We start from the raw sequence: 68,710 nt of genomic DNA on the forward strand, positions 1-68,710 counted from the left end.
CTCCCCAGGGCATTTTTGCCTTAACACGTTGAGGATGATGGAGGGTATGGTGTGGGTATGCTAGCAGGGGCCCTTGAAAAACCACAGAGCCAAGGCTGGCCGCAGCAGGGGGCTGGCAGCCAGCTGTTTGCAAGCAGAGACTGCTCACCTTTACCCTCACCCTGCATGTACGTGGTCAGCCCTGGCCAACGTTGGGTTTCCTCTGTGTGCTGAAGGCCTAGGAGCCAGGTCCTGCAAAGCAGAGATAGTGCTGGCGTACCTGGCAGCTGCTCTGTGGCTGTAACCCGTCGCTGCCGCAGGAACGGGTCTGCCCACAGGCTTAGGCAGCTGCTGCCTAGCCTCGAACACAACAGGGCTCGCTTTGGGTCACGTCTGCCCCAAAAATCGTTTGGCTGAACTGGCTATTTCAATGCACCTCCCATGTTTCTGCCCTCTCCCTCACATCTTTGATGGTGTCAGTCCAGGGGTTCGTTGTAAGGGTGTGGAAGTCCCCAGAGAAAGGGCTGAATTCAAACGGAGGGTGCACCATGGCCAAGCACATTGGAAAGGGCTGACCCTCTCCAAACCCAGGCATCAGTCACCTGGGGAGATAAGAGATGCAGCCAGGGAAGAACATAAGTTCTGAAGCCAAAGAAAATAAAGCTTTAATCATAATTATAAGGTTATTGCATGACATCGCAAGAGATCATCGGGAACTTTCCAGTGTCTTTCTCTTCAGACTTATTTTAACGGAGCTAACTTCAACTGAGTTTTCTGTGAATTATAAGGCTTGCTTGGGGGACAATTACATCCCTGTGATGTGTTTTATGCTGGCGTGATTGATATATATACCAGCCTTAACTTCTTAATGCAGGGGTTTTGGCACCAATTCTCCTGGTCCCACTCATTTTACATTTCAATGTAATAGCCAGGTCTAAGGGTTTTTTTCCTGCACAAAGGGCCAGATGCAGAAGCAGGTCTTAGATGTCTGAAATTAGATTTTGGCACTGAAACTTAGATCCTCTTGATCACTTCACAAAGCCTCTGAAGGTCATGGGATGAGAGATGGGGGAACAGCAGGAGCAGCAAACGGCTTCTGCATCAGACAGACGGTGGGTCTCAGGTAGCAGGTAGGTCCAGTAGCAGAACTTCTTCCAAAAGATGCTGTGAATTCGTCCCATCTCTGCTGCCATCTGTTTCATCCTGCCATATCCAGAGAAGGCTTTTTGTCTCTCAGAATGGAAGACAAGCCTTTTACCCCAGCCAGCCCTGGGAGGGCGCACTGTGGCATTAGGATCAGGGTATAGGCTGAATCATAAAAAAATAGGCACAACCATTCATGTTCTAAGATACTGCTGAAGCATAAGAAGTTTCCTACTGAATGTGAGTTCAGCTGAGGCACAGTATTGACACTACTGACCAAAACAGGCTCAGTGTGTGGAGGACTCAGTGAGAGAAATTGCTGAATATAAGGCATGGAGGGACACATGTTGCACTTTTCCTGAAAAGGACATTTCTTGCACCCCTTTATGTAGCTATTTTCCTAGATGTTAATACCTAGACATCACAGCTGTAAGCCAAGACCCCACTGTGCTGATCACAAAACTCCAGCCTTTGCCTGACCACAGGTGCAAGTGCACAAGTTTTCACAAACCAGGTATGCTCTGCGTGTGCTTGGACCAGCCAGCAGTGTGAGCATCATACCCATCGCCACGAAGCGGTACAGCGTTATCTCATGCTATGAATCGTTCTCCCTGTTGATCTATGACTTCTTCAGTTGGTGCTCTCTCAGTGGTGAAGTATTCTGCCTGTTGAGTTTTAGCTCTGCTGAGCCTTTTGACTTTGGCCATCCTTGAAAGAAAAGCTAGGTTAGCATTCTGCTTTAATTTATCATCCTGCTAACTGTCCAGGACCCTGTGGATTACAGAGCTACAGGTTTTCTTTTTCCTCAGCCCCTAGATTGATAAGGAAAGAGTAGTTTATATAATCTGGTCTGCTTGGAATATGTATGGTCTTCTGTCCCTTTCAGCAGAAGTGCTGATACATCCAAATCCAGGAGAACAAGCCCCCATAGAAGAAATCAATGACAAGATCTCCTTGAGGACGTGTTGAGAAATCAAGGAGATTAATTCAGGTTTCCAAAACATTTCTGAAATACAGCAAACAGCAAGAAGGTGTCTTGGCAAAGGCACAGGTCAGTGGGTGGCTTCCCAGCTCCTCCTGCACTGTGCCAGCCTTTAACACCTTCCTGTGCTTTGCAAAGGCCATGCTGGTTCCTCTTGCAGAAAGCCACTCCGGTTATCTGTGCACAGAATAATGCAGTGAAGAATTTTTCCTTTTTTTCTTCCAAACCACTACAGGACTGTTCCCAGCCTTCAGAGTCAGTAGGAGGATTGCCATTGACTGACTTCAGGCTTGAACCCATGTCCAAAATAGGCACGGGGGGGGGGGGGGCGGGAAATGATGTCAACCTGGGCTGAAAATGATGGTGTTCAGATGGCCAGTGATGGCCAGGACTTGGAAGAAGATGATCTAATGGTCTTTTACCAAGTGTAAACTCAATTCATCTATTATAATGGATATATATGTGTATATATATATATATCCTATAACTATCTGCCACCCACTTTCTTGTGTCCTAGGATAAGTCACTTTGGATCCCATCATCTGAAGTATTTAGGCATTTTATGAGCCTTCTCGTCTCAGTTTACCTCTCAAGTCACTTGCAAGAATAAATTTATCAAGGAGTATCAGGAGTACAGGTACGGGATGATGCAAATTAGCAAATACGTCTGGGCATTTCTGGGTTGAGAAGCACATGTGTCATAAATGCATATGGGCACTGGGTGTGTGGAGCCCGGCTGGGCAGACCCTGCGTGCACCAGCAGCGAGCGTGGAGGAGCTGGTGCCACAACATGGGAGATTTACACCTTGGCTGGCTCCACAGTAATGTCCTTGTGCACACAAGTCCTTACTGTACCTGCAATGTTCCCTGCAGGGATGTGCTATTAATTCACATCCCAGCCCCGCGTGCAATAATTTTTCCACGGAGACAAGCCCCAAGACAGATGTGAGAGTGGAAATGTAAGGCAGAGCAAATATTAAGGCCAGCTGGAGCAACAACATGGGGGGAAAGGAGGACTGTGTACCCCTTCTCCACTGGCACGTGCAGGACTAGCAAGGACTCCTGCAGTCCCTTCAGCGCTCTCTCCTCCCTGTGCCTGAATATGTCAGGGAATCAAATATTGTGAGAGAAACTTTCATGAATCAGTGTAGACAACGTGGAAAAAGATGGACGGATTTGTTTTCTCCTGGCTTCTTAATGCAGACCAAGCTGAAGATGGCTACAGAATGGAGCTGCAGTCTGTGCCCGTGGACTCGCACAGCAGCACGAGGTCGGAGGGGGAGAAAGCGAAGGCGTGCGAGGAGGAGATGCAGAGTAAAAGCACGCTGAGAGAAATGCATATTAGGCAAAAAGAGAAAGTGGGCATGCCTGTTGTGAGTGAGCGTGCGGCTGTGGACAGGGGCATGTGCGAGACAGAGAGAGAAAGTAGATGAGGGACCTGCCAGCGGCAAGTGTGAAGATGAACACCCAGTAGTGACAATGATGTTCTGGCCAATCAATGATGCTTGATGCATGGGGGACGGGATAGATGTCATTATTCTACAAAACCGTATACAAGCAAAACCAAAGCCATCTTTTTTAAATGAAAATGAAAGAGAAATGACAGGGGAAAAGCAAAATATTTGTGAAATGATTTAAACAAAGAGAAGTAAATCCAAAGAATATATTTTTTCCCAACCAATATGATGTACTGTATAGTTTATGAGAGAAGAAAGAAAAAAAATCAATCCGTGGCAATATCTGATGTGCCTCTGTGTAATAAACTGCTCTGCAATTATATGAACAAGGTGGTGGTGGTGACGAGAGGTAGGGGATTTTTGTGTCTCCAAATGTGCTGGGTTTGTATCATCCTGTCACCAGTTGTTCAATATTGTGATACCGGACAATCTCCAGTGTTTTTCCCAGTAGGTCAGTGAACTTATTTTCTTATCAAGCCTTAAGGCAGGTGCAGACATGAGGAAGCATTTGCCTTTGTTTTTCTCCTTCAGCCCAGCCCAGCAGCTCCTTAGTATGCGGGGCCAGTGATTCAACCACACAAGTTTCCTCCTCCCGGTATTTTCTTTACAAGGATTGCAGTGAAAAGCACAACGGGGAGAAGTTTCATCTCCCCCTGTAAATGCGAATGAGAGAAATGTCTAATACCTGTTATAAAAGATGGCATTTTAATTACTGCACGGCACAACAGCAGGCACATACACACATCTGCGTGCATGCACACACACACCCCCGTGGCACCTCTCCCCCCCTCCCCGGTATGAAGAAGGTCTTCCTCTTCCTCCAATCCCTTCTTCGCCTTTATGCAACCCGGGGAACACGGGTTGATTGGAAAGGTCTCTTTCCTTGATAACAACAATTCAATGCGCCTTGACATTTTAATAGCCTGCCGTCCTAGTGAACACAATCGAGCTGAGCAGTGAAGCAAAAATCATTAGGTAAGCAAGATAATCTAAACGAAAAATCAGCCTCAACTGGCTTCCCACATCTGGGGCACATCTGGGCAGAGCCTATCCTTTCCCGCCCGCTTCCGAACAGGAATCCTCTCCTGGGAAGGGTGTCAGGGGAAAAAAGGGTGTCCACAGATTTATTGCCGGGGGAAATCCACCCCCTCCTGCCCCCCCCCCCCCCCAAACCCCTTCCCTCTGCTCACCCTTCCACCCCCCCTTTCCGTAGGAGTGAGATGCTGACTTTGCAAGCCATTCGCTTTATGAATATGACCCTCAAAGGGAAGAAACCCTCTCACAAGCCCAGAACTATGTTATCATCGTTATTAAGGAGCTTAAAAAGGAGCTGGGAAGAGGAGACACCGGTGGAATTGCAGCCTGATTGTGATTGATGTGTTCCTATTAGCTCCTCACTGTTATCTCTCTGGATGGCAAGAACAGCCAGTGGCTTGTAACACAACAGATTACCTGAGTTTTCAGCCCTAGACGGATGTTTAAATAAAATATAGTCCCTTTTAGCGAGAAGCTCATTTTCTCTCCGAGGCTCCCAGACTATTTCATGTCAGCTGTGATTCGCTGTGACTCTCCTCAGTAAACATGTCTTATCATTAATAATTCTTTACAAGCACAATTTCATGGAGTCTTTTTGTATGTGTGCGTGGGGGGAGGAGGGGGCGTGCACGCGCAAATGTTGGCCTCAGCCTCATCTCGATACAGTTTGGGAACCCAAGGTGCTTCTCTTCAGAATTTCACCTGCCTTGCCAAAAATGATTGATTACCCCTAGCAGACTGGGTGTCCGGCTATACCCAACAAATGACTTTGGCCCCTAACAACAGGCCTTGGCCAGATAGAAATCAATATTTCACCATTAAAATCTATCAAAGAAGAGTTAAGGCACCATCTGTCCCTGCCGCCTTTCCATGGTGTGTGAACATTAAATCCGACACTTGTAGTACATGAGTAATCAATATATAGTAGTTCACAGATCATTTGTGGTCCCCTTTTAGCAGTGATGGATGCTTGGAATAGTTGTGATTCATTTTGTCACACCATTAAACAAGATTCTGTCCAGTTCCTTCCTGATTTCATTTAGAGGATCATTCTTCACAGTTCATAAGAGAGAAACGGTTTTACCAATCTGCTTCTATTTCAATAAGTCACTTTATAGAGATTTTGTGTCCTGCAGACTGTAAAAATTCTGGAGAGATAGTACAAACATACCTCTAAAACTATTCACTGCATGACATATGCATAAAGTGTGAAAAACTGAATGTAAATATGTTTACCTCTTTATCTACAAATATTGGTCTTAACCCTCCCCTTGCTAGAGGGGGCTGTAGGCAGAAGTGCCTGTAAATACAGCCTTGCCTAGGGCAGATGTAGTCAAGTTTGGAAATGGGTTGGAATTAGAAACATGAATAAAACAACTGCAAACTCAGTGACAGAGCTTTACTTCTGCAATTAAAATGGAGAGGCCTCAGTAAAATAAATACCTTTCTTAATTGCTTCTGTTGATATTCACCCAGCTTTTTCTGAATTGTTCGTTTTATACTGACAATAAACGTATAATCGCTAAGCATGTTTAAATGGTTACAAAGAAATGGCTTTCTTTTTTTTTAACTTTTCTTATAATTGCCATTATTATGCAGACTTCTTCCTTTTTGGAGGAGGGGGGAGAATTACATATTAATGTTCCATAGATTATTCACCTCGTAAAAGACTTGTTCTTTCAGTCCCCAAATCATTCAATCGGATCCTCAGACAATGGTGTAATTGGGCATCATGATGGGACTTCTCAGATTTAAACACTTTAGGAATTGGCCCTGTCTGGACTTCCCCTGGCTGCAGTGGGAGACCCAAATAATATAAGCAGCAGACTTGGATGCAGAGATAACATCAGAGGGAGCACTGAAGATCTGTCAGGAGACGTCTTCTAAAACACACGTTGTACAGCAATTTTTCTAATTAAAGGACATAAATAGCAGTGATTCATGCAACTAGCAGTGCTAGCCTGTCCTCCCTGGAGCGCCTGATGCAGTAATTTTTAATCAGGTTGATCGTTTATAACCCATACATTTTTAAGGATCCTATTTGGCTGCCGGAGCGCACTGACTCACTAAACACAGCGGTGGAGGAGGAGGAAGGCAGAAGCCCATCCTCGGCTGGATGAGGTCCCACCAAACCCTTCCTGGCAGTAGACCAGACCCAACAGACATTTAATTCAAGTATTCCTTGAGGGAGAACCTACTTGCTAGAGTGCAAACCACCTCAAACTGGGGTTCCCCCTTCTGTATATGGCTGTGTCCCAGCAGCATCCAGTGGCTCGAGGCAGATGGGAAGAGGCAGGAGAAGAAGGGAAGAGCTCTGTCCTCTTCGCTGGGCTTCATGGAGATCACGGGGTGCAGGAAACGCAGTAAGCTGATGAGTTCATCCTGATACAAGAAAAGGCACCGGGCCAGTATATTAATGATAAAATGGTACAGATGATCTGTGTTAATAAGGTTAGTAAGGTTAGTAAGGAGAGGAAATCCATAGTGAAGAATTCCTGGGGTCAGGCCTGGCTTTGTCACAGCTCCCGGGTGGCTGGGCTCAGGTCCTTAAAACTGCTCCAAGCAGAAAAAAAATGCCCCAGCCCCACAGGCTGCTGGGCTGACGTCCCAGGAAAACTGCCTATGGTTCCACACACGGCAGCACATGGGTGAGAGCAGGGGAGCTGTGTCTGGGAGCCCAGCTCCGAGACATTGGCTTCGGCTGTGGCTGTACCTTTAATTTCTTCCTTTATATATCCATCATTCATTATTTCCATAAAAAGAGCTGTGCTCCTGGGAGATAACAAATGTAAAGTATTATTGCTAAAAACGAGCTACTTAAAAAAATAGGGCCAGAACTTCAGCGCAAATCAAATATCCACCTAGATTTCAGTGAAGACGTGCTGATTTGCACACATGGAAGTCCCTGTCCCTTCTGCTTAGGCTTACTGTATTTCAGAGAACAGAGATGGCAAAATAATTACTGACTGTTTTCCAGAAAAAACACATTGAATTATCGTATGAAGGCAGTTCCTAACTTCAGCCATACGCCTGACACCCTGGCGCTGGAGCATGCCGAAGGTACCGTGGTTCTCCTGTTACCACCGAGCAACTCTGCAGGTTCAATGCAGAAGCCAAAGAAAGAAAACAAAGATAAAAAAAAGCAATCCAGCAAGAACCCTGAGTTATTACCTGTGAAAGCGTTGCATGGGGAAAAGAAGATAAGATGAAAACATGCATCTCTACTCTTCAAATATTATGCAGAGCACCCCCTCTTTAGCTGAACCTCTGATACATGTAAACAGATACATGTATTGATTTTTTTGCTAATAAACTGCATAGCTGTGATTCTCTTATTATAAATCTTTTCCTAAGCACAAAAGCAAGCAAAGGGAAGGGGTTGTAGGGTAATAAGACTAATCAGAACTTCACCATCAAAGCAAATACATCCAATTAACAGCTATTAAAGAAGAATTTTATGGCACCGTGCACAGTGAAGGCCATTATATCCAGTGGAATTAATCTTAATTATTTGTACCTGTGTACATACATGCAAAGGAAAGCAACTCACATTAATCTACATTAAACTTAATACACAGTTGGTGTATTATCTTTTGAGTCAAAATTGACTGCTGGTTTCTGCATATGTGTCTGTGATGCTGTCTTCAGTAATTATAGTACAGTATGTCTAAAGACACAATTTGCTCCATACAGAGCAACTCAGCGGTTAAAATCTTTTCTGTGATTTTTAAAAAGTCGAAAAATAGAACAGTATAGGCAGATATTATCTTCTCAGAAATCTTTCTTAAAAAAAAAAAAAAAAAGACACAAAAAAAAGCCCAGAAGAAGCTGTACAGATTTATTATCCAGCTTAAAGGGAAACCGAACAAATATAAATCTGCAGCTTTCTGAGGTTTAAATAACGGCAATTACTACCCCCAAAATATTGCATTTCATGCACTGTGGACAACGTTGTTAAAACCACCCACAATATTTTGGACTGCGGGGATTTTTTTCCAGGTTTTTACAGAAGTTGACAGTAAATTATGTTGGTTGGTTGTTCACTTGGTTTGCATTATTTGATAGGGCTAGCTGTAGAGGTCTGTGCTGCGGTAACAATAATGAATGGTGTACTTTTTACTTTAAATCCCTGCCTAATGAATATAGACACAGGCAAACAACTACTTAGGATTCCAAAATATAACTAACCACAAAGCAGAGCTCCAGCTGGTCTTCCCTCCTAGTGCATTGTTCAAGAGCATTTTTCTTATCAAAAAATAGTTTCTGAGTCCCGAGAAGCAAAAAGAGAAACTGATGTCCATCCTGCCCAGCAAAAGGACTTCTGATGTGGTGATGATCAAGTACACAATTGCTTAATAGTCTTATAAGTGTTTACACCTAACTGTGGGTTTTATTCAGATCATAGTATGCAAAATCCTGACCATGCAGAAACCAGTAGGTCCCAGTTTCATGCTGTGTCTCAGGCCAGGAGCCCCAGAGCAGATGTTACCTACTTTAGCAAACATAGGTCAGCACCTTGTCCTGCGTGAAAGCCTAAGTACTGGCTTTTAGTTATGTTTTAATATATGTTAATTAACCTTCACTAGCTATCAAGATTTTAAAATCCTGTGGAGACACTATACAAAACATTTCTCTTAGCAGTAATCATACCTAACAGCAAGTTAAAGTCCTTTCCACACCAGCATTTGCAGATCTGTCAAAATATGCATCAAAGTACCATTGCGCTCTTCAGTTGTTACTAATGAGATTTTGAGTTAACACTTCTAACTATGAATCTCTGGTAGTAAAACTGGTAGATTCATGAAGATTTAAAGAAGAAGGCTTGAAAATGTCTCATGCAGTCAGGCTATTTTCAGTCCTTCAGCAATGTTTAGTCTGTTCTTGAATGTTATATTTCACTCTGTGCTTCTTAAATATTGAGGCATGTTTATCAGCTATTAAACCATTATGGCTGCAGTGATTTCTCCTGCCCAGGCTGCTCCTGGGGCTTGCTGCGAGTAAACCTGCACAGGGTACACAGCACTCCTGAGCTGCTCTGCAGTCTGGCATTTTAGCATGAAATCAAATTCTGATGTGAACCTTAGGTTTTGCACTGTCAGCAAATATCAAGAGGGGTGGTGTCACTATATTTGCTTTAATTCAGATGCTTACCAAGATCTGAAGTGACTGTCCTTTAACTTTGCCTGGATAACAAACCTGAGGCTTTTCCCCAAGCCCACACCACTTTCCCGTCTTTGCACATTAGCCATAAATCCAGAGATTGTGTTGCCTTTGGGTTTCTCCATCAGGAAAGGGTGACATATAAGCACAGCAAACTAGAAAGTCTCCCAGCCCAGGGACATCCAAGCAGCAAGAAAACTAAATGGAGAAGTTCCTGCAAAGGTGGGAAGTACAGAAGATTAATGGGGCTGAAAGGAGACAAACTTAGAAGAAAAAATGGGAGAGTCACCTGCCAAAGACCCGCGTGCTCAGAATGGCCCCAGTGACTCTTTTTGAGAGGATATTAGAAAATACACCATCCTCCACTGTAAAACAGTAAGATCAGAGCTCTGATGCTCTTCAGAGGAATTCTGCAATGGGATAAGTTTGCAAGTTAAGGTAATGCAGGTGGTGACGAACCTTTGAGAAAGCCAATGGGCCCACGAAGGAATGAAGGCTGGAGGCAGATGAAGTATGCATCAGTACAAATACCATCATTAGCTACACTTCTGAGGTCTGCAAAGTACAACAGAGATGTCTGTTCATGCAAAAAGTTGTTAGCCAGCCTCAAACCACCAAATAAGTGGGTGGGGATGGAGAAAAGATTTGTATATGAAGCTGTGTCTTTGTGAGTAAAGAAAAAAAAAAAAACACAAATGGATGTTTCTCAAAATATCTCGATCCTGAAAGATTAGCCTCAGCAGAAGTGTCACTGCAGAAACCATCTGCATGTTGAAGAGGTTGCCTAGCAAGGTTTTTTTTCTCATGATTATTTTCTACTTAGATCACTAAGAAAAGATCTCTCAGGAGAAATAACAGTAGGATCTTAAAGATAATTCCAAATCTGCCATTAAAAATTCAACACAGATATTGTCTAAGCCATCTGTACTCATGTGGTGTTGATGCCATCACTTTAAACGTGCTGAGATTCTCTGCTGGGCTTGTTTTAAATTCTAAGCACCCGCTTAAGTATTTCACTGAATTACATGGCCAAAGAGTGGCATGGTGCTCGGGGAGCTGCTACAGGGGTTTGGAGGTGCTGCAGCATCACGGTGCAGGGAACAGGCTGTGTCCTCCTCATGAAATAAAACAGGACAAGGAATTGCACTGAAACTGGAAGAGGTGACCCACAGGAGCTACCACAAGGACAAGGAATTGCGCTGAAACTAAAAGAAGCAACCCCGAGGGGTTACCGTGAGAAACCCCGGCAATAAAAGTGAAAAGGGAGTGGACTGAAACCTAACGTTTTCTTCTCTATGCGATGAAAGGTATGTTGTTATACTGTGACCATCACTGTTGCATTTTGCCCTTTTCTGAAATCAAATTAATAATTTCTGCCATGTACCATTTTTCCTTTCATCTTTTCCCCTCTGGAAACTGTGTGTTCCCCGTATAAACTTGTTCTCTCCCCATCTTATCTTCCTCTCCTTGCTGTTTTCCTTTTTCACTGCCAAGCTCATCAAAGGCCTCTACTGCTCCCTTCCCCTCCCCTGGACCTGCTGCTCCTCACCTTGCAGGATCTGAAGAACCCAAAGAGCTCGATAAAGAGCACCCTCCTCTTGAAAACAGGAATGGCACCAGCTAGCAGGTTGTGTAGGCTATTGCTGTATTACACAGCCTGCATATTAGGCATCTTTCTACTGTAATTTGTGTGCCTGGACGATGGCAGGCGGTAGGAGCCCCGATGGCAGAAACACCCTCTTAATCGGCTCCTGCAGTGTCCAACTGGAGCACACACTTGGTTGAATTCCAGTCATCACACTCATACGGAGTAGGATGCAGCACTCTTCTGTGCTGCAGATGTTTATTTATATTTATATTATTTACTGAAGCAAATGTTATTTGGATACATTTAGTGAGGATGAAGGAAGTAAGCAGAAACCTGTGTTAAATTATGAACATCTGCATTAGGAGGAAAGGGAGTGAAATACCAACATTGGTTAAGAATTTTCATAATTCATCTTATTGTGTAGGATATAAATGGAAGTGGGTAAAACCTCAGCCCTAGTGAAGCCAGTGCAAAACTATTACTGACTCTTTAAGATACCCAGCAGAAGCCATAATTTTAGGTGGATAGGAAACACTGCAAAGATTTATTATATCCTAAATTCTCCATCACTATAGCCTCTAAGCACTTCTCAAATAATATGACTCATTGTTTCTCTTGACCTTCCCAGGGGAGAGCAGAGAATGCACCATGAAATGGTTTCTTTTGCAAACCAGCTGTATTTCGGGGTGGAGTTGATGCACATCCTATTTGTTTCTGCAAGAGAGAAGGCAAGTCGAAGACGTCTGCGCCTTGTACCTGGAAAGGCAGGTAATTGCGCCTTTGATGACCGTCCATCCCCAGAGGAGTTCGCTTCCCAGGCTCAGGCCAGCCCCGCAAACACCCATCTCTGCAAAGAGAGAGCCAGGAGGCTGCCTGGAAATTAATTCCAGCGTGCCCGAGGCGTGGGGTGGGCAGGCACTGCCCAGTCTGTCGTATTCCCTTGCCGTGTCACAAGCCACCGAGCACTTTCAAGTCTCGGACCTGTTTAATAGCGCCAGTGAGCGCGTAAAATCTTTTTGTGGTCCCGCAGAATAATTAAACTTCCATCAGTGCTGCTCATCTTGCCAATATAACAATACCAGCTACTGCATGCCAAAACAATAAAATAGCTGTTTCCATGAGCAGCCAAATGTAATTTGAACTCTTCAGTTCTTTCCAGTTATTTACAAGTATTGTATTTCACAAACAGACCACCTCTTTTGTAACGTTCTTTAGGAAAGCTGTGTATTATATTGGCATAATAGTCTTCTTCAGGGAGAGCATTTTGTTTTAATAAAATGTGTGCCACCATATTTAATCAATCAGATTGATTGACACCAGCACTAGCTGCGTCTCCCAGCAGATGCTGCTGCTACCTCATTCTTATTCCAGTTTCATTTCTCAATCAAATCCATGTGTAAAAAACATAATGTGCTGCCAACATAATGTAATAAAACTTCAACTGAAATGCACACCACCACAACTGAAACTGATAAGTCAAAGTATGGGGAAAGTTAACTTTAGCAAAATCATTTTTGACATGAAAATATTAAAGTTTTACAGTTCAGATATGCCTAGACTAACCCTAACATAAATGCAAAAGTTTCATGAGTATTAAAAAAATCCTATAGAAAGAAAACTTTCAGAAAGTTATTGAGCTTTTGGCTTGCTCCCAGTGTTTTCTAATCTTTGGAGTTTGTTAGTGTCATTCCAGTCGGATTTAAGCTTGGGCTGCCCAAGTGAGATGAATTATAACTTTTACCCGAACAGCTCAGGTGCCTGTGTTGAGGTGAAGACCGGCTAGCGGTGATGCATGGCTCTGTGTCAGAGGCTGAACTAGCAGATTTGGAAGTTAATGATTCATACAAGCATAGCGGGTACCCTAATTGTTAGATGTCATGCACAGGGTGAAACTACTCTCAACTCTATTAAAGTTCATTCTAAATAATCTGCACACCTCACGTTGCCCACAAGGTACGTACGGCTCACAGAGCAGTTTCACGGGGAATTTGCCTTTACTGTACTTACAGGAGTTGGTTTCAGACCACCGAAGTTGAGACCCGTCTTGATACAGACGGGTCCCTCAGACTCCTGTGGTGGTTACACCTCAAACCCCCACGGCTGACCTTCAGCCTGCCGGCAGTCCCCCAAAGCCAGGTGGGGATTAAAGTTAAGCATCTGATTGCTTGACAGATTATATACTACATGCATAATGTTTTAATGTGTAATTACTGAAGGAGGTATGAAAAGAGCTCCAGACTGATTTTTTTTAAGGCCCCGCAATAAGTGACTTCCCCTTCATTTATTGCATCCTTGATATGATAGGAAACGCCATGAATTCACATGCCACTGATTTCTGTACTTCTGTTAAAAAGAACAGAGGTTTTAATCTGAGAAAATGCCTAGTGCTTCAGAATGCCTTTTTTCCTCCAGCGCTCATTTTCAAATAAAAAGGTTTCATTAAATGCAGTCCTGCTGGACAGTGCTTTGGACAGCCTACACAGCAAGAGTGGTTATACACAGAGGGAGAGATGTGGAAATTTTAGGCTGCAAGGAAATTGCCACAGCTGGTTTTCAACCATTTCTTTAGGCAAAATGCACAAACAGTAAATATATAAATACAAATAACACTTGAAGAAATTGCATGTCTCAAGTATTATCAACCTCTCAGTTTTTATCTCCCCAGAACACAATGAGCCCAGTTGGTAGGTGGGCTGGGGGATGCCCCACCAGCAGCTCCGTGGGCTGTACTGAGCTGTGCCAGCCAGTGGAGATCACTCCTTTATTCCCATAGGATCCAGCACATTATGCTGCTGAATCAGCCCATTTTGCTCAGAAATAACATGCTTCCAAAGAAGGTTCCTTTAATACAGCCAAATGTCTGGAGGTGCTCCAGCCTCACAACACACGGGTGATCACACACAGGCTCCATAAAACGGGCGTGAGGATGGTGGTAGGTGTTGCTCAAGCTGACCTCAAACCCAGAGCTGAGACTGGTGGGGTTTGACCGCTTGATGCTTGAGATGGGTTGATGTTTTCCCTTGCCTGTCCCAAACTGGTGCTCACCACCAAGACTACAGCACCAAAACACCTCTGGGCAGCAGAGGCAGTGAAGCCCAGCAGTGCCGGAGCTGCTGTCCCACCACCGCTCTCCTCCTCCTCCTGTGCCTTCCCAGAGAGGGGCTGGGGCTCCCTGCCTGCCAAACACAGCAGATCCACATGGGCAGCCTGAAACTGATTCCAAAAAAGAGCTATGGAAATGATTCAGTGTTTGGAAAAACCTGGTTTGTAGTGCGAAGTTCAGCCGATGCAATTTAGTAAAATGAAAATTCAGCAATAATTTAGTTATTGTCTACACGTAATATGGGGGAGGAAATTTCTGACAGTAGAGGGCTCTTTAAGCTAACAGGCTGAGGTACAGAAGTATCTGGTAGCTGCAAGCCGAAGCTAAAGACATTTGGACTAGCAATAAGCTGAAATTAATTAGTGATGGAAAAAACTAATCCCCAGGACTTCCTTGCTTTAGGAATGAGTTGGATTCCACAGCTCTCGACAGCAGATTAAATCAGGGTGGAAAGGAATGGGTAGTTCCAATTGGATTGTAAAGATAATTTTAATTTAAATCAAATAGACTTTTTTAAAGAAACAAACTTGTTTAAAATTGTGTTTGTTACTATGACAAGCTATGGTACAACCTAGGCTTACTGTTATCTTGGAATAATTCAGATACATAAAATAACTCACTGCATACATGAGATAAAAGTGGTTTAAATTCCATAATCCTTTGTTTTTAACATGTAGTATGAGGAAGCGACTTGAACTTCTGAAAAGAACTCAGGCTGTAGAGACTTGTCACAAAACCACACAGTGCATTGCCTGCACCATTTTTTGGAAAGTTTAAAAGTGCTCAGAAGTTCATTATTTGCTCCCAGCCCATTTCAGGACCCCTAGGACATCTCACCCCGACACTGAGACCCCGTTGGAGGGTGCCAACCAGACCTCTTTTGCTTCCCTCAAAAAACACATGCCCTCTCCTTTAGCACAATGAGCATCCCGAGTTCCACCAGTTTTGCCCATGGACTGTTCACGACTTGCTGCCTCCAAGAGCGCACGCACTGGGGTCTGCAGCACTAAAGTGCTCAGCTCTGAAGACCTCATCCCTATTCATCAGATCCGGGTAGACATTTCTGCCAGGAAAAACAAAGAAAACTGCCCATTTTGTGAACAAGACACCCTGAAGTGGGTGATGTATTGCATATTTGAGGAAAGGTAGAGCTAAACGGAGCCAGAGCAGAGCTTTCTTAGAGATGGTACAGTGAAAACACTCCCATGTGGAAAAAAGGAGAAACCTTTCTAAGAAGCTTTCCTCGGCGCTGCTGCTGAAAGGAGTGTTGTGCCTCCATGTTACAAAGTGCAGCGGCTGGAGCAAGGTTTTTCATGGCATTTCGTGTGTGCCTCAGGCAGAACCTGGCTCTCAGTGTGGCTTCAGGAGACAGAACTGATGGCCAGGTCCCAGGGAGAAACGGCTCTATTAAAACATGGATGAGAAAGAAAACATAGCAACACGACTCTTGAGCCTAAAATATTTAGATTAAATTTCATCCAAATCTGTGCTAAGCCTTTTTCTGGCACAGCCCTAGCAACGTCCTTCCAGGTAGTCACGTTCTGTGTTATTCCAGATAGTACCAATGGAACATAATTACATCAGGGCTCGATACTGCCATTTTCTGATTAGCAAGACAGCTGCTTATCTTAGTATCTGGGCGTGTTGTCTTCTCCTAAGGGTGGTAATTTGCACTGGAGATCATAAAGCCTTTCCTCACTGTTACTGAATTACCCCTCCCAGAAGCTCTCTGAACACAGCACAGTTTGTCAATGTGTACGTGGAGGAATTAAAGCCCGGATGATGAAGCTCAGTGGCTGAAACATAAATCTCTAGAGCCAGGTGGGATGCTCTGGGCGACCTGAGACGTTGGTATGGGGTCGGCAGGTAGGAGGGATGACCTACCTGAGACCCCACCTTCTGTAGTGGAGGCGAGGGCTGGCAGCTGAGTGAGTCCAAAGGAGAATGAGGCACGTGTGTTATGGCAACTGAATACCCTTAAAAGGGATTAAAACTTGCCTGAGCTCTCCTCTGGTATGACAACTAGTTATACAGCATGAGCAGCAGCCTTCCAGAGCAGAAGCTGGACATGGACCCCGCTCATGGTCTTCATCTGCCCCAAAGTACCTTTGGTACTGATGGACCCTCAAAGCAGGGAATGAGAATCAGCATCCTTTGCAGGAGGGGTGGACATTGCTTGTCCGACCCTGACACCCTGCCATCTCTGCCACCTCCTCCTAAGGATGCTTTTTTGACTAATACCTTTTCCTTGAACGTCTCTGTGACCTTTTCTGGGGTTTATTTAACATATTGTCAAACACTTTGTTTAACAAGCTTGTCAAAGACGTAATCCCTGAAGCGTATTTTTGTGTGTACCTTTGTCTCTGAACAACCAAGCCCGTGCATGTCAGTCTTCCACTGCTGCTGCTTGTTGCTTCCTGCTCTTTTTATATGCAATTTCCCCCCCCCCCCGACAACACAATTTCTCAGTATACATAAGGGCAACAGTGTTTCTCCCTTCCCTCAGCATTTAAGTCCTGAAGCAGAGTGTGCTACCACTGAACTAATGGTCATGTTTGCTAGTGGAAGTGAGGGGATGCTGTGCTCCCGTTGCCCACGGTCAAGGTGGGGAGGACAAATTTTTCCTGTCTTCTGCTCCCTCTTGCTGCCCTTCCCTGCCATTCCCTGGTGCTGGGCCATGGGTGTTGACTCCATTTCCCCAAGAACCTGAGAGCTGTGACCCCATGATTTGACTCTGGATGACAGAGAGAAAAAAAAATGAACCATAAGAGCGAGGGATGAGGGCAGAGGAAACGGTGCTGCTGCTCCTCTCCCCACGGCCGGCCAGCGCCGTGCTTGCCCCGGCAGCCCCAGGCGTTCCCGGCACAGTCTGTTCCCGCTGCCTCCGCTGCACTGCTCTGCTATGGGATTTTTGTGTTCAATTGGTTTTGGCCACCTTCCAAAATTTCCCTCAGGAATGCAACTGGAAGGAGGGAAACAGCAGTTTTTAACACTTCATATTTCAGCCCAAGCGGAATGAAATTTTAGTGGAGCAAAAACATGGTGGTTGAGCACCTCTGTAGCCTGAGGGCGGGCTGCTCACCAAACACGGCAGGCACGCCACGATCCCAATGTCAGCGTCGTGAAAGGAAAAGTCATAGGACAGTTTTGTGAGGGGACGTGTTGTAAAGCCTGGAAAAAACACTTCATCGCCCACTCTCCTCTAATACATGCTAGAAAAGTCCAAAAAAATTTGGACATTAATGTTTTGGAAAGTTTTGAAAGCTCAAGCTAATAGAAATATCCCCAAATTTTGGAAACTTTTCAATTCCTATTCAGCATCCGTGGCCTGACTCCACTTCTAATACATTTGTTAGTGCGTAGGCATTAAATGTCCTGTCCTGTTTGTCTTCTACGTTGAGCTCTCTCCTTCGCACAGTGATGTTTTGCAGTTGGATTACAGAGCCTTACACACACACTGTTCACCCAAAATTTGGCTGTGGGGTTATTGACAGCCCTCTCGATCGTACGAGGCAGGGTGACAGTTGCCAGCGGTGCTGGTGGCTTTTGTGATGAGCAAACGGAATGCTCTGAATTTGGCTGGAAACGTATAATTCATTGCACATAAAAAAACCCCTAAACATCAGATGTGAACGCTCCTTTTAAATGCCCCGATGCTTGGCACAGATTTCTCCTGCATCTGTGTGAAGAAGTTCCTGCACGGCCTGGAGGAGCTGGGACAGCAGCTGTGCTGCAGTCATCATTTCGGAAAATTGCTGGATTTAAGGCTAAATTTATGAAGACTCTTAAAGTATGGAGAGAAGAAAACTTCAGGGTATCTGGCCAACCTTGGGAATGTCCCACCAAGGAGAAACTCTTCAGACGGAGCTGTCGATGATGAATTAAGTTGATTTTATGCATATTTGCGCTTTCCCAAGCAACTCGAGGAACAGTTGAGCAGTACCAGGAGAGGGCAGGGAACGGGGGTTAGACTGGAGTATCCTCATCCGTGCCCATGGACAGATATGAATTGTGTAGCCAGCTTATACTGAAGACTTTTTTATACTAAAGGTTTTGTTTTCTCTCATCCAAGGCATCTCTCCTGATGTTTTTCTTGTTTCATCCAGTTGTTACGGCTTATCAGTTGTATCAGCAGACTGTTTGGGACTTACATGTTCGTAAGAATGGAAGTGTAACAGAGCCATGATTTGGATAAAAATGATAGGTGCTGCCACGTTATAAAACAGGATTTTTCTCATTCATGTCTAGGACAGGAGAATATTTTGGCCAGTAAACCTCTCTATCGAGTATGAGAAATTCCTTGCCATGACATTACAGTTTCTAGAATAACCCAACTGATTTGGTTGCTTTGCTTCACACAAGAAACCATATAGACTGGGACTTGATGAGAGCCATTCAAAGGGCCCATCTCACCTCTGCTGTCCCGACATTTGAATAACATCTCCAGGAAAATGTGAGGCAGAAGGATCAACACTTAATCAAATCCAGGATTTCATTTGCCTTGGACTAACAGCTAAGGAAACCGGTTTAATTTCTTCTGTGAGAAAAGTGAGATAAATGATGTGTACATGTGTCTCAGGTAAAATATTTGATCGCTTACCTTCGTAGTCATCACTGGTCTTTAATCGCTTATTATGTAACGTTACACCCAATACAGATTACACCATGGGGAAAAATCACAACCATGCAGCCTGCAGAAACTAAAAAGTAATTTGTCTACAGGAGGAAGGATGCTCTTTTCTGCACACTCCGTGTACAGCATCATTTATCATCTGGGAGAATCACCCGGAGGCAGCAGAAGGATGCTCAGCTGAAGTCACCTCAGGCCAACTGTCTTCTTAGAGGCTCCTGTCCCGAGAGCAGCCCAACCCTATGACTTTCCCAGGGCAAAGGCCTCTAAAGTAATGCCAAATCAGTCAGCCCAAATAGGTTTAGAAGAATTTTTAAATTCTTGGACGCTGCTGTAGCAAAGTATGGTCTTTTCCAGGCTACCTCTGTGACAGTGCCATATTGAGACAACTATTGTACTTGCAGATTGAAGACAGATCTATTTGGTAATAAAAAAAAAAAAAAAAAAAGGAAAGAAAAAAAAGAAAAAAGAATCCCAAAGCCAAACCCTCCAAACAAATTATTTCCTACTGAAGAAACTTTTCTGGTCCTATGAAACCTAACTACAGTTTGGCATGTTTTCCCAAACACAGCATGTAAAAGTAGTAATATTTTATGTCGTGATTATAGGACACTGTGGGCTGCAGCCATCTGCTAAGAGAGGGACATTCTGCTCCCTGAACATCCTGGCTGTAATTTGCACAATATTTGAGTTTCTGAGAGTTACCGGGAGCTCTAATTCAGTGTGGATACCCATCAGCACTAACAGCACATAAAACATGGGAGAGCTGACTCAGGGGTGACAGTGGATTTTGGCACCTCGGGATTTTTCCCTGGGCAGTGGAAAATGTTCCAGCATGAACTGAACATGTAAAAAGGTTTCCCTGAACCACGTGCTGCCCCTATGGCAAACAGAAAGCATGAGGGGGTGTCTCATGCAATAACATTATCTTCCTTTTTCAGAGCTACAGTTGGGTTTAATTTTCTACTATTGCAAATCTTTGGGGTGGGATTTTTTTGAAGCATTCAGCCTTAGCCTAAATCCTCTCCCGCTGGAAACAATGAGCCCCCCGACCCCCCCACTGCTTTAATGGCAGAAGAGCGAAGCCAGCACAGAGCGCTTCGGAAAATCCCTCCCCTCGCACCCGGTCCTGCACAATGGGTCAAATGTTTCATCCCTGCGTGAAGCCTGAATAAACAGGCATTGCACAAGGAATCGTGGTGGGGAAGTGAAGCTGCTGTGCCAAGGGCTGGCGCTAATGCTGCAACCGCTCCGCGTTAACCGTTACAGCTGACGGACTGGGATCATTCCCGGGAATGCTGCTGCCCTCCTGGGAGAGCCTGCGTTCCCCTCGCAGGTTGTTTGACTGGCGTCCGTGAAGCTCTGCAAGCGGTGGCTGACGGGACCGGGCTGGCCATGATGTGGCTCATACTTCCATATCCTTCTACAGCTGACAAAGATGGTAATTTCTGAATTTGAAGGCTATTTTTTGTAAGGTCAGTTTTGGTCCCCTGGTCGCAGAGTTTGATGTGAGTTAGTATTTCTGAAAATTAACTTATTTCATTCATTAATGAAAGAATAATGTGGCCACAAATCATTACGTAGGACCTTCAGAAGGAGAAGACGACTTTACTGTTGGTTTGAAATAGCTGACAAAACCGTACTTATCACTGGAAGACAAACTAAACATGAAGATAAGACTGGGGTGAAAAGGACATCTCTTTGTCACACCACCCACACCCAATAACTTCTTGACAAAACCTGTCTGAGCCAGCTGGGCTTCACCCAGGCATCAAAGACAATCCCCGACGAATGACTTGCAAAGTTCACCCACATTTTTCTCCTTGGGACTGACACGCAGGGATGATGGATGGAAACGTACATTCCTGCAGCGGGTGGGAGCTTCTTCACCCATGGGCCGCTTTGCAGGAGAAGAAGGCATGGAGGACTAAATATGGGCTCAACAACCTTGAGCCTACGCCTGTAGCACTCCAGCCAGAATGCTAAGCTCGTTTTGGGTGAAGAGTGTTAATTTGCTGCTAATGCACACTTTTACATCATTATTTCTTCCTTACCTGGGTTGTTTCTGGTGTGGTTCATCAATGTTTTGCCCTGAGTCTCAGGATGTGTTTCTGTAGGCCAAAAGGAATAAATAGCTTTTTCTTCTGTGTTAGGTAAAAAGGCGCAGTAAATGGACTCTCCCAGTTTACTTTAGTTGAGGATCTGTCCCATCATCTCCAATGCTAAGATAGCTGAGCCCTTCCTATCCTCCTTCTATGAGATGGCTACAGCAAAGGCATAAAACGCTTTCTTCAGGCAGCCCTGTGAATATTGTGCTCCTTTAAGAGGTAAGTAAAGAAGACATCACCGCTGGATGTGTGTTCTCTGGTAGCAATCAATGCACAGCATACACTTTTGATGAGGTTAGCTAACAAGCATCACATGGAGAGAGGAGTACCATGCACACACAACCTCCTGAATATGTGTCAGCAGTAAAAGGAGAACTACAAAGGCAAGCGGTAGCTGCCCACTGTAGGATGTCTCATCTAGTTCAAGTTCAGCTGTGCAATACAAGTCTAACTCTCTGTAGTTTGATTAAAATAAACCCTAAAACACCAACAAAAAACCCATATGCTGCTCTGAAGGATTAGCACAATGATATATCTTTGTTCACAGAGCCCTTTTTAGTTTTGAGAAAAGGAGTTTCTTGTATCAAAAATAGAGAATTCTTTCATGTTCCTGTCAGATCCGTAGCCCACCTAAAATTGCATTATTACCACTGACAGAAAGACAGGTGTTAACAGCTGGAGAGAAAACAAATGTAGAGCGCTGTGGCAAAATTTGAGGAGAAACAGATGCGTGAGCAACTTTGATATTTATTTTAATAGTGCTTCTCAAATGTGTTTAATATTTATGTGGCTATAGTCTCAGCTTTCGCTGGCAAACTAGAGCCAGCACCGTGCATTATTCACCTCTGCCACCACTTCTTCTTTTCTTTTCCTCCCTTCTAACCCTCATAAAACAGCATCTGTAAATCTCTCAGGAAATGCCAGTTTATTCCTCCTCCCCTCCCCCAGTATAAAATGGATAGAGTTCTTTAGCAGTGGGAGTTCAGTGTGATTAGTATGCTAATATGGGAGAGAGAAAAGGAAATGGAGATGAGAGATATGGTCCTTTAGAGAAGAAAAGCAGGAACAACTGAAAGGAGGATCTCTGCTAATCAATTAACCTACAACGGACCTAGTGCCATAAGAAGCTATTGTGCATAAAGGGACAAAATTCTCAGTGACAGATGGCACTTGGGCTCATGATATTACGGGGTTACTGCTCGAGAGCTTGTTTACCTCCCATACAGGGGTAAGCAATAAAGCAATAAAATTGCTTATTTATTTTAAAGAGAGAAGTTGAAATGCTTATTTACCAAATCAATCAAGGTTTACTAAGGCAGAACAGCCACAATCCTCACGGCCCTAAAATGCTGGATACTTCACTGGTTTCAAATAGCAATTATCTATTGCCGTTTCTTGAACCCACTCTGACTGCAGAGAGACATTTAATTTGCAAATTTTGATGAAAATTGTCATTTTTTTAATTGCTTATTTCACCAATTTGAATTTTAAAACAAACGATTAACTAGAAGCTCATTTTTACTTGCCTTGGGCAAGCCCGGAAAATATTTGTCAAGACCCAAGTCTGCCTGCTTAGCATTTGAGTTGAGAAATGCACAACTGCCTTCAAGTCAACATTAGCTGTGACAGAAGCAAGACTATTATTTAACAGTAGCTGAAAATGTCAAAAACAAGCGGCGTCTGGCATTTTGACAAGACGGCGTTGAAAAGAAACTGCTTTTTTTTTTTTTTTTTCAACACTCGGTTAACTGTAAAGCAAAACTGTACAATTATCACTCGGCTCCGAGTACGGCTTTGGCGGTTCCCTTTGAACTGGTGGGGGGTGAAGGAGAGCAGGTGGGTCTCCATCTTCTGCTCGCAGCTGCCTTCGAGCCCCAACCATGGGCCAGACCCTCCGTGCTTCAAACCAATGCACGCTCCCCTCCCAGGAACGGAGCCGGCATCATCCAGCAACTCGTGTCAGGCCTCAGGCACATCGACCCAATGAAGACATCCCAAACACTAAGGCCATTCGTAAATGTTTAGAGGTATATGTTTTAGATGTTAATTGGCTGTCAGAATAAAATGCAGGTGTTTTTTTAAAAGTAGGTATTGTGCCTGGGCATTAATCAGCCTTTTTTACACCAGAATTCGTAACAAAGGGTCGGTGGATTTAATTAAAAATAGTATTGTGATAAAGAGAAGCCTGATATTGAAGTAGTGTGGGAAAACTAATATCTAAAATACTTTCTTCCCACAGGAAGATTAAGTTGGAAGTTGCTGTTTTAATCAATGGTAAGATGCGACAGTGCTTACGATAAACAATATTGTGAACGATCTCAGGGAAACAGTGCAACGGGTGATAAGATATTGTTTTCAAGAATTTTAGATAGCAGAGTGAATAGGTCTTAATAATTTAAGAGATGCCAAAGTGATGAACATATGTTCGTCTTCATTGCACACACCAGATACTTGGCACCGTTTATCTGACCCTGAGTAGACCAATTTTCTAGCAGCTTTTCCTACCTGTTAAGTCCCTTTAACATCAGTCAGCATTAGGTAGGGTATCAAATCCCATAAAGATTTGTCTATACAAGTGTCAGTTGTCTGTTCATGTCCTTCCTCAGAGAAACCTCGGCATGCGCCTCACAGCAGCTGTGCAAGAGAGACATCAGGAGATGTGTTGCATGGTCCCTTTCCTAGGTCGCATCCCTGAGTCATCTGCCGCGTAGCAGCTACACAACCAACCTCACCACATCTCTCTGGGTTGCATTAGTTACTGTGACCTTAGAAGTCACAAACTATCAAATTCTGACAGTAAGTCAATGCGTAAGCACTCAATGAATAGCTGATTCAGATGATGCCAGAAAGCACATGCTGTCCCCCATAGCTTTGAAACTTGAGATAGTAAGATAGTTTGGGGGTTTCTGGTAGCAACTGGGTCCCTTTCCTGTTGCACAGCATCTCTGGTGCCTCACTTTTACGACCAGGGGAAGGCAGGAGGAGCCAATACCACTGACATGAAGAGGCCTTCCCTTTGCACTGACCTGTGCATGGGTGCTGTGATGGAAAGGAGGGGACTGGGGAACTGCTCCTGCTTCAACTAAGCTTATTTTATTTCCTGGGAGCAGATTAAGGGACCACATTCACCAAGCCACATGTTGTGGGAACAACACAACCATCCTCATTTACCAGCGAGATGATCCGGAATGGTGAAACCCAGTGGGTTTCGAACCCCAAGAAGCACTCCAAATCGAGGGGCTTGGGGTTCAAAAAAGCACCTTAAAGTGGCACGCGTGGGTCTGAAAACCCAACTCTTCCTCTCGCCTTTAAGTACGCTCCCATGGAGGTTAAGGTTTGAATGCACATGCAACTTGCGATATGTCTCTCTGTCCCTTGGTTCTTAAAGGTGATTCTTCTTTATAAATTTACATTTTAAAAAAATCAAAAAGCCAGTGTGTGTGGACTACACAAATACCATTGGTATTTGTCTTCGTGCTGGGCATTTTGACCTGACATCTAAACTGAGCTCCCTTTTGTATCTAGCCAGCTTATTGAGTGACCCCTTTTCTCGCTGCTCTTCGCTGTCCCCGAGTTCATCCCCTGGACCAGCGCAACGACCAAAGTCTGCAGAACAAACCCGAAAAAAATGTTTCCAGGAATGGGCACTCACTTTCTACCAGCTTCGTTATTTCTTAACACAGCATTTCTACATTTATTACTTACATAATACTACACGTCTATCGTTTCTTATACCACTTATCACCATAGCGGATACATCACTACATCGATTCATGTCCTTGAAACATCAGTCTTCGGGATCTTTCAATTCATCTTCTTCAAGCCACTGCTCCGGCTGCATTTTTGCTTGTTACACTGATCTGAGGAAACTGGTTGGTAAGCGGGGCCTGAAACCACACAAAGCGGTATTATTTCACTCCCTCCAGTTTAATCAGAACAGGCACAGGGCCAAAACAAATCCTCAGCTGAATTTCCTACAAGCAAAATACTGGACAAAAAAAACCAAAAAAGGCAAGATTGTGGCAAGCATCTATGACAACAAGCTCATCAGCGGCCAACGTTTTGCATTTGCATCATCATTAATCGGATCTGCCAGATCTGATTCTTGTAAGTCAGTCCTCCCGAAGAGCTGATATACCATACAAAAAGCACACACTGTAAATCACAGAAAATGATGACAGTTTTCATCAGTGGCGAAAAAGAAGAGGGAAAGACAGATTCTGCAGCGTGCTGCTCTTACTTGTTGCACAATGTAGGAATTTTTTTGACCTGTATCACATTAGAAAAGCAGTGAGGTCTAAACAATTTCATCTCTTTCAAACACAGTGGGCCAAATTCCCGACCAGCATGAACTGCTGCATATCCACTGAAATCGATGGAGCTACGCCAGTTCAGCTGAGAACTTGGCTTTGCATGTCAGTTCATTCAGCAATGATTGCACTTGACGTGCAGCACAGAACAAGCATTTGTTTTTAAAAAGAAAACAGTGGAGTCTTTCAGTGCTAACCCAGCCTATAAATAGTCCTGGTTCCAAGAACGGGATTAACTGTCCTTAGCTCAGGCTCCTATGTATTTGTGCAAAGGAAGAGTAAGGAGGAGGAAAAAAGCATATTCTTCCCTCTTTGGCAGACTGATGGCAGGTTTCACCACTCGAGACAAGAAATGATGGTCTGTAAAGCAGGGCAACTTTGCTTTTCATTAGAGCCTATAATTGACATATGCACTTAATGTCCTTCCAGGGACTTTCACCCCCACCTGAACACCACGTAGTCACATCCCTCACCTTTTCCTCACCATTCCCAACCACAGGGCCCAGGGCCAGATCACCAGTTTCTCACAAAGTTCAAAAGGACTGTGTCAATCTCAGCTAGAAGTTGCTAAAGCCATTTTCCTACGAATTCTCTGGTGGCGTGGCCAGGCTTGCCCTGGGCATCCCTAGTCACTGAGGAAACCACTGGCACAGCTGGATTAGAGGAAAACAGACGAGCCAAAACATGCTCTGGTGACCGTGGCCAAGAAAGTGATGCCTTTGGAGAACAGCTGAAGATCAGAACAAGTCAACGCAATCTGTAAGGCTCCCCTTCCCCTCGTTTTGAAACCCAGGATGAAATCAGAAGGATCACTTGCTGTCCTTTTCTTTCTCGCAACCTTATGCAAAATGTTGGAGCTTCTCCTTGCATAACTTCTACCTGGTAAATTAAGTTGCAACCCTATTCCTCCCAACTTTCTTTTTAGTTCACACGTTTTACCTGAATAATTGCATGAAACAAATCTTGCTTTGAGGTTTGATTACCAAAAAAGTATTAAAAAAATGAAATGTAGGTTTATCTCACGTAACACAAGGCATATATTGGATTAACTGGAGAACAGAAATAGCAGAATTACTTTGTGAATTCAGACAGCAACATATTTATAAATAGAGATTTCCTTTCAACAAATATTTTGCTCTATTTGCTTAAAAGGCACAATTTCAGGATTTCCACCAACAAACTCATAAAAAGCAGACCTTATGGCTACAGCTGTGGACTTTGCCGCTGCGAATACTCTGCAACGTGCGCACGTACCCCTGCGTCACTACAGGTCACTCCCTGCCTAGAGGTCTTCAGGTGCAAAAGCCATGGCAGAACTGCTGCCAGTAGAGAAAGCGAATCCTATCGCCTTGGGTCCGGGGACGCTGTAGGCTGTGCGTCTGACACTGACGCACACGGGACACCGCTGAGCTCTCAGCCGGCCATCACCTGGGGAAACTCAGTAGCAGCCCTTTCCCTTTATATTCTTATTTATATTTGTTGTTCCCTATCTGCTATAGTGCTGGGCAGGCTAAAAAACAGAGTGTGAAAGTGCAACAAGAGCTGCTAAACTTCTGCGCTTCAGAAAGGAAAAGCAACAAAGGAAAACCTCAAGGAAATGCAAACCTACACTTCAACCTGGATTTTGGCTCCAATCAGATCAAGAAATGACCCCTACCTCTTCCCCAGCATGGCTTTTAGGCATTCAAAGCACAAACTCCCAGTATGCTGTCTGAAAAGCCCAGGCTTAAAGTTTATCCTTTAATTTGAGGCTTTGTCATTTGGCCGGGGGGAGGTAATCAGGACAAGGCTCTGGACCATGCTCCTCAAAACATGACAACAGACACACCAAAAATCCAAGCTGGCTGCATGCAGCAATTAAAGTAGTGTTTACTATTCCATGACAGTTAACACGTTGGACTGACCTTTCATTTACTGTTTAGTACTGAACGTTAAGCTGCAAAATTACTCATGCTTTGCATTTAGTACTGGCATCAAAACTAACAGCATTAGATAGCTATTCCACGGTGAGACACGTGTTCCCTCTGCTCAGCTGTGCATGTACTTTTATAAGCATTGTATTTGATATTTAACATCGCTTCCACAGGTTATATTCATCCGTTACCATTAGGAATTATTGGTATCGCTGCTCCAAAATGTAAAAAGCATATGCAAAATGTCCAGGGTGACACAGCTGGTAAAATTATGTCCCTTCCTTACATGCTGGGAGAGATAAAAAGGGAAGGCTGGTGTATGCCCACAGGTCCCTGCAGCAGCTCCCAGCCAGATGGCAGAAGTACAGAAGCTACGGAGGAAAAGTTTCTTTGTTTACCCTTCTTCTAGCTGCTTAGAGCAGCCACGGTATAAAGGGAGGCACAGGATGGGTTTTGCAAGAGCCCGGCAGTTGGAATATTCTCTCCGAAACTTTCCATTCACCCTCGGGCTGAACGTGGGCGGGAAGGACCCGCAGTTTCCATTCCCTGGGGCGATGCTCTCCTGGGGAGGCTACAGATGGAAGGGAAAGGCTAAGTCTCCAGCAAAGCGCCTTTGCCAGTGTGCTTTTGACTGATGTTAGTGCCACGAGGAGGTAAAATTGTGGTTATTTCTACCTTGGCTGTAATTCCTCTGGTCAGACACTTGGCATGCCCAGGGCTCTGCATTTTGACTACAGAATTCAGGTTTTTGGGTCACAGGTTGCCCCAGCCAACCCAAACACGGGTCTTCTCCACTCACCCCCTGCGCTCTTTCCAGCTTTCACTTGTGTCACGGTCCTGCTGTGGGCACCGCATCCCAAATACTGATGAACCTCTCTGCCCACCCCTTCTTCACCTCTGCCTGGAGGCTTTTTCATGACACATTTCTAAACCTCTGTTTGTTCCATCTTTTTTGAAACAGAGCAACGGGCACTGCGAATGGACAGCCTGCGAATATCAGAATAACATTCAGTTCACATCCAGACCGGAACATTAATAATACAAATATATTAAGGGATTCCCCGCCATTCATGTTTGGGTTTTTTTTTCATATTCGGGTTTTTTTTTTCATATTCATAGGGGCTATTTATATCTAAATCTCTATTTTCTGCATTACAACTGAAGGTACCGGCTTATTTTCCCCCAGCTCAAATATTCCCATTGCAGATTCAAAAGGGCAAATTTTCCAAGGCTGCTCAGCATGCTAATTATGATAGCATCACTGCCGATTCGATCTTGCCTGCTTCTTTTTTAGTATTTCTAGACAGGTGTTTTGTGCAACCAATATGCCAGCTCAATGGGCAAAATCATTATGAGATTGCTGATAGAAGGCAACTCAGTGTATTTTAAAAATCAGTATCATTTCTTAAAGAAAGAAGAAACCTATCAAACAAGGTTGTAACTGTATTTAATGCACATTTTGCTTTTAACAGCAATTTGCCAGTTTAAACAGCATAGACCTTACAATGCTTAATTAGTGAAGAGGTTATAGTGCTTATAAAGTTGTATCTAAAATATACCTTATTCATTCTCTATCGAACAACATTTTTAAGACAGTCTAATGTTGTAATTACACGCTATACAGTAGCAGCATGTTCACACCGCTACAGTTAAGGCCGTGTCAGCATTCTCATCATGAACCTTTTTCAGGGCTTGAACACATCAGCCATAAAATTACAACGCGGTTTGAAAAAATACAACATTCAAGATGTGACTCTTGTATCGACTTTAGTCAAATAAGAATAAAAATAATGAAACATATATAATAGAGGACTCCACCCAAATTTATTTTGGATGATGGCTGCCTTTGCACAACATGCTCAAAATTTCCAAAATGAAATTGAAAAGAAGTGAGCGGACTGCACAGCCTCATCAGGTTTAGATGAATCCGAGTACAAAGTGTTGTAAAGTGGGTGCCGCAGATGCACAACAACCACTTCTCACATACTGCACACTTTAACATACACAAGGCTTCTTCTGTGTAAATATTTAGACCGGCAGGTCAAAGCAGTTCTACCACCAAGTGAATAATAAAAACTACTCATCTCCAGTTGTATACACTTATTGCTGGCGATGCATGTGAATTGTTTACCAAGTCAGCACACAGGCTACTGAGGCACCACGTTGTTTCCTCCAGTTAGGGTAAGAAACAGCTGAATTTCTATGCCATTCATGCCCTATTATTCAAGACGGACTCATCACGCTGCCCACCAGGCTGAAGGCATTTGTTTAAGTAAAGAAGGCAGACGAGGCCAAATACTGTACGGAAAGGGACCCAACAGCTGCTTCAGTGAAATGCCAGAGCCTGACTAAGGAAACTCACCCTTAGCTCACACCCTAGCAGTTTCTTGGTTTTATTAATAAAATGCTTCTTATTGCCATATGGTTTGATTAAAAGAAACTCTCTAGTCAGGGATCTACTTCAACACATTCTACCTCTGCTGAAAGCAAAGCCCATCTGTAAGGGCTTTCCTGAAATATTACCCAAGGAGAAGTGTGCTTCAGGTGTTGAATTGTCATGGAACCATGATAACCTGATGAAACTTTGTGGAGCTGCAGAACCAAGCTCTTTATACATCATTTGCTTATTTATTATTTTTACACTTCCCCATTCAAGAAATTTTCCTTTTGTGACCACCTCTTTTGTTACAATGCTTTTGGAAGCACTCCATTGCATGCTTTTCAGACTTAGAGATAAGCATATAAGACTGAAAAAGAGTTGCCTATTTCAAGCTTCGTGTACAATGCATACACACGTTTATTAATAAAAACTTGTCTAAACATCTATTTGTTCTTTGGACCAACTCCAGCCTCCCTAGGTGACTGTAACATGTCTTATAAACCTTTAATGGAAGATTTAAAAAATAGTACTTCAAGACAAAAAAGCAAAACAAATACATTAAAACATCATCAACACAGAGACAGAAAGGGGAAAACGAAGCAGAGACATCCCATGCCAAATCCACTGCTGGCACAGTTTAGCAGTGTCCTCGAAGTCTGCTTTCTTGCACAAGTTCTTTTATCTCATGGTCTTAAAAGGGAGCTGCAAAGCCAAGACGAAATTCCACGTGTGCCCCCACATACGGGTCACGCACTAAAATCCTTCTTCTTAGGAAGGGAACTGATTAGCACACAGCCTATTTCAGCTCTCTGTCCTACCAGACTTTCTGTGCACAGGCACCTGGAAAATCGGGGTAACAGTATTTCCCTACCTCAGAAAATTGCTATGAGGACCCATGCGTTTCTGGTTGCCTGGACCATAGTCACAGCAATAAGGGCTACATCAGCACCTAAAATACAGCCTTGCCTCCTTCTGCCGATCCCTGCAAACAGAGCAGGTAGTAGACAAGAACTAGCAACAGTAACATTGGTAGTGGAGGGTTTTATGACACTATGCGGTAGTGGCTGATTTAGTTCAGCAGAATTAAGTTTTGCAATAAAAACTCCCTAAGATTTTTTTTTAATAGGGATCAACACAAGTCAGCTTAAGAGATTGTACAAGAATGACCCGAATTGTATCCAGTTACTCAGCACAACGAGTAGTTTCAGAATCTGTCCGCATCTGATGATGGTCCACATAAATTCATATACAAACACATACACTGGTTGTACCAGGGGAAAAAATAGCAAGTGACTTCCAGCCTCAGTTTCCACTTCTGTATTCTGTGATACTGGGCACGTACCACAGACAAATGAATGCTACGGCAATAACCCATACAATCCGTATTAAGTTTCCTCACCTGTGATGTGAATAAGAAGAATGATACAGTGTGTTAATAGGCAGAAATCAGTTACTTATTGCATCAAAGCTCACCTGTAATCCATGAATTTCATAAAGATATTACCGGCTATCATCATGGAAAGAGAAGATCTTCATTCCTAAATTTGAGTCCCCTGTCTTTCACTGAGCTATTAAGAACAAATTCCTCAAAACCTTCAAGATAAAGTGAAGCAGAAGTTTCAGCTACAGAAACGTAGTGCAAAGGTTCAGTTTGGCACTGCACCATTATGGACAGACAAGAACTTATGGTAAACTCAGTTTAGATTTGGAAAAAAGAATCCTATAACTGAACCAATATTGTCAAATGTATTGCATACTATTGTAACTTCACAGTAATCAAAATCAGACATCAAGGTTTCTATAGAAGCAGCAATCACAGATTGCAGTAAAGTATACCACTCAAGGGAAAAAAATTGCATTTTGGCTATTTCATAGTCAAGTGTTCCTTATGCTCCTCCGACAGTCATCTGTCAGGTATTTTCCTGTTTAAAAGGTGCGTATTTTCTCCTCAGTCCTCATGAGACTTCTCTGCAATGACTTTGCATTCATACTGAAAAACAGAAGTTGATAAAATTAGTATGATTAATTTACATAACTAACGAAAAAAGACTACTATGAGGCAGATTTTTCTACAAAACAGGTGATAAAATAGCTTAGCTTGCACTTCACCCACATAAGTTTGGTCTCCCTATGTTCTGTGCATGCACTGTTGGCTGCAATTGCTGTCTCCCTGAGCAGCAGAAAGAGCAGTTCAGCCTTAGGAGATGGCCTGACTTCTCCCCAAACACAGGAGCTCTTATTTAGCTCCTGGTCCTGAAAGGACTAAAAGTACGCAAACTGAGAGCGTACAGAGGAAAAGAGATGGGCTGTGCTCTGAATAACAGTACTAATGGCTTAAGAACTAGATCAAAAAGCCATGATTACTGATTTCTACCTTACTCCACACCCACAAGTCAAATAGCTGGTTGGTATATATGAAGAAAGGAATGACATGTAGATTAAAGCTTTTACTAGAAGACAATCAACCCGCCCTCCAAACTTACCATTGCCAGCTGCCTGCCGATATTGCCCATAGTTATTCCACCAGCAAAAAATATACATGGCAACCAGGATCGAACATAAAGGAAATCTGGAGATGTGTATCTGGAAAAGAACAAGCTCAAAGATTGAGCTCAACGTTGTGCAATACACAGAGTCCTCCAATCACATGAGCCAAATCCACAAATCTAAATATTAGGACATTTCAACTAAAAAAGACATGTATCATTGAAATCCAAATACTTGCAGCAAATAACAAAGCTTCTTATTGATTATAATCCCATTCGTTCAACTAAAAAAGCACATTACATTGTTGGCAAGGTAGCAATTTTATTGAAATAAGCAACTTACAACTAGAAGTCTCACTTACAAACACATAAAAGCTTTCATGAACAGTCCAATTCATGTTACACTCAAAATTAAGTGCTGGCAGCTTTGGAAATCATGTCAAATTCTGCCCCTTCAGTTATTCTGGTTTTATGTTACAGATTCAGGAGACTACCATTTAACCTTAAAGGAGTAAATACTTACTGATAAACTCCATTGTAGACCAGAAGTTGTGACACCAATGTGGCCAGGAAAGCAATTCCTACTCCAAGACCAAAGCCACTTCGTGATCTATCAAAGGTCCACCACAGTCCAATTGACAGGGCTGCTAATGTGAGAGACAACTGGATGTTGTTGGCAAAATCCACTTTCTGTGTTGATTGTTAAGGATAAGCTTGGGAATATCATATACAAGTGTAAAGCAGTTTTCTTCATTCTGTTTATCGTATTTTGGCACAACAGAAAAACACACCACAAAAAATACAGCCCTAGCAGTATCAGCTCTAACACAGCTATCAGCTGGAAGGAGATAAGCCTTCTAAGTGTTGCCAGTACATCAGGAAACTAAAAACTTACGACACTTCTTCACATTTTTAGGGTCTTAGCACTGACAAGACTGAAGAGACTATACTCCTACCAGATAATGCAAGTGTTTTAGATGGACATACAATGCACATGTTACTGTTCAGAGTAAGGACATCTCATCCTTACCTGGTCCTTTATTACACTAAGCACGAAATCTTAAATCTAACGTTAAACTCCTCTAAATGACAAGGATTTACTGAAAAAGGTATTTGTCACTCTTACTTAATTGCAATTTTGTTTAATTTACATGCTGGTTTACATTCAGCTAAACATTAAAAAGGTTAATATTTTCTATAGAACAAAATGTAAATAATATTACTGTGAAAGTATTCATGTAAATCAACATTGAAAATCAGTTTTGCCAGCTCTGTGATAAAGGTGTGAAGTCACTCCAGGTATCTTTGTAGTGTTTCACATTCTTCAAAATGTTTTCGAAATACTAACTCATCCTTGCTACTCCTGTCCAAAACAGATTATTAAAAAGGAGGCTGTCAAGTTTCCTAAGCCTGAAAGCAAATTTATGGGATGGCAACATAAAAACACTGCCCTATTTTCTCACAAAGACCTGGAGAGAGACCTGGAGGAAATGAGAAAGAAGTTCAACTAAGTGAAGTAAGTAATTACAGGATAAAAATCAATAGCATCAGAAAAAATGTCAAACAAGACCAAAACCCACACCAAATATGGTAACATGCAGAACTGGCAATAAGCTGAAAAGAAAGTGGTCTGGAGAGTTGTCAAGGAGGAAATACAGACAGTACGTTAATGATGTCCTGGAATACCTGTAACGGCCGTTAGAAAACTGCGAGAGGGTTTGCTGTAAATAACCTGACCCATGCAGAGAGAAGCCGTCAATTCTCTTGTATTTCTTAAAAGCAGCCAAGTTGCACGTGCTCACACAAGAGGCACAGTCCAGGTCGGTGAGAACCGCAGGACCAGGTTAATGCATTTCTGGCAAGGAGATCAAGGTTTGTGAGGGACAGCGGGAATGGCACTGAACCTTGGCAGATCCAGCTCACCCAGCCATACTGGATAGGATGGCTGGTAGGAACAAAACCAAACAACAAAACCCATCCGAGGGCCAAGCCACCTCAGTAAGAATTCGGCTGGCTCTCACATCTTCCATTTAACTTGCCCTCTTTTCCTGGAAATGAGGAGATTCAGTAGCACAGAATCAGAATTTCTTAGCACGATTTCTGCAAACCGTGTTCGAACTGACGCTGAAGGAGATGAGAGTTTCAGAGATGATCAACTTTCTTTCTAATTAGTTTACAAGAACACAGTTCCTGGTTTTACCTGACAGAGGAGGCCCTAGACATGACTACACAAAACCACGAAGACTCACAGCACTGCCAGTAAGGTGTGTCAGTCCACATGAAAAACACCCTGTCACCCAGCATGTCTCCAGCTGCTTCAGATGGAAGGGATGCCAGTTTTGAGCACACTTGTGCAAGGATGTATCTGCATTAGGAGGTGTATACTGTACTACAACATGCTGACTGACTTCTAATTGCTCTTACTGAATGACCACAGGAATGGTAACCACTCTCTCAGCATCAAGGCATCATTTGCAGAATGGAGTGACAGCGCTTACTCGCTTTGTGTAGTCCTGGGCATCACCTGGTCCTGAGTTTTCCCCATTCTTTGCAAAGTGCATGGGCTTCACTTGATGACCTCAAGGCTGGGCTTCAACCTCTTACTACGATGTTAAAAGGACATCAACCCTTGGAATGTCTTAAAGCACTTTTCTGTAATACTTACTGCATAAATATTTCCCCACACTTACTTTAATTATTCGAAGAAAATAAAGACTGTAAGACAAAGCCCAGTATTGAGACATTTCTAATGAAAAGGTTTTTCAGAATGAAAAGACAGGAGACTTATCACCCCCAATACTGCTACGACAGTTTAACACTAACACATATTCTGCATTTCCCTTGCAAAAATGCGGCTCGCTATATCTTTAACAACAATTCACCATGACTGACTATGTGAGCTTTGTTTTAGTGGAAACCCATTTATTATCACCAATTTCATTAGAATACAGGATACAGCGCTGGCATGATTTATTCCCACAAAGACAGCTACACATCGCATTACACTGGACCATTCTCTCTTAAATTTATGTGGCTCTCCCAGATGTCTGTCCATGCATGGGTACAATAACCCAATCACAGCTGTGGAGACAGGAAAGAAAAAAGACCCAGAAGTTAAAGCACTGGCAATATTTAATTAAAACAAAGACTATCTAGACTTTCACAATGATTCTGACTACCAAAACAGATCTTTTAAGGATAAACAGTACAAAACATACATTGTAAAAGAGGCATTTCAAACAATTTCAATATTTAAAAAAAGCCCTGTAAAACTTCAGCAGCATCTTCAACCACTGCAGCAGTGACCTGGCAGAAGTAGCACAACAGAGACAATTTGAAGTAGGGACAGAGGATGAAAGAGCTCTGCACCCTACCAAAATCTGCAGTCTCACATTGTAGTTCAAAAAGAGCAGTAATAGCTTGCAGGCTGGCACTTTTGAAAGTCCCACATATCATACATACATGTTTAAATAACTGCAAAACAAACACACCAGAGTAAGGGCAGAGTGTGGTTTATAACATCAATATTTTGTGTCTTCTTTTGTTGTTGTTACAAGCAGTTTTTGTTTGGATAATGTTTTTCTCTTCTTCAATGCTACTATAAAGGCTCACACAGAAGAGGAAAAGCCAACAGCCTATGGTAGCTGTTGAATACAGAAAGCAAACAGGACTTTCAACCCCGGGGAACTGCTACGCTCTTTGAACATTTCTTCACAAATGTGCTCTCTACTGCAATTGCAGCTGAAAAGACTGTTACCAACACAGCTGAGGAATAACACCGGTGCTTAATGTTAAACTGATGCTGTGGGAGGGGGGGCAGAGCCTGAGTCATCGGTACGGACTCCAGTGCCCTCAGTCTGGCTTGCTGCTGGAGGTATGTTATGGCAAATGCTCTTTATTCTGTCAGAAAGGAAACTGATCCCCAGGATTTGGGAAAATAAATCACCAGTAAAGCTGGAGAGGAAAAAAAAAAAAACCCTGAGTAATTTTCTTGCCAAAGGCATTGGGCCAAACTGATGACTAATAACAGTGACGGATGAAAGTACTTCTCTGAAAGCAGCTTCGATCACCACTGATTATAAATATGCAAAATACCTTTATTCTGTTCATAATAATAAACCATACTGCAGAGAAACGTTCACGTCAATTCCAGGAAGGCTGTGCAAGTACAAAAGGTAAGAAAATGGGCGAATAATCAGCATTTACCACAGAGGTTCCCTGCATGTACGCTACCAGAGAAGATAAAGAAAGAAAATGGGGAAGAAAAGACTAATAATGAAAAAGAAAGAACTCAAACACCTCAACACTCCTGCTCGGAAAAGCCAATTAAGGCAGTAATATATTTAAATCAGGTGGCTTAAAATCAAGTAGTGCGAATACCTAGCAGGTGACTGGCTACACTTTACGAGCCATATCCAGTCTTTCCATCAAAACCACCAATCTATCAAACCAGGAAGGCCCACAAGTTTTTTCCGAGATGATGGCAAGACCTAGTCTTGGCAACTTCCCCATACGCAGCTGCAGACAGTGTTCTCCGATGACCCAAGAAAGCGTAAGGTGCAGCCTGATGCAAACAGCTGACAGTGTGAACACGACAGTGAACACTTGTGTGAACACTTATGTGCAGCTGCTGCAAGTTGGGATTCTGTCATTTCAACCCCCACTGCTCCACATATAAAAGATCAAACCTTTGCCAGACATGTTTGTTAAGACAACCAGTTTAATGTACAAAAACACAGCAAAGGCAGGATACAATCCAATAACTAATCCACAATCTCAGCAGGATAACAGAAAGAGGACTAAGACAACTAGCAGATAAAGGAGGTAACTGCCACCATAATACACGAAATGTATTTCCACAGTAGAACAAAACTGACAGGTTCAGAGAGATATTTGGAAGGTTTCCTTTCAAATCAAGCTCCTCTATGACATCTGGGGTGGAGTATTTCAACAAGGTATGAAAAAGAAAGCAATTAGACAACTAGGAAAAAAACAAACTTAAATATTATCATTAGCAAAACAGTGATGCCAACTCAAAAGCTAGTTTATTGACTCATATTAATACCCAGAAACTTGAGCTTCTTAATCTTATCAAAACTGACCTCCAGGAAGATACCACCTTTACTGTAAAGGTTCACTAAAGCAGAATCCTCCAGTACTGGCTGCTAAGAATATTCCCTTAGTAAAGCGTAAAACTGACCCATGGGATCAGTGATCTTCAGAGCCAAGCAGAAAGCTGAATTCCATCAGGCTTGTAACATGGAATACACCTTGATACTTGAAGATGAAAGAAGAGGAAAAAGGGATATTTCTTACAACCTATAGTAGACATCTCACTTAAACTAGCTAAACACGCAAAAGCCTCAACTCCCTATGTGGTCGTGGGAGAAATGGAGCCTGTTCACATCATCTGACTCGATACACGAATCTAACCGACGTGCTCTGCTCTGCAACGCGCCTCTACAACTGCAAACTGTGTGCCTGGCCTCAACTCCCTGAGCCACAGTCAGGCGTCCCAGCTTTACGGAGCTAAAGCAATACTTTGAACTGGAACGAGGAACAAATGGAAAGCCGGACCACAAAAGGGAGCGTAACTCAGGGTGGTTTGCTGCGCTCAAAACAAGGTACTGTGTGCTGCACCATCTGGCACTTGCAGGGCATTTTCAAGGGCTGCCCGTAGAGCACACTCCTGTAATCCAGCCTCAAGGTTACAAGTGGCACCACCTTCAAAAGTCTGTTAAACCTGTACTCTAACCCAGCAGAAAAAGCAAAGGTTATGCTCTGCTAACAATATTATAGTGAACAAGTTAGCAGAACAACAATTTCTGGACACATGCATGCGTATCTGCGTAGACATGGGGAGATGAGGAGGATAGTAACAGCTTGAAAAGGGCAGTGATGCTGGAAATTTTTATCTTCCACACCTTTCACACAGTTTTTTGTAACTATATAACTACCTATCCACCCTTTCATCTCCACGCCAGGCATACATACACAACTGGACTTACCTGACGCTGTGCCACAGCAAGGTGGTACCCACCAAGCTGAGGAGAAGATGCTTGTGATCACATCAGGGGGGAAGAGAGTAACGTTTCTCTGGATCTGAAGCAAGTTTAATACTAATGCAAGAAATACGCCAATAAAAAACAGCACTATACCACGAATTACCAAATTCATGCCACGACTGGTTACAGATGAAATGTATGGGCCACACTTTTTTGGTAAGGTTGGCATTGCATCATTTTCTGCCATGACTTCTTATGTTCTCAGAGACATCCAACAGGCTGACTGAGGAGGATTCACTTGCAAGCAGTATTTTGACTCTCCTCAATTAGGAGATACCCAAACCCTGAAAAATAATTACAAAAGGGTGAAAAATGCAGATATAAGAAACATTAAATATATTTCTTAAATAACTTGGAGATTGGGTTAAAAAGTATGGCTATTATATTTTTCTGAATTTTCCAAGGAGGCAATTAGTCATTTGAGAGCAGAACCAACCACAGCTGTAAAAATGCCTTACAAAGAAAACAGGTTTTACAAATAGCTTTGTCTACTAGGAGACAGAGGAGGAGGAAACATGTGGGATGGGACAGCTAGGAATGTGAACCACAGAGAAGAGGTGAAGAAATGAAACTGATATTAGATGGAAGAAAGGCTTGCTTTGCAGTAACAATAAATTGTTTTTCTCCCCGCCTTTAAGCAACAACTGGAGACTATGTAATTCAGAAGCAAGTAAACACAGCCCTTAGTTTCAAGTCAGCCACAGAGGTTCACAGATCTCTCTTCTTGAAGAGACGCCAGAAGACATTTCTCAACTGGAAAGTGAAATCTGAGGAATATTTTTCAGGACGGAGTCAGAATTTCAGCAGTCCCGCAGCATTTTCGTAACCCCAGATAAGATCAAACAACTCAGCAAACCAGAGAAGTAATCTCAATACAGAGAAATGTTTACCAAAGAACACAGTTTTGGTGAAAACTGCCATATGTTATTACAAACCGTAATTGTCACAAGGCACAAAAGAACCTGAGTGAAGGGAAAAGGAGCTCCCCCTGCCCGTGCACTAGGTAGCATCCTACATAAGTAACTTTGCTGGCACTACAGGAACGGCAGAGTTCCCATCCCAGCCATTCTTTTTAAAAAAAAAAAACAAAACTGTCCATCAAGATTCTTGTTATACACAGATTCAGTGCCACACTCATGTAGAACAACGATTTTGATCGACAGCTTAGCCACCTGGAACTTAAGAAAAAAAGCCCTGACACTGTTTTTCAATTTGAAACTGCCAACTGGTGGTGGCTTTTGTTAACTCTTATTTATGGCCACGTGGGCACAAGGGCAGCCAAACCAGCGCATCCATCCCCCTTCCTCCCCAGCTTCAGCAGATCACGAGGAAGCTCTCTGAAGACGTAGCAGCAGTGCAGAGGATGCAGCACTCACTTTTGCTGATTGAAAGCCAAAAGTGAAGTTAAATACATCCAGGCTAGTTAAGATACTACAGGTAACTGCACAGAAAATACAGTGCCACACCGTGACATCCTCTATCACTCAGAAAAAGTTCCAAGAGGCAAAAGAAAAGAAAAAAAAAAAAACTTCTGATCACATATAACTTCCCGCTGGCAGTTCAGGGAGGCAGCAGAGTCCTCCTAAGAACACAGGATCTCTTCCACACAGCCGATTCTCTGCATTATTTGTGATCATGAACATATCTTGGGGGGAAAGAGGGCAACCACGGTGTCTGGCTTCTTAGTCAGCTCCCTGACTCACACCAAACAGACATCTGCATTGAGGCTGGCACTGGCACTGCAACACACTTCCCTCAAGCAAAAAGGAGGTGCTCCTTATTGGGTTTTTTTTCCCTCCTCCGGATAGCACGGCAGTGGAGCTTGGATAATACATTTAGCCTCCAGGAAAGAAAGCAGGGAGTCAGAAATACATCACTATTTCAGCTGAGGCTTTGCCCACCAGGTGATCATAGGAATTCCCGAAATTTACAGGAGTCCTTTCACTGCATGGTACTGGAGACTGTAGGTCCCAACCTCAAACTCTGCAGGAGTATGCCCCACCATACCTGATGGGGGCTTTTAAACTGTTATGTCCCTTCTTCGCTTTAGCTTGCCTAGGAAAACACGCTAAACTCTCTTGACTCTCCTCTTGCTTCACCACCCCAACAGCTCTTGGCACTTTCTGCAGTCTTCTTTTTTTTTAATGCATGACCAGAGCTGATGTATACGATCCCAGTTTCGGCTCTCACAGCCTTGTACAAGAAAGCTCACGCTTCTGTGTCTCTCTTTAAATGAGCTCTTCTGCTGCACACCAAGGATCACAATTTCTTTTTTCACTATCACAAAGCGGTTGCTCACATCCTGTGGTCCATTACTACATTCAAGTCTCTCCTCTGTCCTGTTAATGAACTTGTTCCTTGGTACCAGCCCCAAACCTTGCATGCCGAATTTCGGCCCGTAGGTATTATTTACTCTGACGCTCAACGTCATTCCATTTTTCCTGTAGGATACCTCAGTCCCCTTTGGCCCTGCAAATGGTTCCCAGCTTTGGGTCATCAGCAAACATCATTACTGCATCCTATTTTGTGCACTAAGGGTGATCAACTAAATTACTGAGCGAGACCAGCCCAAGTCCCTGTCTTTGATGAAATCTATTAATAATTCCCCCGCTGCCATTACTTCCCCACTTTATACTATCTCTCCATAAGACTCTGTTTCTTATAATTCTTCAAATACAATAATCTCCAACGTAATTAAGAATCACCAACTGTCCCACATGGCAATACTGACATAAACACCAATCGGATCTTACTTTTTTTTTTTCTAGAAACGCTGATGATCAAACAGAAGTCCAATTTTATTCTGGCATAAACCAGTTTCAGAATATAAAACCTGCATTTATCCAATTTCCATTTATTTAATACGACATTTGGCAAATGTATGTATTTAATTGTGAAGGCTTATCAAAATGTAACAGGACTTTGCTATGCAAGGAAATCAATCACTGCTTTTATACAACCACTGCAGCAGTGAGCCATTCAAGGCACCTGCAACAGATTTTTACTACGAGGTAAACAGCCTGAGCACAGCAAGGGCACCTGGGTGCACGTCAGTGAATGTTTATAACAAGTAATGCAAGGTCCCAAATTAGCACGATGCAGTAGTTTCCATCCTGGTTTCTCACCCTACACCTGTTGTTCCTATTTGTTTTATCCCACTTTCCAAATTTTCTCCGCTCATTGGCTCTGAGACCTTCTGGCATGCCACAAACAGAGCAGTGGGGAAACAGAGCAAGGCAACCAACACTCATATAAAGATTCTTCAGCGCCTCGGACAGCCTGCGTTCACGATGTTCAGGCACGGCAAAGGTATCTATTATCGTCACCTTTAATGAAAATGGAAATTAAGGTCTCTGAAAAAGACATCACCTCCTTCTTCTGGACGGGGAGGCTAGTGTGCCTGCAGACAGAGGAGATGATGTCTCTCTCCTTTTAAGCCTTGTGTTTTACCAAGGGTTTCCACTCAGATGGGAATAGCTCACATATTGAACCAACACTGCTACTGAGCCTTCATCTCTTGGGAACGCATATTCAAAACTGTAACACCACACTGAAAGCTACAGGCTTGGCACTGCCACAAAGTCTCAGCTGCACTTTCCCTCCTCGGTGGCAAACGGCTTCAGCCCAAGCTTTTTGACATGTGACAGCATTACATACGATTCACAAGGCAACCACACGATGTCTGGCATTGCGCAAAAAGTTAACAAGTAAATTATCACCCTTGACATTTTCAAAACACTTAGTCACTTAACTGTCTTCTAATTAGAAGATCCATCCTGCAAGTGCTCCCCAGTGCTCTTCACGCTCCTGAAGAGCCTTCTGCTGTGTGCGGTTTGCAACTTCTGACACGATACAGACACATTAGGAACAACGCAGCGTGGCGGGGGCCAAGAAAGAGAAGGTTTATTTAAGCAACACTGCGCAGGAGATGGCAAAAATGGTGAAACGAGAAGAAACCATCTGCCTTCTGCGAGGCAACGCCAAAAGCAAACCACCCTCCTTCTCCGGGCACCGGGCGAGGCGGCTCTCCCGGCCGGTCTGCTCCGGATCCCCCGGCTCTGGAGTCCCGTCCGCCCGGTCGCCTCAGGCCAGCGTTAGCCCCTCCGGGCCGGGCCCACTGAGCAACGCCCCGCGGAGGGCCCAGCCCGCAGGCAGCCGTCCCGGCCCCGCCTGCCCAGGGGAAGATTTAACCGCTGCCGGGGAAAGGTTTAACCGCTGCCGGGGGAACCGGCTCCCGCCGCCCTCTCCCTCGCCCACCCGCTGCGCCGCGGCACGGCGGCCCGCAGCCGCCGCGGTCCCCCGCCGCAGGCAGCCGGGCCCCCAGCAGCCCGGCCGCGGCAGGGCTCCGGCGGCGGCGCTGCCACCAGGGGCTCGGCCGCCCTCGGGGAGGACGCGGCCGGGGGGCACCGCTGCCCGCCCGGCCCGGCCCGGCCCGGCCCGGCCCGGCCCGGCCCCCGCGCCTCGCACGGCCCCATCCCGCCCCCTCCCCGCCGCAGCCCCGGCACTCACTCGGCCTCCGCCATCTTCTCCCTCCCCGCGCCTGTCCCCGCCCCGCGCAGCCTCCGCAGCGCCCCGCCGAGCAGCTGACGGGGCCGGCCGCGGGGCGGGGGGGCCGGGGCCGCCGTCAGGGCCGGCGGGGCCGCGGCCCGGCCTTGGGCAGCCTGACCGGGAGCCCACCGCCGCCGTGAGGGACCGGCGCTCAGGCGGGAAGCGGCGTGTGTGCAGAATAGACGGAGTAACTCACAGAAACTTCAGCCGGAGTCTGCTTAATCTGCACAGAAAAAAGACAAATGCCGTTAGGCTTTTTGTGCCAGGCTTACGCTTCCAGCCGGGTTGGGTTTAGCGCTGTAGGGCTGCGTGATGTCCCCGTTACCCCTTTCCGTCAGAAAGATGGTAAAATACTTGGTTTCCCAGCTCAAACTGCTAGCCTGGCTCCGGCTCTGCTCTGCACCTGATTCTGCAAGGACTTGCACATGTACTTAACTTCATTGATTATGGCAAAAATGACACAGCTCATTACTCCAGAAACCACATTTTCATCACCAGTCTGGAGCCTCTTGGGGAGAACATACAGTGCGGAGCAGAAAACACGTTGTGTTAACCTGTCGTAACGAGTAGTAAAGGCATCACAATAAAAAAATACCATTAACTGTATATGTGTGGGGAGGGGTATAGGACAATAATCCTGTTACATTCATTTATATATATCATATATATTCGTTACAACATTATATTCATTATTATTCTTCTATTAATGAACTTTTTCCTTTCTTATCGCACTGATAATGAATACAATTTATTAAAAATATTTGCACATTGCGTTCCTCCAAGCTTAGTGTTTCATTGCGAAGACTTTGACAGAGCTTTCCATATTACCAGGTCTGCAGTGATTCAGTGCAGCTCCTATTACAGTTCCCAGAATAATGATTGGATAGGATGGAATTTGTAACTGTATTTACTACAGTGGCATCTTTAGTGATAACTGGTTTCTTTCTGCTGGCATGTTGTGAACAACAGTGTCACCAAATATGTATAAACCCAGAGGAGAGTATATGGGTCTATAATAGACACATTAAGAATGGAAAAGGGAGAGATTTACGGCAGCAGAAACCCATTGTGGTTTAGATGAGCAATAAATGAATTTTCAAATCATTCAACTTTGGTTTTCATCACACAGAAATAAAATCTTTTTATTCTCAGTAATTCCAACTGAGCTGCTTGCCCTGTTGGCAATTTAGATAGTTACTTTGCTGTACTTTAACTCCAAGTTTTGGATCGAGAGAGACAAAAGCGTTTTTTAATCAAATAAAATAGCTTTCCCTAATGTCAAATAAATGCCTTTGGCCAGCCACATGCCTGAGGCAGAACAAAGTGCCCTTTCTCTTTATGCCTTAAAGACCAGAACCATCAGAAAGCCTGAAAGCAGAAACTTTGTGAATATAAAGTATGTGGATTGGAGAGGAAAGTGTGGCATAAGTAGGTGGAGACTGCAAATGATTGCTGGGTCTTTCCTTCTCTAGGCATGTGTATATATGGTCAGGTAATGATTTGTCTACAAATAAATTCAGATTAGTTGTAGTCAGGTCTGCTGCTGTGTTTGGTACTATAAAATTACAAGAGCTTGATTCCTAGAAAAATAAACTGATCATGTGAGAAATATTAGCTATATTAGTAGAGGGGTATTAAGGCTAATATATGAGAAAATAAATAACCAGTGTTGGTGTGAATCAGTGCAACTCCAAGGATGCTATTGGCATTGCCAATTTACACCGGCTGAAGACTCGGTCCTTACACCCATCTGGTTATCCTAGAGGGTACAGTGTCCGGTTGCACAAAAATGGGAGGAGCATGAGGAAAAAGCATAGGAAAACGTATCTGAATTGGAAATTGCCAAAATAAATACATCAGCAAATAGTTTTGCAGACAAAGGAAGCAGACATATGACCTGCAGAGAAATGTCACTCGCTCCGACTTTGACTGGAATTGCTATAAAATGTCATGGGAGAAGCATCTTTTTTTGGAAAGCAATGCAGAGTTATTTCATTGCACTGGCTGCAGAACAAGACAATACAGAATATTCTGGATTTAGTTTTGCGAAATAAATATTGCTCTGAATATGATAAATCTGACAATGAAAACCTCGGCAAAGTTCATACAAAGCAGAGGAGCATAGGGCAGCCACATACCTGTAGAAAGAGTGGAATTGCTCTCATGTCCATAAACGTGGCTTTTTTAAAAGTTTGATTTTGTAAAGGCCTTCATAGCTGCCTGATACACTGGTTGCATGAGCCAAGGCCAGTCTGCCTGGCTGAAGGTGTGCCCAGAACAGGACAATAAAGGAAGGGTGAGAAGACAACGGATGGATGGATGGATGGATGGATGGATGGATGGATGGATGAGAAACAGAGACAGTAAGAGAGTAGACAGAAAAACCTAACATGAGTCTTTCTGTGGTGATCCGTGATTAAATGACCAGGAAACGTCTGGAACAATATGCATGTGTAGCTTGGGAAAGGTCTATACATATGAGAAGAAAAAGCCTTCTGTAGAAGTCTGGAGCTGATTCCTGGTAGGGCTTCCAGAGATTATATAGATAAGGACAGCATCAGGCCAAGGTTATTGTTCTTTCCCTAAGCACGCCTGTACTGTGTGGAGTAGTGGGGCAACCACAGAGTGCATTTGGTATAAGAAGACCCTCTGGGTAGGAGTCTTGTTCTCAAAGATTAGGCCAAGTTTGCTTTCTGTTAGGTGTATGAATGAATGTCAGTAGATCTCCACAAGCACAGCCTGAAGATCCTGAATATCTGTGGCATCCCTTTAGCAGGAGCTGTGAAGGAACCTGCTTGTGAACTGTGCTGAAGGATGGCCGATGACCAACAGCAGTTTCGCGACAAGCCATGCCTGTCCCTTCCTCATTCCGAGTTTCAGACAACTACATCAAGTACTGCTGTTATCTGGGGCCTTTAGCTAGTATTGTAAAAAAATGTTGTAAATTATAGAATTTATAAAAATATTCTTCAGGAATATAAATCTCCTTCAAAGCCTTCTTGGAAGTTCTCCATGCACACAGAAGGCTTCTGGAAGGCCTTCAGAAATGAAGAATTATAGAACTGGGCACATTTTCCACAAATGCCTTTTATTTCACCAGCTGAGGCTGCTGTCTTGTCTCTTTTATTATCTGCAAAAGAAGGCGTAGTAGCCGTCCTAGTTAGCACACAGCTGGGTCACAGGCAAAGATCAGCATGGCTGACAAGTCCCGCAACATATGGGGAGCTTGTCAGGCACAAAGAGGCAGTGTACTGTGAACGAGTCTGGGGTCTTGGCAAGAGCATAGCGTGCAGTGGGTAAGTTCTATAAAATTGATTTCCCATTTTAGAGAGGGAAGGAAAAAGAGAGAGGAGCAATGTGGAATCGCCGGATCACATGCATTCTTACATATGAAAGGGGCTTGTGCTTATCTCAGGTTAGCAACAGGATACACAATTCTAGGGCTGATATCAAAGGTATTTTTGTTTATTTATTTAGCCCCTTGGAAAAGATGCTGGGTTGTCAGCTCCAGAGGCTAACGTCCTTTATTTATGTACTGAAAGGTGCTGCGTGGACAAATGCAGCATGAGTTTCCCTGTACCACTCTGCCAGTGTGGCTCAGCCCTGATGTAGCTGCCACACTCATTCAGTACTTGCTAAAATAGTTATCGAGGGAGTAAACACTGCCAAACACAGTCGTGGTTTCTGAGATATGGAGTCCAGCCCAGTCAGAAGTTTACCAAGATAACCTCATTGCATCACATGCCAAAGAGCCACAAACAGCTGTAGTACTGAAGGACTCTGACATTTAAATAAGATATTGAAAATGCAAGGTAATCATCATCATGTTAGAATACATCCAGATATGGGATTTAGAAATTAAAGACTTCCTACTGTATTTTTATAGTGCCATACAACATCTAGATTCAATAGACAGACTAAATAGCTGGGACACTGAGCTTCCTTGGGGCATGTTTTCTTTGGTGACAAATTCTGGTGGGAAGCAAGGACAGTATGGAGCCTGAAGATACACAGAGAATGTATATGAATGCATTCCAGTTCTAGGTGTGTGTGCACGTGTCATAAGTGTGTCAGTTGCTAAGAGTCAAAATAAGGTTAGGGCAGATGAATAAGTATATGCGAAAAGGGCAGGAAGGAGATTCATGTCAAATCAAGCTAAAAATAGGTGGCTGAGTGGATGCGAAGAATGGCATAAGAAATGCAAACAGAAAAACTGCAGTGTCTGAGAAGAAAAGCAGCCTTGCACAAGAAGTTAAAGTATTTTCTGAACTCAGCTGAAAATATTTTAAATATATGTGTCATTGAAGACAGACGGAAGTGGTTTCTCTGTTAATATATTTAGGGTTTGGAGGTTCACAATTTCTCTGCAGCCATGAAATTCAGATTATCTTCCTTCCTTCCTTCCTTCCTTCCTTCCTTCCTTCCTTCCTTCCTTCCTTCCTTCCTTCCTTCCTTCCTTCCTTCCTTCCTTCCTTCCTTCCTTCCTTCCTTCCTTCCTTTCTTTCTTTCTTTTCTCTCTTTCTTTCTTTCTTTCTTTCTTTCTTTCTTTCTTTCTTTCTTTCTTTCTTTCTTTCTTTCTTTCTTTCTTTTTCTTTCTTTCTTTCGTTTTCTTTTCTTTCTCTCTTTCTTTCTTTTCTCTCTTTCTTTCTTTCTTTCTTTCTTTCTTTCTTTCTTTCTTTCGTTTTCTTTTCTTTCTCTCTTTCTTTCTTTTCTTTCTCTTTCTCTCTTTCTTTCTCTCTCTCTTTCATTCCATTTGCGGCATCTCAGACCCACAAAGAAGGAAAAGATTCTAGCAACTGCATTTGCAAAGCTCCTACCCAGTATCACACGGCTTGCCATCTCGTCATTAGCAAGCAACTGTGATGCCAATTGCATTTGGCAATATTGTTGACTGAACTTATTTCGATTGGCATTATATTTGTAGAGTTACAGACTTTATATTTATGCCTACAAAAAATGTCAGCAGCTCATATTAACTTATTTTGAGATAGGGCAATAACCCACCCCTGTTTTGCTATTCACTGTACAAATACAGAGTGCGAACCAGTCTACCCCTGCAGAGTTTACAGTCTGGAGAGAGCAGCAGATTCCTCTGCAGGTGGTAGAGAGAAATAGCACATACGGAGTGATCCTTCTGTTCATTTGATGTATCTATTTTAAGTTTAAAAAATTGTCTTCTGGAGAAGGCTGTTTCTTTCTTTCACCTGTTGCAGATGGAAAAGATGACAAACTTCATAGACATCCAACTTTTAGGCCTCAGAATAAGGAGATAATGATGTTATCCTGTGTAATTTGTTCAACAGCACAGGTTATCTGGGTCAGCATTGAGGAATGGTTGTGTTGCAACGAGTCTCAGGCATGGCTGTGTCAGACAGCAATCACTGCTGGCATTGACATTGCTGGAAAGGACACGTTACAGAGAAGTTTGAAAAATGTCTATTTCTCTTAGCCAATGGAAATCTGCAAATTTACAGTGACAATTCAAATACCAGGAGTTCTCATTTCCAACAAATATTTCCATTCTGCAGCATTCAACTTCCTCTCTAATTTGACCTTTCCCTCAGAAAGCCCACGATGCAAAATGCAAAAATAAAGGAACCAAGAGCTCACTTAGAAACACAATTTTCCATTAAAAGCAGTTTTAATGAAATATATTCCATCAGCCTTAGTTGCTTTTGACAACCAGTAAGTGATTCAGGTGCCTAAAGATAGGATTCAGGGTCTATCTTAGAAGCACTTTAAGGCATCCAGGACACCTGCATGGAGTTGGGGATGTGACAGCCACATGCAAGACCATCCTGAGGCTGCAGCTGCGGCTGGGGAGGGACACTCTTAAGGCATCTAGAAGAGCATTACACACCCTCAGTTAGGCAATTAGTCTCCGAATCTCTACATAGCTACACAATTTCATATAATAAAACATCCCATCTGATATTGTTATTAATGGGCTGTCAGAGCCTGGTAAAGGAGAGAGGTCAGTGGCATAGTGCTCTTGAGTCTCACCCTATATTCATGACACTTTTGGCCCCTCCTGGTTATTTTACACCAGAGCAGCCAGAAATTCCTGTGCTGGCAGCTCCGTGCCATGGCCTCCAGCAAGTGCTGAGCACATGGTAGGTGGTTCACCCACCACCTGCAATGCCCAGGCCTAGAGCAAGAGATAGGTTGCAATCCAGGCACCTGCAGCCAGAACCGGCGCTCTGCTGGGAACCCTCCAAGCAGATGACATGCAGCCTCAGCAAGCTTGGCAAGAAAAAAGTGAAGTCTGGTGTTTGGCAACCTGATTGTGCAAGGAACACGGGGATAAACAGAGCGATAGCTAGCAACCAACTCCACGTAACTCTCCCTGAAGCTATAAAAAGACAAGAAAGATTAATGATTGTCTGAGAACTATTACGTTTATTCAGTCGCAACAGAGGCAACACTGGAGAGCCGTATGCTGGAGAAGGAAAGAAGACGGAAGAACATAATATAACAGAATACAATGGAATTTGTATTATAGGGGTTTTGAGCCTAAAAGATTGAAACCCTTTCTGTCCTTCCTTATTATTTTACCACTTTGGCTATAATCTTTGTGAAAATATGAAGAATTGTCTCTTTCTTCTACAGTGACCCACCAGGTAATGTCAGAAAAGAGTTGTTGGGCTGTCCTGGATTTCTGGGCTACTGCTTCAACTTGTCCTATTCTGATGAAAGCAGGGATTTAGCCATGTTGTGTAAGATTTAGTGTTACAACCAGAACATGGGGTATGAACCTTTTGAACTTATATTTTAATGTGACAGCAAATGGATCTGTTAACAGAATTAGTTCTCTTCTACGTATTTTTTAAGGTTTAATGAGGAAGGTTTAAGAAGGTTTAATGAGGAAGATTTTTTAAAGTCTTATCTGTTTTAGCAGAATTAGTACACAGAAGTTGAACCAAAGTACATAGGACTTTACATGTACTGAAAAATATGTCCCCAGCTGCATTGCTGATGTGGATCACTGAACTACGACCAGCCTAAACTGGCTCCTGGATTTTGTCTTATCCCTTTACTCCTAGGCTCCGCATATTGGACCTGAATTTCTGCTGGCATTGTAAATTTACCCCAGCGAAGAATTTGGCCTTCACATTGTAGAGAGACAAATAAAATCTCAGTATTGTGTTTGTGTTTGGATTGTTCCTAGTGGTTTTTTGTAGGTTTTTTTTTTTCTTCTTCTTCTTTTTGCTCCACTGATTCATTTATGAAAAAAGATGATGAGATTCAGGCTTCTGATGCTATTTCCATTACCCAGGAATTGAAGTACTCTGAGCAGGCCAGGACTTGCATAAAGATAAACACACGTACCCAAAGGGAACACAAATACTTTAAATACAGTGAAATATTACAACTTGTGCCCCGTGCTACTTACCCAGCAGACCTTCTGCTGTGGATTTATGGCTGTTGTCACTATACTTTCTCCTCTGGCTTTTCTTGGAAGAAAGCTTTTTCAAGAACTAAATTCATTAAATTCATAGAGAGTGTTAAAGATATTGTCCATACAGATACACACATATATACATGCATATACGTATAATTAGCAATCAGTTCTTATAGAGATTTGATCTAAATCCAGCAGATTAGATTATCTGATAATTAGTTTGGTTTGAGTTTGGATCTCCAAGGCAGATGCTGGACTCCAAATAATATAATTAGTTTGCAAAAGGGCACCAGCTTCTCAGGAGTTCACTGTCATTTTCTCCAATGTGCTTCCTGAGAGTCGTGTGAAGATCTTCCATTCCAGGTAAATTCCAAGCCATGTTTCAGTTGCCAAATTTATTATAAAAAATAAGGGAATTTCATGCACCGGTCTTTTTGGGAGTAATCTGCTTATACAATTTCTTGACTCTTAGCTCAGCTTTTTCCAGCATTTGTGGTGCAGCAGAATAAAGATCATGTTTTATTCTAGTTATGAAATTTTAACTATATATTATTAGAGACTTTAGAAGTAGTTTGACGTGCTTGTAACCTGAACGTGGGCTAAAATGCGTAATGTTTTGTCATCAGTGAATTTCTGCTGCTTCAGAAAAAGTGATCTTACCTTCATAACCACCAGTGATCTTACATCTTATATCTTCAGATTAAACTTGGTCTCTTGTGGCCGTGCTAGAAAAGTGATACATTTTCTATTTGCTCTATAAGCAGAATTTCAGTTGCCCTGGCTTTCTCTTTTGCTGCATAATAAATAAGGACTGTTGTTCAAGTTTTATTTTTCCTATTCATAAATAAGAAATCTCATTCTCATTTGCTGTAGAGATGCTTCAGATGCTTTACCTACATTTTATTATCTGCCTCAGTAACAAACACGCTGTCTATCTGGAAATACTGTGGCTTCCATTAGACTGGTCTATTCATTTGACTCAAGTAGACAATAAAACATGCTGAATGACAGTGTGTCACTGATGACCACAGAGCTTTAAAGAAAAAACATTCTGCCCCCTGCCTTTTCATCCGTTTTCCTATATCTGAGTGTACCCCCCATTGTATTTTAATGGAGGCATGGCCCTGTTGATATAGATCTATTAATTTTTAGTTATTAGCCCAGTGTAAAGCTTTGTTACATAAAACTGATTACATTATTTTTTCCAAAGGGGAACGTGGGTATCAAGATCTCAAAGATCAGTAAGTACCCTGCTGTTGGAAAATGTCGGTTAAATGTATTTCTGGTAAATTCTTCTACAGTACTTGAAAAACATTGGAAAACTGGGTGATGTCCTTTAAATAAAAGTGTATATATGTCCATCTGCTCTGGGCATAGACGGAAGAGATGACTGAGAATCAGTGCTAAAAACAGCTAGTCTGTGACTCATATTAGGGGTATAAATTGGTGGAATAACTGGTATGGTAGCAAAAGACATTTCTTCCACTCAGGTTGGAGTTTACCATATTGCAGAAGCCTGCTACAAAGCCAGCACCACTTATGTTCCCGTTTGGCTTATACAGTGGATAGGTCTCATGTGCTGCACAGGGATGAGGTTTTATTTACATTTACTTTTTTTTTTTTTTTAGTCCTCCTAGTCAAGCAGAAGTATAAGCGATGTAATTCTCTCTGTTAACTAGACATGACACTTGAGCAACTTCTGCCTGGCCTGTGTCTGCTTTTCTGGAGTCCATCAGAGGTCCCTCATCCTAAGGGATCAACTGAACCTTCAGATGCCCTCCAGACATTACATATCAATATGTGATTTTCAAGGTAACCCAGGAAATATTTCTATCTTTCTGAAATGCAAGTAGGGTTTTTTTCCTGTTTATCACTTATTTCTTCTACAGGGATGGAGTATTCCGAAGTGTGTTGGAAATACTGCCTCCCTCTCTGAATACTTACATTTCATTACTTAGAGAGTCAGCAAGTGGCTGGAGGCTGTAACTTGGACGCACTGGCCTTCTTTCAAGGAACTGGTTCTTGAAAACTTGTCCACAAGCAATCAGCTAAGAGGGTTTTCATGTGTGCTTTTTTTAGGATGGAAGACCTGTGGGACAGCAAGCTCTTTGGGAGAGGCAGCGTCTTTTCATTACATGTGAGCGCAAGATGTAGGATAATTGTGACATCTAGCAGCCACTGCAACATTTCTAGGACCAAACTGTGAACCTCTGTTGTAATAAGCCATTGCTTACCCAAATGACCTCTGCGAAACTAGTACTTGTAATATGGACCATAATAAACCATAATGACAGAAATAATAACAATGCATTTCTGTGGCTGCCTCCCTTTTCTATTACATGGGAGACATTCAGGTACCATAAGATGGATACGGTATAAGATACAGATTTATTGTATTTGGAAGTAGTAATAATGGCAGCACACGCGAGGTAACTAAATGAACTATCTTGGAGAGTGATGATTGTCTATGCTCAGAATGTTACATCTCTCCACCTCTTAAAATTGCGTACACTACAACATCTCTTGGTTGAGAAGGGATTTATTTATGTTGCTCCATGTCCAACTAAATGTTAAATATGACGTCATACAGTACTGCTCCATCTCTGAGTGAAGGTACGAGTGGAAAGACATACAGAACTTTCTTCTGTGACATTCGCATCTACAGATACGTATGAATTGATAGAAATAACCTTTTGTAATACCCACAATTTTCTGTAGTTCTAATTTTTATTGTGCCTGCTGCCTGAAAGATGATAAGACTTATTCATAGAATTCACACTCCAGTGGTTTGATAAATACATAACAGTCTGAAAAGGAGTTTCTTGGTGCAGTGCATGTTATTCATCAGGTCTCGGTTTTCCTTGGTTTTGGTCCTAAGGTTTATTCTTTTTTTATTTTCTTTTTTATTTGACATTTTTGGCTGACTTCTCTGATCTTCTTCCTACCAATAGCCACAAGAAAAAATAGCACTTGGGACAACTAAAAGTAAATATGGCATGACAAAAAATATGTTTATATACCTTTATTATATTATCTCTTATTCTCTATCTGACAAATGAGGAGGCGAGAATATTGTAAAGTGATATTCTATAGCAGGCACAATACTTATCAGTTATTTTCCTTTGACCTTCTGCCTTAGAAAATTAATTCACTTGAGCTGTTCGTACACTAGAACATTAGGGAAAAAATAATGTTAGCACTAGTGAATATAATCTCTGCAGGAAAGCTGGGCAATTATTCAATGGTCTAATCTTATCTCTTGTTTCATTTTTATATGGCAAGTCCACATTTAAAGTATTAGATATACTGTGCTTCTTCTCAGTACCATCAAACCACAGTAAATAAACGCTGCTAAGTGCCACCATGAGTGAAGGAGCTTATAATGAGAAGTGTGAGTAGACATGTGCGCCATTCATCATTCTGTTCAGTCCGATATTGGGGCTCTTTTTATCAGCAGTATTCGTAGCGGTGTCATCACCTCTGGTATAAATCTTCTGTCAGTGTCTGTCGTCCCTGTGCCCTATTAAACTCATGCTCTCACATAATCACTGAATGACCTTTGGATGTCTTTCATTAACCCCTGACCTGAACCCCGCTGGCTTCTTGTTGGTAGGTAAATCTATAACATGACATTTGCTTATGACTCAACCTTTATCCTTGCTTAATAGTCGTGCCTTTCAATTTTTTTTTTTTTTGTTCTGGAGCAAAAAGGTAGTTACAATCTTAAAGCACAGCTTGGATTTCAAAGGTTGGAACACAATATTCATATTCACCCAAGTGTCTCCTAACAGACTTTCTAATATTTTTCCACTGCTGCTTACTGAATCTTATCAGTTGTATATTGATGCAGGACATTAGCCTCGCAAAGAATATTTTTGTTTCTGACAGAAGTTTATTTTCTCTCAGATATTTTCTTCTTGCTGTGTTCCCTTAATCAGGGATTAGGGACTGATTAATTAAAATTCAGTTGTGCAGCTGTGCCACAGCTTAGCCTAAAATTTCTGATGCTGGAGATGAGGGTAGCTATTACACAGCAATAATAATAATAATAATAATAATAATAATAATAATAATAATAATAATAATAATAATAATAATAATAACAACAACAACAACAACAACAACAACAACAACAACAATAACAATAACAATAATAATAATAATAATAATGATGATGATGATGATGATGATGATGATGATGCAAGATTTTGTTCTCATGAGGATCAAGTGGGCTGGAAAGTAGTTACTCCAGTGCTCTACGTTGCCGATGTCTTACTGCAAAGCCTTGGTCAAGCTACTTGCTTTTTCTATGACTCATTTACCTCACTTGTAAAATGGGCCATGGTAAAAATGTACTCTGCAGAATAAAACATGAAAAATGGCTTCTATTTACCTCTTGTGTGCTTGGGAACCAGAGTGATACTCTTATTAACCCTGCTCAGCTAAGTGTGTGTACAGAGTTGAGAGCGTACTGAATTCTACTTCTCCTCCTCCAGCCCTACCTCCCCCCTGTGAATGTGCCCCTAATTACAGTTAACTATAATTAGTACCAATTAACTAAAATTCTTAGCGGTTGTACTCCTGCAAACCCATTCATGAAAGGGACTCTTGGCAGCGAACAGGAAAGTAAGCGGTTAGGATTTGTGCGGGCATTGGAAGCGGGGGGTTCATGGAAAAATGCAGGACTGGCTGGTGCTCCCTTGGCGAGGGGTTGCGGGAATGTGCTCAGTGTCTCGGCAGGGAAATCGGAGAGAGGAAATGGATACGGCACCGGAGGAAACCGGGGAACGGGAAATGCAGGTATGAACTGTGAGGGAGGTTGTGGGGAGAGAACGGGGTGGATAGGTTTGATGGGGGGCTGTCTGCAAGGTCCTGTGGTCCTGATTCACTCTTTTGAGTGACCACAGGAAAGAGCACGGGGCTTCCTGAGGGAAAATTAAGGTAAAAATCTGAGTGAACGTACGTGGAACGGCTCTTGCATTTTCTACTAAAGTGTGTAAATCATCCTGAAGCAATGTTAAAAGAAGAAAAGATTGGATGACATTATCTTCTCCTCAACTTTATATATACCTTTAATAAGGGTATTTTAGCAGACTTGTGTACTTATAATACTTTCAACTAACTTGTGTAATGGCAACGGTGTTTCCTGAACCACATAATGCACACACACTCATTAAATCCACGTCTTGATGATTTTGCTATCTAGAAAGATAAAGCAAAATGTCAGTAGTTTCTTCCTGAGTTTTTCCTCTCTCCATTTCTTTTTACTGTGTTCAGGAATGGCAAGTAGGTTGTACTTCGCTTTCCTGTGTCGGTATGAGGCTGTCTCTGCACAGTTGGAGGGCCCATCTCTTCTCAGCTGTGACCAAGCACCATCCATTTTGGGAAAATTTCAGGGAACTGGGAATGGACAGATAAGCAGTTTGTCTCTTCTTTAACTTACTGTGTTTTGATATAGCATTCCTCCCTGTTTTTATCGGTGTTGTCCTCATTTCTCCTTTTCTCTCTTCATTTTCTTCTGTGCTTGGGTATGTCTCTTTTGATATCAAGGGCAAAAATCCCTAGTGTTGATATTTTGCAATTCATAAAATACCTGGAACAAGTTACATGGATAGCAAAGGAAACTGTAACAAACCACAGATGTCAACACATGCCCATCCCTGGTGGGGGCTGACTGCCGTAACTTCAGCCTCGCTGGAAAGAGAGGTTGTTCTAGCCATCAGCCATCTCCACTAGAAGGTGACAACACCACACGTGCTTGGGACCAGCGTCGTGTGAATGACTTGGACATCGTCTGAAACGACATCAGCTTCCTTGTGGTGTCTGAACTCCGGATATGGGAGATATCGAGGGATGTGGCTGCAGCCCTTTGGCAGGGAGCAGAGATGACGGCACTGGCATGTGCTTCAGTCCTTAGGACGATCTTCCTCATTTTCAGGTCACCACAGAGAAATCTTCATGTTGTACCGATGTGGAACAACTGAGAACTCATTTCCTGACCCCAGGCTCATGACATGGATGGTATTATCAAATGTAATACAACTTATGTGTGGATAGTTTAATAACACTATGCGTTTTGTTCAACATACGTGTACTTTTTTTTTTAATCTTCTGTTAAATCAAAATGAGAAAGGATAATGATAGGATAAGAAAAGAAAAGATTTCCATTCATGTGTGATAACCTATACTTTGTACCTCATTTGTAAGCACCTTGTCCTTCCCAGTTTAACATACAGCTGTTTTGGAGCTCACAGACAGCAGCATGGGGTGAACATTGAGTAGTGCAATGGGACTGGTGGTTAGTTAAACCAAGAGCTTGTTAGATGCCAATTCCAATAAAGAGTGTACAAAAATGTCTGGTTAGAGGCTGTTGCCAAGGCACTGTCTACTTTCATTGGCAAAAGGGAAAAAAACAGGGCAACATACTGTGTAAAAACTAATCTCTCAGCCTATTAGTGCCCTCAGGGCGCTGACACAAGGTCCTGCAGTGGTGGGGAGATAGGGGCAGACAGCAGGGAACCATGGAAAATGTGATGGGAAGGTCATTTCCCTCAGAAGTGCCTAGTGCCAGTCTTCGCTTGTGCCCCAGCATCCCTGGTGGTGCCCGTGATGTGAGCTGGTACCTGGGCGCACGTTTGTCATGTTACTGGACAGGGATCTGTTATGTCAGCTTTCATCAGAGATGAATGTTATTATTGTGAATAATGGTAACAAAAATGATAATAACAGTAAGATACTAAAGCACTCCGGAGCTCTAGCTATGGATCAGAACAATATTGTGCTAGGCACAGCAATGCCCTTTCCATCACCACTGGAGAGTGAGACGAATAAAGTCACAAAAGCCTGGGAATAGAATGGGAAAACAAAGGATTTTATCTCTCTACTTTTTATTTAAAAATACGTTTGGAAAAGCTTTTCGGGGGGCGGGGGGGGGGGGGGAATTTGGCAGAGTGCAGTTGAGAACCTGTGGAAAAAAGTGGATTTTGAGGAGAAACATATAGAGCAAGGACCCTGTCCTTTAGACAGCTCAGTCCCACAGACCTGAGTGAGCTTTCGATCTGGCTGGGACAGAGCAGAAGATTCTCAACTGGTGATGACAACCGAGAGGACCTGGGATGACAGCAGCAAAGAAACACAAATGGGTGGTTAATTGTGTGACCCACAGGGAGCACTGGAAGACATTAATGGGTATAAAGAGGCCATATTTCCATAAATGACCATTAGTCTTCTGCAAATGTTCCTTGAAATGTAAAGGAATGATTTTCTCTCTCCAATTAATCATCCTGGAAATCCTCCTTCGTGTAATCTCGAAAACACGGGAGAGGACTTAGTATCAGCAAATGTTGCCAGATGTACAAAATGGCAGAGTAATGTGTTGTATAAAATGATTTTGGGTGGCAGAAACTGGATAGGAAGCCAAGAATACTGCACCAACATTTGAGCTTTTCTGCGAGAGGCGTTGCCAGCCTCAGGAGGGAGCACTGGATAATTTATAGGTTAACATTTTCTTTTTATGTGAATAGCATTTTTTCTCATTTATAGTTAATTAGGTTAAGCATGCATGGGGAGCGAGGGAGGAAAGACTTTCAGAGAGAATCTAAACGATTAGTAATTTGAATGAAGTAAAAGAATCTGCTAAAAGATGTAGCTCTGGAATTAAATATGTTGCTATAACAAGTGTAAGTATCAGATAGGAATTTTAAAGGTTCTTACATTAATTATAGCAGCAGCATAAAAAGAGGTAGAGCATATTTACAGGTTTGGCACGTGGATTCTTTTCACAAGTAGCTGGTGTTTCATTTTACTAGAGGAAGAGAAGCTATTTGTCCCACCACTTCACAGGTTTATGTCTTTTGCACACATTTCTTGTCTCGGGGGTTTTGGCTCACATACAGGATCAGTTAAGGTGAACTACAAAGTAAAATGAACATTGACTTAACCACTGCATTTCTTCAAATCTTTTTTCTTCTATAAAATCCTCTTGACACTTCTGCCCCTTTACTCTGCTCTGGTGAGACCCCCCCCTGGAGCACTGCGTCCAGCTCTGGGGTCCTCAGCACAGCAAGGACATGGACCTGTTGGAGCGGGTCCAGAGGAGGGACACAAAAATGATCAGAGGGCTGGAACACCTCTGCTATGAGGAAAGGCTGAGAGAGTTGGGGTTGTTCAGCCTGGAGAAGAGAAGGCTCAGGGGAGAGACCTTATTGCAGCCTTTCAATACTTAAAGAGGGCCTACAAGAAAGATGGGGATAGTCTTTTTAGCAAGGCCTGCTGCAACAGGACAAGGGGTAATGGTTTTAAACTAAAGGAGGGTAGATTGAGATTAAACACAAGAAAAAAATTTTTCATGATGAGGGTAGTGAAACACTGGAACGGGTTGCCCAGGGAGGTGGTAGATGCCCCATCCTTGGAAACATTCAAGGCCAGGCTGGATGGGGCTCTGAGCAACCTGATCTAGGTGAAGATGTCCCTGCCCATTGCAGGGGGGATGGACTAGAGGGACTTTAAAGGTCCCTTCCATCCCAAAGCATTCTGTGATTCTATGATTCTATGACACTTCCCAGTTGGCTGAACATTTTTTTGGCAGATTCTGTGTGTCCATCTATATGCAGGGAGTGGAACAGTTTCACTAAGGCCCCATCTGAAAATGCTGCACCATATCCAGACTGGGGCAAACTTTTATGCAGACACACAGAATGGCATTCGGGGCGTTCCAGTCACCTGGGCTGTAGTTAGGTTACTGGTATACAGACTTGTCAAATCCAGTATGTTGATGGTGAGGATCACACAGTATGCTGTCATCTCCCATCTCCCACCATGAGGACAGTACATCTCTCCTTTGCAGCACTTCACCATGAGCTCTCTCTCGTCCTGATGCCCCATTTGCCTGACTCAACTGGCTGGTTTCCCCCACACGACGGGTTCTTCACTCCCTGCCTCCGTTGGGTGATACAGTGCACAGCTGTCGTGGCCAGAGCTATCACGTTGCAGGATATCTGTGATCAGCAAGACAGAATTTTACAAGAAGGAAGGCATTTATGAAAAATTAGTTAAAATGCATTTCCAGCTGGAATGCCTTCCACTGTGTAATTTTTGAAAATGCTCAGAACAGTTTTTAGCTAATTTTCAGTTTCCTTTGCAGATTACTGTTAAATGTTGGGTGGAGTTTTTAAATGCAAGCATGCAAGTTGAAATTTAAGCATTTTTATCTGAGGGATCTGATGTACGAGTTCTCCCAGCTGAAGAGCGTGCAGTACTTCCGAAAATCAGGCAGGACTTTGAGTTAGATACTAAATATAGACTTAATAGTTTATCCCCTGACACCCAAATAATCCAAGAAGTGAATGATTTATGATTTCAAGAAATGAATGATTATTTATACTGGAAAACGCTGCCGTTTTTATTGCACATGAGCAGTTCCACATGGAGAGTTATTCAAAGTAGTTTAATGTTTGTGGTGCGCCCATAAAAGCCAGTTTCTTTTTCTAGACAGGGGTCTTTTTAAAATAGACTAAAGGAATTGAATGCTGAGCACCAGTGAAAGTCAGGGAGAGATAAGCACCTAATTCCCTTATGCCTTTTAGAAAATCCCAGTGTTTATTGGCTTACCCCCAGCTGTAAGTCAAACTCAAATGCTGCACCAGTTGTGCCACAGCGGTAGACTCTGCAGTCCTCTCTATCAGGTGACTTGAAGGAAGATGCACCCCGGGTTGTTCAGATTGACTCTGGCTGCATGTTTTTGTGTTTTTAAAAGGAAGAAAATAGAGTATGCACAGGTTGTGCGTGGCTGCTTCGTGTGTGGGATGTGGTCAAGGGATGCCCGACTCCGGCCAGAAGCAGAGCAAAGCTCAGTGGAGCACAAAGCCCAGAGCAGGGGCAAATGAGCACAGCCCTGAACTGTGCTGCCCTGCACTATGCTGCACCGACACAACAACATTTTAGAAGCCATTTGGGGTTCTTCCAACATGACATGTGTGGTGCAATGAGTTTAAATGCCTTGCCTTAGGTCACACAGGGAAGCTGTAGCAGACGTGGTAGAACAGAGGTGCCTGACTCAGAGCCCATCACCTCCTGAACCACAGGCCTTCTGTCACAAGCCAAAGGGAATGCTTTCACATACGCGAGGAGAAATGTCAGAGAAAACAACAGTTCATCCAAGCTCATAGTGAGCTTGGATAAACAGGTTTTGGTTGAGCAGCCAAAGCTGAGGACCAGAGCCCAGAAGTTTGAGTTTCATTCCTGGCTAACTGCATCTGTGCCACTGGTGACTCCTGGCAAGTCCTTCACTTCCCCACCAGCCTGCAGAAATGCCCTATGGAGTGACTGTGAGAATCAGCTAATTAACACTGTCCAAAAGCTCTGCCAGAGAGCTGCTCTGCCCTCAGTGGAAGAGACTGCGATGTGTGCTCTGTCCAGGGGTTATAGACTGCTCTTGCAGGGTAGGATTTAATTGCACAAGGGCTCATCTGTTGCTGCTGTGATCACTGGAAGGTATTTTGATCCACCCTCTAGCCCGTGTACTTGCTCCAGCAGCCCCATATGCTGAAGCTGTGACTGGTGCAGCAGGAGGTGAGTTTAGGCATTTTGGGCATCATCCAGCTCCCACAGAGGAGCTCAAAGAAGGAGCTATGTGGAGCTGTGCTGGAGCAGCAAGAGAGATCACTGCTGCCTGCAGAGCAGCACCAGATCTGGAAGGGCAGCATGAGCTCCGCCATACCTAATTGCTGCACCTCTAAAGCATGTCCACAGCTCTCCATGAAGTGATTCCAGCACAGCTAGAAAGCTAACAGGGCTTGTCCTTCTTCCCATGTGTTGGTTCCCACACATGGCAGGAAGGGCCACAGCAGAAGGATCCACGTGAGGAACCACAGGACTATTCATTTCCTAACCTCCCTTCTGCTTAGAGAGTCAGGCCAGTTCACAGATGGACAGCTCTGGCGTTAGGTGCGCAGACTGTGTGCCGCTGCCAGCAGCATCAAATGTCTTCTCTCTTCATCTGAGAGAAGAAGGAAGGGAGGCAGGCACAATATTTGTCACTCGTAAAAACTGCAATATCCAAGGAGAGGGATGATGTGGCATCTCTTCCTTTCAAGACCTGGATCACACCATTGACAGGTGAAACACTTCTCCATGAACCAGTTGCTTTTCCCATCTTTGGGAAGGGCTCCTTCCTTTGCACCTGGGCTGTGTCTCTTCTCCACCTGATGGTCAGGGCAGTGGGAGGTGCTGGGGTGTGGTAACCTACTGCCTGGAGAACTGCATACCTCTGCACGGCTTTTGCTATTTCCTCGTGGTATCAGTCCTAGAGCCTGTGCTGGTGAACGTTCCAAGGTTTGGCTCATAGTAACGGTCCCTTGAGAAATAATGATTTCACTGGAAGAAGTTGCCAGTATGTTAAAAATGTAAGAAGGACAGCATTTTTCATGCAAACACTTGCTGTCAATATGGATAATGAGCTATCTGCTGCTAGTTTCCTTCTTCTTGGGGTGGGAGGCAAAGAAGAACTGGACTTCGTGCTGGATGGATGGTTGTGAGAAGCCGGTACTATTCAGTCATTTGCGAGCAGCTTGTAGACATCAGGAGTAAAGGTTCATTACATCTCTGATTTTTTTTTCCTTTGGGCAGGTGGCCTAACAGCCCAACAGCTGATCCTACTTTTGAAATTTAATTTTAATTGAACGCACTGCTAGAGATGCCTTAAATTGACTCTTTTTGTTTGAATTTCCTAAGGGAGTTTGCCCCAAGACCTCTATCCTAGTGATAACTTATTCTGGCCAATGAAGCCAGAGTGTATTTATTGTATATCTCTCTGTCCCTTCTCTGGCTTCTGCTACCATGAACACTGCAGTTGCTGATGACTAGAAAATTACTCAAGTGTGAACTGTTTCACTGTCTGTCACTTTCCTCATTAGGCTAGTGAGAAAATGTATCTACGACTCTGTCACACACAGCCCTCATTAGGTTAGCAGCACATTGAGATCATTGCCTTTTTTTAAAGATGGCTGCAGGAAAATGGCTGGGTAGTTTGATGCTCCTCAGTAATAAGTGGAAGTAGCAAAACTAGGGCTCACTGCACTCTCCTCTGAAATAATTGCGTTGTTTGCAGAGCCTGATCAATGGAATGAAGAGTTAGTGCTGGGGAAGTCAGATGGCAGTGCATAATCCCACTTATTTCTTACTCTGAGCGGAGGGGGCAGAAGATGCAGGTAGGACTAATTCATTGTGCAAAAGAGAATTAGGACAAGACCACTCTCCATTTTTGGCATCTGCTTCTCCTCGTGCCTGTTAAACTGGAGGAACTCTGTTGAAGGTGGTGTGTTGTCTTTTGTGTGTCAGTATGAGCAAATTTAGGTCTATCAGCTGTAGCTCTAACTGGTAGCAATGCGGGCTACCAGTGTGTTCCTAATTCCTACCTCGAGCAGTTAGCCAAAGTAGCACTAATCAATATAGACCCATTTTAGCCTTTCCCAGAAGGCTGGATTTAGACACTATCACTGCCAAATGTCCATGCTGAGTTTCTGCTAGAAAAGACGTGCTAAATGACTGCATGCCTTCTAACTAGTGCTACTTTCTTTTCAGTTCACTTCTCTTACTAAGCAAAGAGTATCGCTGCCTTCCACAGTGGCATTTCCCCTGAAATTGGGCCATTAACTCCTATATGCTCTAGAAAGACAGGTAGCTATTTTCATGCCTGGATTTCTTTATAAGAAGAAAGGAAAAAAAAAAAAGAGCAATAGTAGCTACTGTTGAGCTGCAACATGCTCCAACCACCAGAGCAGCTCCATAATCCTACTTGCTGTAGGGCCAAAGTGTTGAATGGGACCAGTGTATTGGTGGGAAGGCTGCTTCTGAAAATTGCAGTACAGCCTAGTCTGTTGTGGCTGTTACACGCTTGCTTTGGTGCAGTCTACTGGTGTACCAGTTTGGTGTGGACATAGTCTAGCTCACCTTCTTTCTAGATGTTGTTGGCATCAGTAGGTGAAGGTTTGCATGCCATACCACATATAAAATTGCTCAGAAAAGTCATTTTACATGAGGACGTTCTTTTAGGCTTTCATCATAATGTATTTTTACTGCTGATTGCTTCGGTATCGTGATCCCAAAGACCTGAAAAGCAGTACACACAAAAACTTTTGCACCCCTTGAATCTTGATAGAAATGTGTGGGGCAATGTCTGGTCGCTACATCAGACCTGCAGTGCTGATGATCCATCTCTGTTCTGCCACGTAAATGTTCATTCATTAGCACTGGCGTAGAGGATCAGTGATGTACTGCAGTTGATTAGGTTCATAGCAGATATGTATCCCCTAAGGATAAAATGATGAAAAAAACTTACGGCCTTTTTGCTTATTTAAAGTTGATATCCAACTCCAAGTTAAATTGGATATCAAATACTTGACTTGCTTTGCATATATTCTCTTCAATTCCATATACATATGATTCTTCTCATTATCTGCATTTACAAATTCAAAGGCAATTAGCCCTGAAATAGCTAGAAACATAGAGAAAGAAATGTTTGAATTTTTATTTCCCACGAAGTTAATATTTTCTTTTTCATTTAAGCGGGACTTTAATTTCTTTTGAAGAGCAGAAGACAAACGTTAAAAAAAAGAAAGTCCCTCATGGGACTGGAGGCTGAAAAGGACCGTTATCGTGAAATAGAATATTTACTTCCTAGGCTGGTTATTCAAATATTTTTTGAGAGGCTGTGTCTATACTGGCAGGTAGAAAGCAGCCCCTGATCTGTTGCCCACAGGTCGAGACTGCCAGCGCTGGGATGGCTGGGCTCTGGTGTTTTGGTTCTTCTTTTTCTCTGGGTGGCTGAAGCTCAGGCTGTGTGCAATGCTGAGTATTCCTAGAGGGTAGTCTGGTTTGTCTGCTCCATACCAGCCTGCAATGTCACTACCTGCACCACGCCATCTGTTGTGTCCAGCCCATCTCTGAGCTGGGCTGGCACGCAACGCAGCTGGCTCTATAGTCAGTAGCGGGAGCTCAAATTTTCATCCGAGCCAAGCTTTGCAGCTACCTATGCAGGAGCACCTGTGTTCAGCCAGGAGCTGAGTGGATGTCAGAGAACATGCGAGCTCAAGAAAATACTCAAACTCACACTTAAAACGTCATCCTGGTGTAGCCTATGTGAAATAAGCCAATCCAGTTCCAAAGGAATAGGTGTCCTCGTACTAAGAATTAGCAGACTGAGCAGGGTCAGCTCTTTTAAAATCCAGTCACCACGCAGCCATAGGATAGGAGCCAATTTCTTGGGTTTTGTTCCTTTACGTCAAAATCACAGCACTTTGGTCAACAGGAAAGCTTTGAGTTGTGATGGCAGGGCCTGGTTAGGAGGGTAGCTCTGGGAACCTCTCTCCAGCTCTCTTGGCCATCGCCGTATTCACTGAAGACCGGGCTGTACACCCCTACGCCCAAAACCAAGCAGTATTTCAGATGGCTCGTCCCAGCTTACCAGTGTGAATAACAGGTTCACACTCTGTGTTAACTTCATAATTGCCTTCAGTTTTACATTAGCAATTAGGTTTCCTTTCCACACGTAACTCGGCTTCAGACCCACCAACTTTTCAGGAAAATAATTCATTTAGAGTAATATTACTTAGTTCATCCAGCTTGCTGGTTGTGCCTTATTAATGCCTAGGTACAAGGCTGGGTTTTTTTCTTTATTCTGACAGGGATTCTTGGAGTCTCAATGAGCAATTAGTACAAAAAAGCTGTCCTGGGGAGACAGAATTAAATACCAAAAAAACCCAAGCCCAAACCTGTAAATCTTCAACATGTCTGGAATTTTGCATATTTTTTTATTCATTAAAGGATACATTATTAACTAACAATCTTTCCCAAAATACATATCAGCCAAAAAAAAAAAAAAAAAAAAAGACTAATAGCTTTTTCTTAAAGGTTTCACAAGTTAATTTTAGTAATTGTCATTTGAAGTAAAAGTATAATGTCATATTCCAAGAGACCAAAGTGTCCTGTTTAACAGCTGATGCTTCAAGAGTTGTTGGTTTTTGTTTGTTGTTTGGGTTGTGAGGTTTTTTTGTAGAACAACATTTTCATAAAGAGGTACCATTTCCCAAAGCATAATTATCAGAGGACTTTCCATTTGGACTTTGAAAGAACTGTTGGCGGCATCAGTTTCTTCTTTTTATTAGAGCTGGTGGGAGCCAAAACTAGATTATTGGTTTTGTAATATGTGTAAACTATGCAATACCTTCTGCAGTAGGAAAAATAAATAAGTAACAGCACTGCATGAAGACATTATACGTAACATGGCCTGAACTAGTATCTCACTAATGTGTATATAACCTCCTTTATAGAACCATATCTTAACCAGGCTAAGGGCTTAATTATTATTGATTAGTTCTGCCCACTGTTCCAATATCAGTCATTATTGAAATAATCTCCGTATCCCTCATTAAACATGCATCTGTTTCCATGGGAATGCATTTTTAAATAAGAAGTGCTATTTGAATATTATTGGTTTCACTGGTTCTTCAGGCACTTGGTACTGTGGTCGCCCAATCTGTCATAGTTAATCAACTCTCATCTCTTAACACTGGCTGCAGTTATCAATGAGTTGAGGATTAATATTCTGGGCGAAGCAGATGATAAATCATTTGTATATAATTAGTGTACAGCAAGGTTACAGCTGACATGAATTTTTATCTTAATTATGAGAGAAATTTGTTCCATTAATTTAATTTAGTTTGCATGAGTGGCTAGACACCTAACAAAGTTAATCTTACACCTGTCATTACAACATTAAGGAGAGTCTCATTTTCAAGCTGTAGACGCAGATACTCTAGCATATAAGGATAACGTTGCTCGTTCTGATGTGAAAATAGATGATCGTAGACAGAAGATATAGAGCCTACTCTTTTTAAAGTCTTCCCAAAGGATTTATGTGAGAATATTACAGAGATTCAAATCCGATTGCCACTGTACTGAATAGACTAATTTTCCTTCAATCTTCCTTCTGTACTTCCTCATGAAAGAAGCAAGCAGTACTCACAAACAAAGGGAAAGATTTTTTTTCCTTATTTTATAGCTATGTATTTTAATTACTTCAACTATATACATATAGTTAACATATGACAATGCCATACCACTTGTATGACATGATATCTGCATTAATGGCAATGGGTGAGGAAATAGGCGCTGCCTGTAATCCAACCTTCATATTTATGTGAAAAAGAATTATTCATAACTTCATCTACTACCCAAATGGCAATTATGCAAGCATTTCTGAGGTTTCAGCACACTGAGTAAACCTAAATTCTGTGTTAATTATCCAGGCAATTATCAAGTCTGATAAATCATACATGATTGATAGATAAGGTGGGGCTGTTTGGGTAACGGGATATGGTGTTAGTTATTTTGCTGATAATTAACCAAGTACCTAAATGAAAGAAGACTATTTGTGGCATCCCTTATAAAAACGTTTATCTTTATAGATTTGTTGATTATAGTTATTTTATTCTGATAGGATGGCTTCGGAAAAAGAAAAGCCAATACCCGAGTCTTTTTACAGCTAATGAGATGAGACTGAATACGGTAGAGACAGAAATATAACTGGAAATTGCATTCTGCACTAGCTCAAGACCAAATACGTATTTGTAATACAAGCCACAGTCTCCTTCACATTTCAGCATAAAAATAACCCTCGAACAGAAACATTAATTGAACAGTAACTCAGATTAATGTTTTGTAATATTAGTTCACAATTATTACTCTCAGCTAGGGTCAAGAAGTATATAGTTGGATATTCACAAAGAAATGACTGATTTAAAAACAAAGAGCTCTAATGGAATTCAATAGTGCTTTTCAGTCATTCCAGTTGGCATCTCTATTACCTGAAATGATTCACAGTCCATTATGGGAGCTTCCATGCTAATAGAATGTCTATCTTCTGTAATACAGACACATCAGGGCACTAACTGAGAATCTGTCACAATGAATTTCATCTAGATTTCACTTCATCTCTTCATGGACTGTAAAATTTGCTCTTGTACAATGCCTAAATTTACTGTGGGTAATTGAGAGAGATCTATAGATGCAGCACAGGGTAAAAAGTGGTTTTCCAAAGATCTATTGTAAATTGTGCAGATTTGGTCCAGTTTGGAAAAGATTACAACGTGCCAAACACCAGTCTCTGCTAATTAAATGTTTTTGGTGAGCTCTGAAAATATGCTGAATGGATCACGGTGAATAGGAAAGTGAAAACAGCAGCCTGGTTAAAATCTCTCTCTTGCAGCTAGAAAGGCAATGAAAAAGCTTTTGAAATTTAAGAAACCCCAAAAAGAGGTATGCAAATGAGTGAAAGTAGGCTCCATTACCCCCGGTAAGACTTATGGATCATAGCAAGTAGACCTATGATATTTTTTATCCGCCTTGTGTTTACATAGGGCAAAGTGGGATATTACCCACTTAATCTGGCTTCCTCCAGTTCTTTAGAAAATCCTCCTTAAATACTGCAGGCAACTCCGTTTTATTTTTGCGACTGAGATTATTCATCCTAACTGAAAACATTGCTGTTAAGTTCCATGCATGGACTGTTGATAAAAAATTAAAGTAACGTTTAATGCGCAGCTCATTTTTTTTCCCAGCTGAATACTTACTGCTCTGCTTATGAAATAGATATGCTGAGCATTTTCAACCATTTCTTTCTTTTCTTTTTTTTTTTTTTAAATTTTACTTGTTCCCATTAAAAGCTAAACAAAATTATTGGTATCCTTACCACTCACAGACTTTAATATCTGTTAGCCAATTACAATTGTGATATATTCTATAGCTTTTTTCCTAAGCCACAAACAGAATAATAGCATCATGCTCCACTGCAAGTGAAGTGATCTCAGCCTTTACATTAGGAGAAAATCAGAATGGTATGACTGCAGTTCATTACTGAAATAGGTAACTGATGAACTGAAAAGACAAAGGGCATTGTTAAATGAAATGTCATTATTAGAGCTGCTCATGTTTAACAAATGTACTGTAAGTTAATTCAGTGGTGTTTTCTCCAAAGTTCTCTGTAGGATGTTCACCATTCATGCTTATGTTCTTTATGTGTTTAATGTATTTTTATTTTCTTCGTGGAAACAATGCTAACTAAACCTGGAATAAACACCAGTTAAACTGTTGCAAAAAATGCGACATCAACTTTTGTCCAAGGTTTGCCTCCAGGGCTATTGCTCATCCAGTAATCTCTGAAAGACAAGCCTTTTCAAATGTTTTTAAATGTTTATTTCTATCATATTTGAATAAATGCCTTCTTTTCCTTGAAGAAAAATGGAAGGTAAATTCTGAGTTTCATGGGAAAAAGATTTAGCCTTCAGGCTCCAATTCAGCAATCTATGGCTATGCAACAAAGCACTTTGGCACGTGTTTAATGTCAGGACCTGAAGCATCTGTTTTA

The 68,710-nt window shown here is 42.7% G+C and overlaps 1 protein-coding gene and 1 long non-coding RNA gene across 4 annotated transcripts; one reads left to right on the forward strand and one right to left on the reverse strand.

Annotated features, from left to right (window-relative positions):
• Nucleotides 1-28,838: 28,838 nt before the first annotated feature.
• INSIG2 (insulin induced gene 2) lies at nt 28,839-43,000 on the reverse strand. Of its 3 annotated transcripts, none has more exons than XM_087731546.1 (6): nt 42,849-43,000; nt 38,283-38,623; nt 35,231-35,355; nt 32,798-32,964; nt 32,272-32,371; nt 28,839-31,778 (listed from the first exon to the last, which is right to left on the reverse strand). In XM_087731546.1, the coding sequence occupies exons 2-6, from the start codon at nt 38,524-38,526 to the stop codon at nt 31,737-31,739; spliced, it is 678 nt and encodes a 225-aa protein (XP_087587672.1). In that variant the 5' UTR covers nt 38,527-38,623; nt 42,849-43,000; the 3' UTR covers nt 28,839-31,736. The 3 variants fall into 3 exon arrangements, with proteins under 3 accessions (XP_087587672.1, XP_087587673.1, XP_087587674.1); XM_087731547.1 differs by lacking the exon at nt 42,849-43,000 and adding an exon at nt 42,092-42,211; XM_087731548.1 differs by lacking the exon at nt 42,849-43,000 and having other exon boundaries at nt 38,443-38,597.
• Nucleotides 43,001-46,087: 3,087 nt separating this feature from the next.
• On the forward strand, nt 46,088-52,564 carry LOC148052383 (uncharacterized). The gene is made up of 3 exons (XR_015698650.1): nt 46,088-46,183; nt 51,969-52,101; nt 52,369-52,564. It is a non-coding gene; the product is annotated as an uncharacterized LOC148052383 (long non-coding RNA).
• The last annotated feature ends 16,146 nt before the right edge of the window (nt 52,565-68,710 follow it).

The sequence above is a fragment of the Nipponia nippon genome, unplaced genomic scaffold (genome assembly GCF_047370975.1).
Source record: "Nipponia nippon isolate SJK-2023a ecotype South Korea unplaced genomic scaffold, ASM4737097v1 scaffold_5, whole genome shotgun sequence".
In the NCBI taxonomy this organism is placed as follows: Eukaryota; Metazoa; Chordata; class Aves; order Pelecaniformes; family Threskiornithidae; genus Nipponia; species Nipponia nippon.

Excerpts from the sequence above, each read along its gene's own strand:
- INSIG2 (XM_087731546.1), bottom strand. The coding sequence starts at position 38,526 with ATGGCAGAAAATGATGCAATGCCAACCTTACCAAAAAAGTGTGGCCCA. Across the intron at positions 32,965-35,230 it reads GAATAAATCATGCCAGCGCT|AAAGTGGATTTTGCCAACAA; the intron begins GTATCCTGTATT and ends CAATCAACACAG. Across the intron at positions 32,372-32,797 it reads GTCTACAATGGAGTTTATCA|ATACACATCTCCAGATTTCC; the intron begins GTAAGTATTTAC and ends GTTCTTTTCCAG.